Source organism: Lactuca sativa, chromosome 6, assembly GCF_002870075.4.
Source record: "Lactuca sativa cultivar Salinas chromosome 6, Lsat_Salinas_v11, whole genome shotgun sequence".
NCBI lineage: Eukaryota > Viridiplantae > Streptophyta > Magnoliopsida > Asterales > Asteraceae > Lactuca > Lactuca sativa.
In genome coordinates this window covers 177,686,872-177,752,962 of record NC_056628.2, presented here as the reverse complement: position 1 = coordinate 177,752,962, position 66,091 = coordinate 177,686,872, and the positions used below count along the sequence as shown (strand labels likewise).

Sequence of the window (66,091 nt, the reverse complement as noted above, 5' to 3'; positions counted from 1 at the left end):
TATAAGGCCACGTGGGGGAGCCCATGACATTCCTAGGTAAAGACCATGTGGGGGAGCCCATGACATGAATGTATAAGACCCTGGGGGGAGCCCATGGTATCCTTATATGTTACTATGCATGGCTTATGTGGTATATGTAGCTTTTATAGCTAACATGATATTTGTGTTGGATTTGGTGTCTAAGCCCATAACTATATATGGCATGTACTTGACCCGATAGTAGCATGGTCCTTTTGGGTTGCCTTCACTAGTGCAATTCGATAGGATGGACTTTTGAGAATAAGGTTATCGATGATTTATTAATATATTATAAGTATAATATATTAATTGAAAAAACATATTATTTAATTAGTATTGGTCAATAATTAATTTGGAATTAATTTAGTGGTCAAAAGAGATTAATTAAATATAATCGTTATGTAAATCAATCATTCTTATAGTGCGGGCCAATGATTCATTAGGGTGGGATAAATGGTTCATGGATAGTCCATGGAGCTTTAACCCATGGAGCCTAAGGAATGTGGAAGTTCATGGTGCATTAGGGTTACATGGATGAAACCCTAGAGTTTGAAACACTATATAAGAAGCCCCTTAAGCCAAAAATCGGTTAACCCTATCATACTTGTGTGTATGAGCCGATTTTTTGTGAGTAAACCTATTATCTAAAAGCCTCCTTTACACATGGTGTTTGTAACACAATAGAGGCATTACGTTTGAGGTGCTCAAGCTTCCAAGGCCAAAAACTACACAAGAGGTAAGCTATCTAACTAGTTGTTATATTCAGTTGTATGCTAGTTAAGTAGTATGCTTTGGAAATTTGAAAAATGCATGTATAATTAGAGAAAACATAGTTACAAAGAATCTAGGGTTGCATGTGCACCATAGGAGTGTTATAGTGCTTAAAACCCAACAGTGGTACCAAAGCCTAGGATCGTTTTCTATTATATTTTGATGCTCACTTGTTTTCAAAGCTGGAAAATTGATTTTTTTGCATTCTGACAGATGAACTCGTCGAGTCCATGAACAGACTCGACGAGTCCACTCATTAAACCATCACCACGGCGATTCCATATCATGCACTCGACGAGTTGGTGCCTCTATGTGCAGAACTTTGAGTTTTTAGCCAGAAATAGATACTCATTACCACAAACTGTTTTGTAGTCATAAAAATTGTATTTTCTGAATAGGTAATGATAGTCTTCATCCATTTAAAAGGCAATTGTCAAATGTTTAGATAATAAAGTGATTATTTGTAGTATTTGATATGAATTGTCTTGCTATGAGTTAGTTTAGATCAATAGGAAATTGTATGATAACTGTTATTAATCATAATTGATCTAAGAATGTTCTTGATATGAGTTTTGTAACTTGTCCTCGAGTTACATGAAAGGTCTCATTCATGAACTTTAAAACTCATAAATATTCATAAGTTATTAATATGAAAAGTCTTGAAAAGTTTCAAAACTTGCTCTCAAGTTTTGGAATTTTGTAAAGTCACAAAAATGGGACATTTAATTCCTAACCTTAGAGTTTTAAAAGTTAAAATTCAACCCTTATACTATTATAATATTTAATGTTAATACATATATATATATATATATATATATATATATATATATATATATATATATATATATATATATATATGTATGTATGTATAAGAAAAACTCAATCTTACCTTTAGTATGCCTCATTCACAAAGCTGGTCTATAAGGGGGTATAAGGTTACTGCCTATAAAATAGTAGTTTAATGGGTGTCTATTCTCACCTACCGCTTCCTTGACTGGTGGAGGGTCGTTAGCCGAACGGGTAGGATATGACATTAATCCTAGTTAAAAATATAATGAAATTATAAAGTAACTAAACTTTTATTAAATTCACAATCTTAGTTACTTTAGGAAAAATGTTAAAAAAATGTGCTAATCTATGAAATTACACTTTGCACTTAATTAAGTCATTAGTAAAGTGTGTGTGGCTAACCGTCACACTATTTTTTGGGACTAATAAGAGTGGAAAAGGGTAGATTAATGTTAATCATTGATCAATGGAGCGCTTGTGGTTAACCGGCACATTGATTAGGTGATTTGTAACATTAAGAGTACTAAGTATATTTGAATGGTTATTCACACCTAGTTTGTGATCCTCGGCATCCCAGTCACAAACTTGTAGGGAACAATCGAGATTTAAACATGCCATTGAAAGTTCAATGAATCTCAAAAGAATCTAGGAGTTTCAAATCCAATTAAACCCTAATAAGCAATTTCGTTTTTCATGGTGGAAATTGGTAAATCGTCATTTACCTACCTTCAAATATTTTACAATTTGATTACGACATCTCTCTTCGCAATTGTAGAATATTGTGTTGGGTCCTAGCCTTAATACTCCATTTTGGGTGTTATATTAAGGATTCTCATCTAATCTAAACTTTGTTCCTTTTCTTTTACAGATGTCTATCCCAAACAATGCTTCAGGCTCCAACCCTTCAGGCTCTTTCTCCTTAATGAACTTAGTAGGGAGAAGTATCTTCAATGGGTCCAATTTCAATGATTGGATCAGAAACATTTGCATGAACCTTCGCTATGAGTACAAAGAATATGTCCAAGACAAAGAGCTGAAGGAAACTGATGAACAATCTGCAATTCCCGAGCAAATTGAGGAGTACCGGGTTCATGAGAGGGACGCAACAAAGGTGTCGTTTATTATGATAGCTACCATGACTGCTGAGCTACAAAAGCCCTATGAGGACTTTTGGCCCTATGAAATGCACCAAGATTTGATGGAGAGATACCATTAAAGTGCTCGGCAGGAAAGGTATAAGATCATAGCCTCTATGAACACCACTAAAATGAAGGATGGAGAGTCAATCACGGGCCACTTGTAGAAAATGCATGGATATGTGGACCGCTTGCTAAAGTTAAATGTAAACTTTGATGAAGATTTGGTATTGATATTATTCTTCATTCCCTACCTCCTTGTTATGATCAGTTTTGTATGACTTATCAAATAAGAAAGGAGGAGGTCACTCTTAGCAAGCTCCAAGGCCTCCTTAGAACTTGTTGGAACCTTGTAACGCCCGCAAATCTGGGCTAGTCAAATTAAAGGCAATAGGGGTCGAAAATGACTTTTCGACAAAATATTATTTAGAATAAATAATCTTAGCCAAGTTGTAAAATATGTCACAAAGTTTCCGTACATATAAAGAACGCCGAAATCCGAGTTATAACGAAGAAGTTATGACCCGTCGAAGTTTCGCAACGGAACCGGCACGACACCTGGAAGCGTAAATAGTGAATTTACGATAGAGTGAGATTTAGCATTAGCGATCTAAACGAAAGTCGTAGAATATGTTAAACTAAGAACATCACTAAAAAGAACGCCCAAATCTGACGTTGGATGAAGAAGTTATGATTTTTCGAAGTTTCGGACTAGCAGTGTACAACCCGAAATTCGAATATTAGATCAAGCGGTTTTTGGCCGACACGACCTAAACGGGAATCGAAGATCTCGTTAAGAGTAGCATAACGAGAAAAAGATGGGTGAAAACGGACGTCGGATGAAGAGGTTATGAGAATTTAACGGACCAATCCTGTCCCGGCCTGTTAATAATATAAAATTTAAAATCGAGCCAAAAATAGCCGACGGAGTCTAAACGAAAGTTGTAGAGTACGTTCCCACCTTCGCGTGGATATAAAGAACGTCAAAAACAAAGCTCGTATGCGAAAGTTAAGATTTTTAGAAGTCGGGAGTGGAAATTGCGAAATTTGTGGGAGAGTGGTGACGTGGCCAAATCTCAGCCCTCGCTTGCTGATCACGGCTCGCTTCGAATGGCCGACACATGGTCCTCGCACACGCCCCGCGTCCGGAGTCAGTACGCCCCGCGTACCCTCACCTTACGTCTTCCGATGTTGCAAGCCAGTTGGTGCGAAGCTGTCACCCTTATCCGAACTTACGCCCAGCATAAGGCTTTGGTACACCCAGCGTAAGTCCGAAGTCTGGGCTATAAATAGAAGGCTGAGGCTGCCATTCTTCTTCACTCCAAAACCTCTTCTTTCTCTCACTAATTTCTCTCTCTACAACCCCAAACCCCCCTAAACCCTAGATAAACCCCTTAGCTCCCGAGGGAAGCCCCGAGGCTCCCGGAGTCCCGAGAAAAAGAGTCTTTCGGTTTCGAAACGTTGCTCCAAATAAGTTCCGGTTTTCGATAAAATTCGCTGTAAGTGTGCTACGCTTACGCAATTTTTAATATAGCTTTCAAATAATTATAGGAATGTTATTAGGTCCTTAAAATAGTTATTTGGGCTATTATTATGAGTTATATTGAGTGTTATTAACGCTTATATAATAATAATAATAATAATAGTCAGACTATTAATTTGTCGCGGTTATCGTTAGACTAAACCCTAGTGGTATTGGTAATAGGTTTTATCGAAGGAAATTGTTTTGAGAGTATCGAAGCGATGTCCGAGTGCTGAGTCACCACCTTTCAGGTGAGTGCATAGTCTCTTTCATCTTACACATAGATATGAAGTATTTTATATAAACTACGTGCTATGTGTGCATATTATCTGAATACTTGCTGTCTATGCTGGATGAACGTTTTATACATGTTTTAAATGATATAAACTGTATACGTATTTTATATATACGAATATGTTGGGTATGACATAGGTAGATGAAAGATGGGAGATATAAGATGATGAGAGTACACATTGGCAGCTATAGACTTAGTGCCTATTGGAAAAACACCGGTAGCTATGGACTTAGTACCTGTTAGACGTTGGTAGCTATGGATTTAGTACCTGTTAGGAATTGGTAGCTATGGACTTAGTACATGTTAGACGTTGGTAGCTATGGATTTAGTACCTGTTAGGAATTGGTAGCTATAGACTTAGTACCTGTTAGACGTTGGTAGCTATGGATTTAGTACCTTTTAGGAATTGGTAGCTATGGACTTAGTACCTGTTAGTTAGATGCTGGTAGCTATGGATTTAGTATCTGTTAGGAATTGGTAGCTATGGACTTAGTACCTATTAGATGAACACTGGTAGCTATGGATTTAGTACCCGATGAGTAGATTATAGCAGCTATGGAATTAGTGCTTTACGAACGAACATTGGCAGTTATGGATTTAGTGTCAGTCCTATGACCCTGGAAGGAAGGGACTTCGGAATAAACGAATGCATGATAGATGACTCTTAGGTTAAATCCTTAAGAGTAAAGAAGATAATGGGGATGGGTAATTGGGTTGATTGTTTGAGTGTTTAAACATAATAATTATATTATTGTGGGTTGAAAACCCTATGTACTCACCAGGTTTCCCAACCTGACCCACTCAGTTTATTTATATCACAGGTGTTGATATGAAGTCACATTACACTGAGAGATTTAAAGAGATGTAGATCACTAGTGTATATAAATGTAAGTTCTGTTTATGCTTATGTTTTTGTATTAACGATGACATCCCAAATGTTTTAAAATGAACAAGATACGTTTCTTCGAAAATGTTTAAATAACGTATTTATCATGTTTCTCTGGGAACAAATTCCGCAACATTTTTATGAAAAGAAGTACTCTGATTTTTATAAAGCATAAACAAAATCGGTCTTTTCTGGCCGTGAAAATTGGGGATGTCACAGTTGGTATCAGAACATTAGTTTAAGCGAACTAGGAATATGGATTTATTTCTAGACTTAAACTTAGAATGGAAAGCGATGATTGTGAGGTGTGAGCACTAGCTTATTTTAGGAATGATGCCTAAATTGCTTTTATGTGCTAAATGATTTGTTATGCTATAGTTTGATCGGATCTATGGTCTGTTGCCGACTGGATCTGGAAACCTTATGTGTTTAGGATTCTAAGCGTATGAATACGATATTAGAACTAGCATGTAAACGTTTCGGGGTGATAAGGAGATTTATACGTTTATCGTGATTAAAGCTTTCTTATCTTAAATTCTCGCTTGGTACATCAAACGTCTGCTTGGGTGTACGAAAGGTCACGATGGAGACACGTAGGGAATTAAGTAAATGGAAGAAATGAAAAGGCTTATGATAGTGAATGACACCTATCGGGAGGTATAGTAAGAGTGGTACCTTGCCTTTTGAAAGTCTTATAAGATAACAATACGTTTAGAGGAGTACGGTACGTCTGAAGTACACCTTCGATTGGCAGGCTGATGGAACGATTGGTGAAATTCTTGAAGTTGTCTCATCGTCTGGTATTTCCATCACCAATCGAGTTGAAGTAGAGTTGATGATTGAAGATTGAGCAATGAAGAAGTCCTAGTAGAGTCTAGGGAAATTGTTTACGATTATTTGGACACATTCGTATGTGTTAAATTGTTTTGTGATTTTCTTGTATGGTGACTTGGTCGACTAAGGGACAATACTTGGGACGAGTATGAGTAGGTGTGAAAGGTAGTAGATGCATATACTACCGGAAGCACAGGACTCACGCTTGGTTCAGGGAAAGTCACAAGGTTACCAAGAAGCTAGTAAATGATTTCGTTTTATTCAAGTATGTCGTTACCTTTCGGTAATGACTAAGAAGATTTTTGATATTCCGACCCTAGTGGTCATATCGAATTGAGTCCGACTACGATGAGTATGTTGCGTGGTTTAGAGAACCAAGTTCGATGTAGCGTCTGACTTAAACCAAACGATTGAAATCAAAGCGATCAATAAAAGTATTGCGCTCGTTGTTAAAGAAGTTGGTAGTGTGATTATATCACATTAGAACATGAAGGAAGGCATAATATGTTTTAAAATTTGACACTAAGAGACCTGAGTCTAAATGTGCATCACATGACGATAGGTCATAATTTGGAGTCTAACCTGAGGTAGAGAGCAGGTGCACGATCGAGTACTGCTTACAGTCAATGAGTCCAAGAGATAGACTTGAAGGAATATAGAAGTTATAATTATTACCTAGGATGAAGAGATGACGTATGGAGTCATTATATGATCCCTGTTTCGTTGATGATTCCGGGACGTAATCATCCTAAGGGGGAGATAATTGTAACGCCCGCAAATCCGGGCTAGTCAAATTAGAGGCAATAGGGGTCGAAAATGACTTTTCGACAAAAGATTATTTAGAATAAATAATCTTAACCAAGTTGTAGAATATGTCACAAGGTTTCCGTACATATAAAGAACGCCGAAATCCGAGTTATAACGAAGAAGTTATGACCCGTCGAAGTTTCGCGACGGAACCGACACGGCACCTGGAAGCGTAAATAGTGAATTTATGATAGAGTGATATTTAGCCTTAGCGATCTAAACGAAATTCGTAGAATATGTTAAACTAAGAACATCGATAAAAAGAACGCCCAAATCTGACGTCGGATGAAGAAGTTATGATTTTTCGAAGTTTCGGACTAGCAGTGTACAGCCCGAAATTCGAATATTATATCAAGCGATTTTTGGCCGACACGACCTAAATGGGAATCAAAGATCTCGTTAAGAGCAGCGTAACGAGAAAAAGATGGGCGAAAACGGACGTCGGATGAAGAAGTTATGAGAATTTAACGGACCAATCCTGTCCCGACCTGTTAATAATATAAAATTTAAAATGGAGCCAAAATTAGCCGATAGAGTCTAAACAAAAGTTGTAGAGTACATTCCCACCTTCGCGTTGATATAAAGAACGTCGAAAACAGAGGTCGTATGCAAAAGTTATGATTTTTAGAAGTCGGTAGTGGAAATTGCGAAATCTGTGGGAGAGTGGTGACGTGGCCAAATCTCAGCCCTCGCTTGCTGATCACGGCTCGCTTCGGATGGCCGACACGTGGTCCTCGCATACGCCCCGCGTCCAGAGTCAGTACGCCTCGCGTACCCTCGCCTTACCTCTTCCGATGTTGCAAGCCAGCTGGTGCGAAGCTGTCACCCTTATCCGAACTTACACCCAGCGTAAGGCTTCGGTACGCCCAGCGTAAGTCCGAAGTCTGGGCTATAAATAGAAGGCCGAGGCTGCCATTCTTCTTCACTCCAAAACCTCTTCTTTCTCTCACTAATTTCTCTCTCTACAACCCCAACCCCCCCCCCCCCCTAAACCCTAGATAAACTCCTTAGCTCCCGAGGGAAGCCCCGAGGCTCCCGGAGTCCCGAGAAAAAGAGTCTTTCGGTTTCGAAACGCTTCTCCAAATAAGTTCTGGTTTTCGATAAAATTCGCTGTAAGTGTGCTACGCTTACGCATTTTTTAATATAGCTTTCAAATAATTATAGGAATGTTATTAGGTCCTTAAAATAATTATTTGGGCTATTATTATGAGTTATATATTGAGTGTTATTAACGCTTATATAATAATAATAATAGTCAGACTATTAATTTGTCGCGGTTATCGTTAGACTAAACCCTAGTGGTATTGGTAATAGGTTTTATCGAAGGAAATTGTTTTGAGAGTATCGAAGCGCTGTCCGAGTGCTGAGTCACCACCTTTCAGGTGAGTGCATAGTCTCTTTCATCTTACACATAGATATGAAGTATTTTATATAAACTACGTGCTATGTGTGCATATTATCTGAATACTTGCTGTCTATGCTGGATGAACGTTTTATACATGTTTTAAATGATATAAACTATATACGTATTTTATATATAAGAATATGTTGGGTATGACATAGGTAGATGAAAGATGAGAGATATAAGATGATGAGAGTATGCATTGGCAGCTATAGACTTAGTGCCTATTGGACAAACACCGGTAGCTATGGACTTAGTATCTGTTAGACGTTGGTAGCTATGGATTTAGTACCTGTTAGGAATTGGTAGCTATGGACTTAGTACATGTTAGACGTTGGTAGCTATGGATTTAGTACCTGTTAGGATTGGTAGCTATGGACTTAGTACATGTTAGACGTTGGTAGCTATGGACTTAGTACCTGTTAGGAATTGGTAGCTATGGACTTAGTACCTGTTATACGTGGGTAGCTATGGATTTAGTACCTGTTAGGAATCGGTAGCTATGGACTTAGTACCTATTAGTTAGACGCTGGTAGCTATGGATTTAGTACCTGTTAGGAATTGGTAGCTATGGACTTAGTACCTATTAGATGAACACTGGTAGCTATGGATTTAGTACCCGATGAGTAGATTATAGCAGCTATGGAATTAGTGCTTTACAAACGAACATTGGCAGTTATGGATTTAGTGTCAGTCCTATGACCCTGGAAGTAAGGGACTTCGGAATAAACGAATGCATGATAGATGACTCTTAGGTTAAATCCTTAAGAGTAAAGAAGATAATGGGGATGGGTAATTGGGTTGATTGTTTGAGTGTTTAAACATAATAATTATATTATTGTGGGTTGAAAACCCTATGTACTCACCAGGTTTCCCAACCTGACCCACTCAGTTTATTTATATCACAGGTGTTGATATGAAGTCACATTACACTGAGAGATTTAAAGAGATGTAGATCACTAGTGTATATAAATGTAAGTTCTGTTTATGCTTATGTTTCTGTATTAACGATGACTTCCCAAATGTTTTAAAATGAACAAGATATGTTTCTTCGAAAATGTTTAAATAACGTATTTATCATGTTTCTCTGGGAACAAATTCCGCAACATTTTTATGAAAAGAAGTACTCTGATTTTTATAAAGCATAAACAAAATCGGTCTTTTCTAGCCGTGAAAATTGGGGATGTCACAGTTGGTATCAGAACATTAGTTTAAGCGAACTAGGAATATGGATTTATTTCTAGACTTAAACTTAGAATGGAAAGCGATGATTGTGAGGTGTGAGCACTAGCTTATTTTAGGAATGATGCCTAAATTGCTTTTATGTGCTAAATGATTTGTTATGCTATAGTTTGATCGGATCTATGGTCTGTTGCCGACTGGATCTGGAAACCTTATGTGTTTAGGATTCTAAGCGTATGAATACGATATTAGAACTAGCATGTAAACGTTTCGGGGTGATAAGGAGATTTATACGTTTATCGTGATTAAAGCTTTCTTATCTTAAATTCTCGCTTGGTACATCAAACGTCTGCTTGGGTGTACGAAAGGTCACGATGGAGACACGTAGGGAATTAAGTAAATGGAAGAAATGAAAAGGCTTATGATAGTGAATGACACCTATCGGGAGGTATAGTAAGAGTGGTACCTTGCCTTTTGAAAGTCTTATAAGATAACAATACGTTTAGAGGAGTACGGTACGTCTGAAGTACACCTTCGATTGGCAGGCTGATGGAACGATTGGTGAAATTCTTGAAGTTGTCTCATCGTCTGGTATTTCCATCACCAATCGAGTTGAAGTAGAGTTGATGATTGAAGATTGAGCAATGAAGAAGTCCTAGTAGAGTCTAGGGAAATTGTTTACGATTATTTGGACACATTCGTATGTGTTAAATTGTTTTGTGATTTTCTTGTATGGTGACTTGGTCGACTAAGGGACAATACTTGGGACGAGTATGAGTAGGTGTGAAAGGTAGTAGATGCATATACTACCGGAAGCACAGGACTCACGCTTGGTTCAGGGAAAGTCACAAGGTTACCAAGAAGCTAGTAAATGATTTCGTTTTATTCAAGTATGTCGTTACCTTTCGGTAATGACTAAGAAGATTGTTGATATTCCGACCCTAGTGGTCATATCGAATCGAGTCCGACTATGATGAGTATGTTGCGTGGTTTAGAGAACCAAGTTCGATGTAGCGTCTGACTTAAACCAAACGATTGAAATCAAAGCGATCAATAAAAGTATCGCGCTCGTTATTAAAGAAGTTGGTAGTGTGATTATATCACATTAGAACATGAAGGAAGGCATAATATGTTTTAAAATTTGACACTAAGAGACCTGAGTCTAAATGTGCATCACATGACGATAGGTCATAATTTGGAGTCTAACCTGAGGTAGAGAGCAGGTGCACGATCGAGTATTGCTTACAGTCAATGAGTCTAAGAGATAGACTTGAAGGAATATAGAAGTTATAATTATTACCTAGGATGAAGAGATGACGTATGGAGTCATTATATGATCCCTGTTTCGTTGATTATTCCGGGACGTAATCATCCTAAGGGGGAGATAATTGTAACGCCCGCAAATCCGGGCTAGTCAAATTAGAGGCAATAGGGGTCGAAAATGACTTTTCGACAAAAGATTATTTAGAATAAATAATCTTAACCAAGTTGTATAATATGTCACAAGGTTTCCGTACATATAAAGAACGCCGAAATCCGAGTTATAACGAAGAAGTTATGACCCGTCGAAGTTTCGCAACGGAACCGGCACGACACCTGGAAGCGTAAATAGTGAATTTACGATAGAGTGAGATTTAGCATTAGCGATCTAAACGAAAGTCGTAGAATATGTTAAACTAAGAACATCACTAAAAAGAACGCCCAAATCTGACGTTGGATGAAGAAGTTATGATTTTTCGAAGTTTCGGACTAGCAGTGTACAACCCGAAATTCGAATATTAGATCAAGCGGTTTTTGGCCGACACGACCTAAACGGGAATCGAAGATCTCGTTAAGAGTAGCATAACGAGAAAAAGATGGGTGAAAACGGACGTCGGATGAAGAGGTTATGAGAATTTAACGGACCAATCCTGTCCCGGCCTGTTAATAATATAAAATTTAAAATGGAGCCAAAATTAGCCGACAGAGTCTAAACAAAAGTTGTAGAGTACATTCCCACCTGCGCGTTGATATAAAGAACGTCGAAAACAGAGGTCGTATGCAAAAGTTATGATTTTTAGAAGTCGGTAGTGGAAATTGCGAAATCTGTGCGAGAGTGGTGACGTGGCCAAATCTCAGCCCTCGCTTGCTGATCACGGCTCGCTTCGGATGGCCGACACGTGGTCCTCGCATACGCCCCGCGTCCAGAGTCAGTACGCCTCGCGTACCCTCGCCTTACCTCTTCCGATGTTGCAAGCCAGCTGGTGCGAAGCTGTCACCCTTATCCGAACTTACACCCAGCGTAAGGCTTCGGTACACCCAGCGTAAGTCCGAAGTCTGGGCTATAAATAGAAGGCCGAGGCTGCCATTCTTCTTCACTCCAAAACCTCTTCTTTCTCTCACTAATTTCTCTCTCTACAACCCCAACCCCCCCCCCCCCCCTAAACCCTAGATAAACTCCTTAGCTCCCGAGGGAAGCCCCGAGGCTCCCGGAGTCCCGAAAAAAAGAGTCTTTCGGTTTCGAAACGCTGCTCCAAATAAGTTCTGGTTTTCGATAAAATTCGCTGTAAGTGTGCTACGCTTACGCATTTTTTAATATAGCTTTCAAATAATTATAGGAATGTTATTAGGTCCTTAAAATAATTATTTGGGCTATTATTATGAGTTATATTGAGTGTTATTAACGCTTATATAATAATAATAATAGTCAGACTATTAATTTGTCGCGGTTATCGTTAGACTAAACCCTAGTGGTATTGGTAATAGGTTTTATCGAAGGAAATTGTTTTGAGAGTATCGAAGCGCTGTCCGAGTGCTGAGTCACCACCTTTCAGGTGAGTGCATAGTCTCTTTCATCTTACACATAGATATGAAGTATTTTATATAAACTACGTGCTATGTGTGCATATTATCTGAATACTTGCTGTCTATGCTGGATGAACGTTTTATACATGTTTTAAATGATATAAACTATATACGTATTTTATATATACGAATATGTTGGGTATGACATAGGTAGATGAAAGATGAGAGATATAAGATGATGAGAGTATACATTGGCAGCTATAGACTTAGTGCCTATTGGACAAACACCGGTAGCTATGGACTTAGTATCTGTTAGACGTTGGTAGCTATGGATTTAGTACCTGTTAGGAATTGATAGCTATGGACTTAGTACATGTTAGACGTTGGTAGCTATGGATTTAGTACCTGTTAGGATTGGTAGCTATGGACTTAGTACATGTTAGACGTTGGTAGCTATGGACTTAGTACCTGTTAGGAATTGGTAGCTATGGACTTAGTACCTGTTATACGTGGGTAGCTATGGATTTAGTACCTGTTAGGAATCGGTAGCTATGGACTTAGTACCTATTAGTTAGAAGCTGGTAGCTATGGATTTAGTACCTGTTAGGAATTGGTAGCTATGGACTTAGTACCTATTAGATGAACACTGGTAGCTATGGATTTAGTACCCGATGAGTAGATTATAGCAGCTATGGAATTAGTGCTTTACAAACGAACATTGGCAGTTATGGATTTAGTGTCAGTCCTATGACCCTGGAAGTAAGGGACTTCGGAATAAACGAATGCATGATAGATGACTCTTAGGTTAAATCCTTAAGAGTAAAGAAGATAATGGGGATGGGTAATTGGGTTGATTGTTTGAGTGTTTAAACATAATAATTATATTATTGTGGGTTGAAAACCCTATGTACTCACCAGGTTTCCCAACCTGACCCACTCAGTTTATTTATATCACAGGTGTTGATATGAAGTCACATTACACTGAGAGATTTAAAGAGATGTAGATCACTAGTGTATATAAATGTAAGTTCTGTTTATGCTTATGTTTCTGTATTAACGATGACATCCCAAATGTTTTAAAATGAACAAGATACGTTTCTTCGAAAATGTTTAAATAACGTATTTATCATGTTTCTGTTGGATTAGTGTCTAAGTCCATAACTATTTTGGTATGTACTTGACCCGATGGTGCATGGTCCTTTTGGGTTGCCTTCACCAAAGCAACTTGATAGGATGAATTATGGAGAGAAAGGATTAATTATGATTTATTAATATATTATGAGAATAATATATTAAAGGAGAAATCATATTGTTTAATTAATATTAGTCAAGAATTAATAAGAATTAAGTTTGTGACTAAAAGAGATTAATTAAACTTAAGGGACTTGAACTGTCAATTGTATGATAGTTGAATATTGAGCTAATGGACTCCATATTAAAGGGGTGGACGAATTCTATGGGGAAACCCATTAGAAATCGTCCAAGGCCTTTAAGGAAGGAGCCCATGGGTTGCTTAGGGCTTAAGCATCCAAATTAGGGTTTCCTTGTTAGATAACCCTAATAGCCTCACTATTTAAAGAACCCTTATGCCCCATAAACGTGGCTAAGCTTTCTTCTAGGGTTTCCACACGTTTTAGGTAGCCTCCTTCTCTTCTCCTCTTCATCCTCTTGCTCTTGGTGTTTGTGAACCATTAGAGGAGTGAAATTTGTGACTCTAAGCTTTCTAAAGTTAATACAAGAAGGATTTGAGATTGTTATTGCTACATAACAATCAAGGTATGATCTAAACTCTAATTTATATCTTATATTGATTATTATATGCTAGATCTAGGGTTTATAGTCTTGGATGAATTGCATGTACAATAGAGAAACCTAGATCCAAGCATTAGGGTTTGTATGAGCACATAGGATGTTCTAATAGCTAAAACCCATCAGTTTCTCTGGGAACAAATTCCGCAACATTTTTATGAAAATAAGTACTCCGATTTTTATAAAACATAAACAAAATCGGTCTTTTCTGGCCGTGAAAATTGGGGATGTCACAAACCTGAAAGTGAACCTCTAGCAATCTCAATCCTTTTTGAAGATCCAAAGTCAGTCAAGATTCCGAAGTGATAAGTTAGTGCGGAATCAGTTGGAGTCCAGAAGTCAAGCCCAGTCCGAAGCAGATGAGTAGAAGGCATTCCAGAATGAATGTTAGGACTGGAATGTTTGTGTTTCCGAATCAGTACCTTTTTCACTGTGCATTAATTAGTTTTGTCACTTAGCATGATTAGACATTTCATAGAACTAAGTCTGTTTGTCAACTTGGACAATCAGAATGTCAAAAATATCTTCTTTATCCGGTTCTATGTATGTATCCCTGTTTGTACCTCATATCATGCTCTCCTATTTATAGGAGCTTTTAATGCAAATCTAAGTGTCAGATTGTTCAAACTTTTTCGCAATATTTCATATTCATCACCCTCTTGTTCTTTACAACATTCTCTTTGTCCTTCATTTATTAACTTTACTTTGATCTTAATTCTCATTCTTCATTTATGGCTTGAATATTTGTTGAATACATTAACTCAGACTTGACTGATCTATCCAGACTTGACTGGAACATTCATTAGTAAGCAAACATTGATCTTAAGCATTAACTCAATGTTTGAGTATTTAAACCTTGTCCCTTCAGGTCGATTTGTTCTCTCAAGTCGAAGAATGAGCGGTTACTAATAAGGTCATTTTGTAAGAACTTTTGTTTATATCACAAGAATGATTGATTTGGAGATTTTGTTTCTCATATTTTGTGTGTTTTTCATCTCATTCTTAAGGAATCTGATCACATTCTTATATTTTTTTTTTAATTTCTTATATATTTTTAACATTCTTAAAGAATCCGATCCCATTCTTGTACAATATACTTAATTTCTTTAGAATTTCATAATGTTGGGAATTTTCGTTTATATCACTAAAATTATAATTCCATTCTGCATTTTTTATATATCTCTTATATAATTTGATTACATTCTTGTAGAATATGTTTAGTTTTGTATATTTTTCTTCACATTCTTACAGAATCTGACAATGGATATAATATATATTGTTTTCAAAAAAAAATTGTTGTTCATGCAGAAACACGGAATAGAAACTAATTCTTGAATGGAACACATAACAATAGTATCCAGAATATAAACTTATTCTTGAAGAATAAATGCTACACAGAAACTCATTCTTAAAGGATAGAACACATAATTGAATCTATTATTTGAAGAACAGAATGCAGAATATCGAAAAGTTAATTTGGATTTGAAATATTCATTTTCAAAAATATAATTAGTATTGTTAAACTTTTATTTGAAATTTTCCCTGAATTTTTGGTTAGTATCCCTTGATATATGTATGTTCTTAATTTGTTATTAAATAAAATGTCCAATTTAATGATTATTCATTATTTTCATATATAAAAGAATTAATTTTTTAGAAGTAATTATCATCATGCCATTGTTCATCCTAATCATTATTTTTTTAATCTAGTGAACCAAAAATAATCACACATTCATAGAATAGTTATGATTCAAATTTGATCATATATATATATATATATATATATATATATATATATATATATATATATATATATATATATATATATATATATATATATATATATATATATATATATATATATATATATATATATATATATATATATATATATATATATATATATATATATATATATATATATATTTCAACTTCATGTTTAATTCCATTCCCTCTTCGATAATTGCTTACCAAACATCATGTAGATTGTACAATGTACATTCGGCTCTCTAAATCAACACATAACCACTAACTACTGTTGGCATCTCCAATCTTCACACAAAAAACGTTGATTCTCAGTTCAATTTTTTTTCGCAAAAGAGATAAAAAAAAATCTCTAATAATCAAATGAAATATTCCTTTTAGAAGTCTATAATTATATTAAAACATAACAATAACAATTATAATATGTAATTAATTGTACGTTAATTTTCAATGTGCTTGGTTTAAACTAAAAAAAAAAGCCGTATTCAAGAAGCTTAATACAAAAACACAATAACAAAGCCTGTGATCTTGGCAAAATGATTCAAATGAGTTTTAAAGGTCAAATTCCAAGAGTTTGGGAAAGTCAACCATTGTTGACGTGAGATTGACTCATTAGGTGTCAATTTTAAAGTCCTAGGTTGACCAAGCAAGAAGCTTTCTTGCCTCTAGGGATCCCAAATCCTCATTTTGTTTTTTTGGATCCATAAAACACTCTTAAATAACCCTTGATCAAAACTTTCGAATAACTCAACTCAATCTCTACAACAATTTTAGGATCATGAGAAAGTCAAAGGTACTCTAAACGAGTCATTTGATGTTCCTATTTGGGACTCATAAGTAACTCACAAAATGAAAAAAGAACATTGAAATATGCAAATGCAAGAGTACAATCAGCTTCTTCATGAATTCCATCAACTTATTTGATTTCAACACCCCAACAACCGATAAATACTAAAAATATTGTTTTGATGTTGGTTAAGTAGCCAGTTTTAGAGAGAAGATTGGATGTTGTGATCGGTTGAAAAAATTTGGCATGAAATGTTCGAAGATCTTTGAAAAGGATTTCCCTAGAAACATATTGTGTGTTTGAACTTGGTGTTATCCAAAAACAACTATTTGACAATTCAAAATATTTTTTTTAAAATATACCACTTCGACAATTCAAAATAGTTTTTTTTTTTAAATACACCACCGATAAAAAGATTTTAGGAAGTTAGTATGTCTTAACTTTTTGAAAACATTTATAACTATAAATATATTTGGAGCCAAAGATTAACTCTCCAAAAGAGCCCTTGTGGAGAGAAGAGAACTCCAACATATATAGCAACTTATATTACCGTGTCGCACTGATATGAGATACACTAACACTCCCCCTCAGAGTTGTAAGCTCTATGAGGATAGACAAGGAGGTGATGAGCCACAGGGGCGCGAGACGCCGGCTCTGATGCCATTTAAATATATGTGGATCCCAAGATTGTCTCTCCAAAAGAGCATTTGTGGAGAGAATGAGAACTCCAACATATATAACCACTTATATTACTGTGTCACATCGTTGTGGGATACACTAACACTCCCCTTCAGAGTTGTAAGCTCGATGAGGATAGACAGGGAGGTGATGAGCCACAGGGGTGCAGGATGCCAACTCTGATACCATGTAAATATATGTGAAGCCCAAGATTGTCTCTCTAAAATAGCCCTTGTGGAGAGAAGGGGAACTCTAACATATATAGTCACTTATATTACCGTGCCGCACCGTTGTGGGATACAGTAACAATAACTTTTTATATAAAAGGTAAAATTGCAAAAAAAAAAAAAAAAAGTCACTAAATTGATTGAAAATTTTGATTTTGACACAGTGTTTTTTTCCCTCTCAATTATGTCATTACATTTACAGTTTTGTTGCAATGTCAACCAAATGACCGGTTCTTCATATTCTCCTGGTAACTAATGTGCTCAAACTACAATAAATTCACTAAGTTTACCAATTTCGATTTCGACACCGTGTTTTTTTTCTCAATTATGTCATTATATTTACAATTTTGTTGCAATGTCAACCAATTGAGTGGTTAAATAACCTAACAACTTAACGATTGTACAACGAATAAATGAAGACCCCTACAAGGATGATCAAAACTAGAAATAGGGAAATCATAACCCTCATAAGAAGAATAGAAAAAAGATATGTAAAATTGGGTTCAATGCAAACCCTACATTTAAAACTTAATCCCGCCACATAAGATCCAACATGACTTCCACATCACAATATTATCATGTCATTTATTTAGTAACATGTTAGATCGATGATAACCGGTCAATTGGTTGACATTGCAACAAAATTGTAAATGTAATGACATTTTGGCTACGAAATTGTTTCGTATATGTTCATGTATAGCTACGAAATATCATGTTTTAGCTATGAAACTTTTTCTTAGCTATTTTAGCTTTTTCTTTTGGTGAATTAGGAAAATAGATGACTATAAGAATTACTAAAAATTAATACAACTTTCTTTTTAGTTTCCTGAATTTCTTCTACAGTGAGTTCTCATTTTCAATCCAAAAAACTCGTTAGGAACTCTCTCTCTCTCTCTCTCTCTCTCTATATATATATATATATATATATATATATATATATATATATATATATATATATATATATGTGTGTGTGTGTGTGTGTGTGTGTGTGTGTGTGTGTCTGCTCACCCTTACTAATTTGAGATTTTCTTTAGAATCTGTCGTTGGTTCAAATTTCATCATACCTTCTGGAAAGTGATTTGGATGTTTGCGGTGACCATTTTAATTTTTGAACTCCTATATCAATTAACATGCCAACTGTATGAAATATATAAGGTACAATGTTTATCCGTATTATATTAACGTTTTTCATTATGGGGCGGGGGGTTAACATAGTAGTTGAACCATCTAACCATGGCCTTCCATTGATTTTTGATGATGGGACATTCGACAAACAAATGTTATTCCTCTCCACATAACTACATAAAAAGGGCAACATTCACTAGAAATACCAATCCCAAGCACGCCTAGATTGTACTGTTGGAAGGCGTATCACATAAGGATATTGACATTACGGGGAACAAGACTATACCGATTAAAATGTAACAACACATTTTCACCATTCATTAAGATTTAATATAAACTGTTTGTTTATAAAATTCAAAGTAGAAATATATTACTTTTCTGCCAAAGTAATCTGTAACATTCCTAAAACAAAATCAAGTGTTTTTCCAACACTATAATTAATGGTTTCGCTAATAAAATGCATATATGTATTTAATTGCTATTAGGATCCCGCTAAGTGTCACGTACATCAACCCGAGGGTCTTCATTCCCAGTTTTGTTGTCCAACACTTTCACGCAACTAACAATGAGTTCATACCCCCATGCTTTTACTATTTTAACTTTTTTAGGGGGGATACAAGCTAAACACATATAGTTTTTTTTATGAACTCTATACACATAATTTTATAAGGACTAAAATTTATGCAATGGATACAACTAAAAAGGATTTCACATTTTATAAAATATTTAGACATTTTATCCCTTTTGTAACATGCTGAGCATAAGGGAAGTTTTCAACTCACACTATAATTGCATAGTTTTAAGAACAATACATGAACCGAGTATTTAATACACATGCAAAGTATAATAGGTATACTTTGTGATTGCAATACACAGTTTTATCATTTGAGAATTATACATTAACTATCATATAAACCATGACAGATATAGTTTATGGTATACATTACTACTTTTTTAATACAAGATTAACATACTAAATAATTATTTAAGTATAATTATTACTACTCTGTAAAGCATATATACGATTTCAAGTAGAGAGAACGATACTAAACAACACGTAAACTAGTTAAAACAGGATTGTGAGACACTACTTCAATTTTTACCCTTCGGGGTACTGAACTAAATCCTAACATAATATAACCAGAGTCTCCTGGAGGGAGAGCATGAGATTTGTGAATACATCTATTCGGGACTGACAATCCCACACCCGAACTGCTAGCTACAGTTAGGCAAGCATGCCTGAGGTGACAAATGCCATATATCCGACACTTGAAGAACGTCGTAAAGGTCACTAGGTCATATCAAGCATGGTTATGCAAACTCATAATAGTATAAACTAACATTTGTTTACGGAAATTCATTTCTTCAATTAGTCTTATTTTCATTAATAGAACTATCATACATTACAACTGGAGAATTCCAAGGAATTTGAATACATAGTTTTGCTTTAAGTAAAAAAACTACCATACATACTAGTGGTAGCCAGGGTTTTTCATACAGAACACTCTATACATGATTTTCATATAAAAATCATCATACAATACATCTGGTAGTAACCAAGCATAAAAACTAACATTTTTCATATACTATAACATGATACAGAAATAAACATTCATCGCTAATTCTATAATCCTTTAGTTTATACATTTGGGTTATGTATGAAAATTATCCCATAGACTATGGAATGTGTGGTTTCCGCCTCATTTCCTGCTCCTTGTTTGGTTGTGGGCTTAAGGTAGATCCACACAATCAGCTATCTGTTCGATATTGGTTTATACATAATTAGTATGAACTAAGTAGTCATATAAGGAACTGATATTATCATGCTTTCATTAAAGAAAATATTGGATTTTCTTGCAAACATACAAACATTTTCACTGGTTTATCAACATGTTTTCATTACAAAAACACTTCTTATGAACTCACCAGCTTTAACGTTGATACTCTTTTCAAAACCGCTTGTATTCTCAGGAAATCAGTAGACAGGTACTCCCGCAGACTTTTGAGAAGACGGAGCGTATAAAGTCACGTCTTTATTTTTCTGCTACTTTTGATGTATACAAATATGAATCAGACAGATGTAAATACCTTTTATATATTCAATGTAATGGTTGTGTTTAATTTGATTGTAACGACCCAATTTTCATGACCAAAAATTTTGTTTTAAAAACATTACTTTAGAAAATATTAATAACTAAAAACATTGTCTGATCAAATCATAACACAAAGTGAACCATGTCTAAAAGCCAATTCATACATTCAATCAAAATATCAGAGTACAAATCCCAGTGAAGCTCGTAAATGCGGAAACCGGAGAGTGTGTGTGTGACATGTTGCTACCGCGCCGACTCCTTTCCCCTAGCTGAGGAGGTACCTGAAACCAAAACTGAAAATTGTAAGCACAAAGCTTAGTGAGTTCCCCCATCGTACCACATACCAAATAATCTCATAACATACATATATCGTCAGGCATATCTGGGTGCCCGACCTTCCCCTTCGGCCCTCTCGACCGGACATTGCCTAGCATATCTGGGTGTTGGCCTCCCCTTCGGTCCTTTCGACCAGATACTGCCTAGCATATCTGGGTGTTGGCCTCCCCTTCGGCCCTACCGACCGGATACTGCCTAGCATATCTGGGTGTTGGCCTCCCCTTCGGTCCTACCGACCGGATACTTCGGGGACTATCTCCCCTCTACTGTCACTAGCACATAGCATCATAACATACTGGCACACAACATAACACAGGCAATACCTAGATGAATATCACAGAGACAAACATCTACGAATAACCCCTACTGGTGGGCCGGCATTGTGGCCGTAGACCCACCGCTACTGGAAGGTAACTCACCTCGAAGTAGTTGCTGATCTGATCGGGAACTGACTGCCTACTGCTGCTGCTGCTGCTCCGGAAATCCTCCGGCTGCAATTCCCACAACATACTCAATCAAACACTGCTCACTGACCTTTGGGTAAAATGACCATTTTACCCCTGACCACGCCCTAAGTCAAAGTCAGAGTCAACTTTCAGTTGACCCGACTCGCCGAGTTGGCTTTCCAACTCGCCGAGTCCCTACCCAAACGACTGCCCTGAATCCCGATCCTACCCGTCGAGTTAGGCGACGAATCGACGGGTTTACCTTCTTAACCAATATTCAAGTCCTTCATCCTACTCGCCGAGTTGTATGAACAACTCGTCGAGTTCATCTTCATCCGATGAACACTTATGCTAAGAATCGCCGAGTTGTATGAACAACTCGCCGAGTCTGTTCTTGATCTAAGGAGATTGCCTTGAACTCGCCGAGTCAGGGCATTGACTCGCCGAGTACCTCTATAGATGAGTTTAGCTTCCGACCCACTGAGTCACACCCCGTGACTCACTGCTCACTCGACACTACGAAAAGGGGACAAACTCGGAGACTCGCGAACAGACTCGCCGAGTCACATGAACGACTCGCCGAGTCATTGCCATGCACTCACTAAATACACAGATTTGCTCGATTCCAGTCCATGCCATTCACAGATCTGGACTTCTAGGACACGAATCACACGTAAAGTTTCCAACTTTACGTGTGGATATTCACCAATATGGATTTTAGGGCTCAAAATGCCTCAAAAGGGTAGATCTAGGGTGAACAAGCAACATGGGGCCATAAAGCTAACAGATCTGAGCTCCTGGAGCTCAATCTTGCCTAGATCTAAGGGCCAATCAGCCTATTACGAAGTAATTTGCACATACAAACTTGGGGTTTAGCTCAAGAATGACTTACATGAAGTAATAAGCATAGAAACAGGGGAAAAACGAATTATACCTCAAAGGAACTGCTGAAAGAGTGCAAAGATGCCTGGATTCCTTTCCTTCCTCTTGATCTACTTCCCCTTTTTCCTCAAAACCTTCAAGAACACACACAATAGCCTCAAACTCTCAAGGAACAAGCTTAGAACGAGGGTTAGGAGCTCTGGGGAGAGAATGGGGGCTGGCATGGGCGGATAAGTCCTTTAAATAGGGTGCAAACCCCTGAAACTTAGGGTTTCTTCCAACAGCTGTGACTCGCCGAGTCCAGGATATGGACTCGCCGAGTCGCCAACTTAAACGTATCCCGGGTCCCGCATCCACTCGGCGAGTCGGACCTATGACTCGCCGAGTCCAAGGCTAAAAGAAAGGAAATACTCAAATAACATTTACGTACCAGGGACCGGGTGCTACATTGATTGCTATGATACAATTGTTGTGATACTATACATGACGTCCTCCACCCACGAACGTTTCTGCCGTTTCGGTTTGGGGTGTGACATCAAGACAGTCAGATGAGCATTATTCTCCACAGTGCTGCAATGAACCATCTCAAGGATTATGTTGTTTGAATTTTGTAGATGTCACTTTGAACTGGCTCATTTGTTCGAAACTGAAAAGTTCTTGGCAAAAACTGATTACAAGCTGCCTGAAGCTGGAAATTTGGTAGAAGGGCCAATTGATGAACCTGTTTTGGGATACATCTACTTGCAAAAGAAGACAAACAAAAAGGACTTCTTCCGAGTCCTAGACAAGCATCTTGTTCCCTCAAGAGTTCTTCAAAAGTTCATCACAAATGCAGCCAAGTCAAAAGCCACAGAGCAAGTAAAGACCATGTTCATCAGTCAAATTCAGTGGTATTTGGAAGTCCGAAACTGGCTATACAGATCTCATGTGTTCATCCCAGAAGAAGCCAACTAAGCTGACCAGATTGCTAAGTTCACTTAGGGGGAGATTATTGAAACATATAAAGTGAACCTCTAGCAATCACAAGAATGAAGATCTGAAGTCAGCAATTTCCAAGATTGGTGAAGTCCGAAATAAAGATGGAGTACGAGATGAAGATCATTCGGAGATGCAGTGAAGATCCGAGATTAGTTGTCTGTTTGAACATTTAATGTTTCTTGTCTTATTAGTGATGTAACGTTTCATAGGACTTATCTTTTTGTATCTTTTAGATAATCAGTTGTTAGTGACTGATTATTAACCAGTTCTAGGAATGTTTCCAAGTCTATACGATGTACATCCTTAGTCTATTTAAGGAGTGTTTTGAATGACAAGAAAGATATGCATTGTTACTCCAATGATAGCAAAAACTATTTTTAATTCTCTTTCACTTTTCTCTCAAGTCAAGATCTTTCACAACATTCTTCTTGTTCATTAAATGTCTTTACATTGATTATACTCCTAGTTTACTTCATTTGATATTGAGTACTTTGTTGAATATTTCATTCATGTCTTGACTGGTATTACTAGACTCGACTGTCACACCCCAAAACTGGAATGGCGGAAACGTTCTGGGATGGAGGACGTCATGTACAGTATCACAACACAAAATAATAGTAAACAAGCAAACAACATCATCCATTGCATTAATAATGTATTTTAAAACAAGTGTGTTCTATATAGTTTATAAGACACCAAAATATGAATCAAAATAAAAGATGAGTCTTGAAAGTGCTCCATCTTCTCAAAAGTTGGCCTCAGTACCTGTCTACTGACGACCTGAGAATACAAGTTATATTGAAAGAGTTTATCAGCTTTCAAGCTGGTGAATTCATAAGAGTTTTAGTGTCATTTTTTGTATGAAAAATGTTTGTAAGCGTTTGAATGCATGAGTTTGTAAATGTTTGTAATAATTGTTTGTCTCTCCTAGAAAATCCTATAATTTCTACTAATAGTAGCCTTCTACCAAGGCATCAAAAGTGTTATATGTTTGTTCATTGTAAAAGTGAGTATTCCTCCCAAGTGTGACTATCATTAATAAAATATAGTTTGTACATTACTGTTTATGTGAAGATCACAAAGTAAATGTAATGGGGAAAATAATGAAGTACTGTAGTTTTATGTTATAGTGACTACTGTTGTACTAATTACCTTAAACCAATTGTTGATTAAGGTATAATGTGATATAATTGTAACCATACTTGATCGACCTAGTAAAACACGACGCTCGAAGACGTCGGGATGGTATGACATTCATCACCCGAAGACCTGCAGGTCCCACTGTAGCTAGCAGCAAGGTGTAGGACGGCCAGTCTAGTATAGATCTATACACAAATTCACGCTCTCCCTTCAAAAGACTCTAGTTACAAGACGAGCCATGACAGATATGTCATGCCCCGAAGTAGTGCCTCACATTTATGTTATAGTGTGTATGTATTGTATGTGCTAGTGTAGTGAATGTCCTTTCTGATTCTCATCATAGTATGTTCTTTTACATAGTATATAGTGTGTATGAATTGTATGTACTAGTGTATGTTCTCTCTGTACAGTGTATAGTATGTATCGACTCATGTATGAACTGACTCTTTGTATGTTTCATTGTACTGGAAATTAGTAAGTAGTATATCCCTAAACTATACCTATTATAGTTTACTAGAACTGTTGTTTGAATGACTTAGAATGCTTATACACCCTTGCTACCCAAAGGTGTTGGAACTGAAGTAAAAGCTTTATATCCATACATATATACATAATATATAACTAAGGATCAAACGACACTCGGACAAACAACAGAGTACTCTTACTCCACAACCAAACAAGGAACATGAATTAAAGCGAGTTATCAGTCCTAAGTCCTTCAGACCTTACTTATATAACTATATGTGTACTGGACATGGTTTTGACAATATATAAGTTTAAAGAATTGAAAGTAATGGTTTGGTAATTAAGAGCAAGTTTTATAATAAGTTTAACTTGTAAAAGGGTTTGATAATCATTTTGAACTAGTTTTGTTGACAAAACAATTAGAAGTATAGTAAATCCATTTGTTTGATAGTTATAAATCACAGGTGATTGATATTATAACTATAGTGATTCAACTTGTATTCCCCCCCCCCCTATAAGCATTTAAAAACATTTAAAAGGTTGATTAAGGGGTATGAACTCACCTGTAGTGAGTGATGCGACTGTAAGATCGGTTTAGGAAGTTGAGTGTAAATTGCGGACTTCAGCACAAACGAATCCTATCAACCATATAATGACATATGTATGTATACAATTAGTGTTGGTAACAACTAATTATTGAACTGGGACCACCTTAAGGACTAGTAAACACTTATATTGAAGTGTTACAACCATATATGATTGTATATAAGGGGTATATGGCTATACAAGGGAGTGTATGGTCAAAATACACCATTTGTGTGAGTGTGTGCGGCCATGGTGTGTGTGTAGCTGCACACTCCCCATGAAGTGTGTCAAAACGTATTTTAAGGCCTTAGGACTCATCTAGGAAGGTTTCTTACTTCATGCTCTATCCTTATATGAATTTCATTGCCATTTTAGGACCTAAAAAGGGTGTGTATGGTTGCACATGGTGTGTGCGGCCGTACACACCTAAAGATCATGATATTTGGTGTTTTTCATGCAAATCTTCAAGTGTTCTTGTCATATAACAAGTTATGATAAGTGTATAAACATTATATAGGCTTGAAAGGGTGATTAGGGTCCAAAACTAGTGTGTGTTCTTGACTAGAAATGGATGTTTTTAAGGATCAAAGTAAGGGGAAGGCTAGTTAAGCTCAAGTATCAACTAATCAAAGGAAGGATTACTTACTTTTATGAAGATTTGGATGGTACTTGAAAGAGACGTGTTCCAGCTTTGAATGAGTGGGAAAAGTGTTCAAAAATGACTAAGGGTAGCATTTATAGGTGGGAGTGTGTGGCTGGAATGGGTGTGCGGCCGCACACACCTGTGTGTGGCTGTACACTCAAATGTGCGGCCACACACTCCATGTGTTGGAGTGTTTGGCCCGAGTGTGCTTGATATGCATCGTGTTATCCCATTTCTAGGCTCCTATCTTAGTTGTACTAGGTTTAGAACACTCAAATAGACCTTAAACTGTGTTAAAAGATAGCAAAACGAGTCTAACTTTGATTACATTGGTATATTGTACAAGATAGAAATTTCGGGTTGTCACATCGACTGGAACCTTTAATTAAGAGCAGATATTGATCTTAAAGATTAACTCAAGGTTTGAGTTTTCAAACCCTATCCTTGCACATTGATTCTAGTACTCACAAGCAGAAAACGGGTTCTTTCATTCTCAAGTTATGAGACCTTATGTCTCACATCGTGAGCTCATTCTGAAGCTAAAATCCAAAGATTTAAGTCCTAAATCCATTGAGCCTTTCATTCTAACTTTTCAAGAAGCCAAAGGGGACTCTAAAGGTCCATAAAAATGTTACTTAGTGGACATGCATGCCTCATGCATGTCCTCCATCCATTCTATGTCAAAACGAAGAGATTAAACCAAGATCCTCATGTATGGGCCCAATAATTAACCAACTCTTAGATTTGAACAATATCATACACAATGGACCCTTAAAAAGCATAAAGCTGCCAACTTTATGTATTCCTTCCTTTCAAACTTGCTTAGACATGAAAGAAATGGGACAATAACTTAGATCTAACCACTTTAAACAATAAAATTTGAGTCTTTTCCACTTACAAAGGTCTAGAAGCAAAAGGAGATGATGATGATGATGATGATGTTTCCTTGCAAGCTCCACCAATAGAACACATTCTTCTCTTTCTTCTCTTCTTCTTCAAACCAAGAAATGCTCCAAAAGGCCAAGAATCAACCAAGGAATGAGGGTTAGGGTTCTTCTCTTCTTCTTCTGGGGTAAAAGGGTGTTGGAGGCTGGTAATGAACCCTAAAAATGACTTAGAGGGGCTTAAATACGAAGGAAACCCTAAAAGATCATGGGGTTGGGCTGCAACAGTTCTCATGTCGTGAACCCTTATTTCTCACGTCGTGAGATTGGTCCTAAACATAAGCCTCATACTTACCCTTGTCACATCGTGACCACTCAATGGTCACGTCGTGACACTCCATTTCTTCTAAAAATCGACATTTTGACTCCTTGAAACCCAAAATCAGTCCATCCTCGGAAACGGGTGTTACATAATCATCATAAACGTGTAGTAGACGTCAAGACGATTTCGGTAGATATATAGCACGCCTAAATCTGACTTCGTATGAATAAGTTATGATTGTTCAAAGTTTTGTATTCAACCCTATACGACAAAGCGTGTCATGAAAATTGAATCGAAGATAGGTTTATTATTAGCTTAAGTAATCCAAACAAAAGTCGTGGTAGTCCTAAAAGCGAGAACGTACATATAAAGAATGTTCAAATCCGACTTCGTATGAGGAAGTTACAATTTTTTGAAGTTTCGGTACAGTAGTACGCAACACAGAAATCGAAATTAAAATCGATTTATTGTTAGCCATAACAATCTAAACGAGAGTTGAAGATATCGTGAATACGAATACGTCGATATAGAGACAGTCAAGAACATAGTTCGTATGAAGGAATTATGAATTTCGCACAGTTTTTAACAACATAATCTCTATAAAAATATGAATTTAAAATAGAGTGAGAATTAGTTATTGAGGCCTTAAGGAAAGTTTTAGAGCTCATCGAGAGGATTCCATAGATATAAAGAACGTTGAAAATGAAGCTCATATGCGGAAGTTATGGTCGTTCGAAGATTTCAAGAAAAATACCTGATATGCTAATGTGGCACCACCAGGAAGCACCACGCGACATTGTCAACAGCTCCCTCCTCCGAGAAACCGAGTGACGTGACATAGTTGAGAGCGTGACACGTGACCCATCTGAGAGTCGACATATGGCAAGACGGGAGCGTTAATCGACCGAGTGACATGGACAATTAAGGTGATGACACATGGTAGTGTTTGAAAGGGGCCAACACAACACTGTCGACCATAGGCGTGGTGCGCCTAAGGCAATGTGTATGGCGCGTGCCTCTTCCATCCCTATAAATACTAGCGTTTTTCAGCTCATTTCCTCACCCATTCAATCCCAGATCCTATGGAAACCTTTCCACACCCCTATCCCCGATACTCCCTAGTTCTCGACTACTTTAGTGAGGCCTTACGACATCAGAGAGCCGGAGAAATTGAAGCTCTCGGATCGGATTTCTGCCAGCAAACTTTTCAAACTTTTTTTTCATGAAACTCTATAAGTTATGCTACACTTGTTATGCTTTAAGTGTAACTTTTTTTTTTTTAAATTCATTATCATTATTATGAACCTATAAACAAGATTTATCAGTATTAGAATACTGGTTGGTCTACTTACCTGTCTAGAATGGGCATGTTGGCTTGGTAGTTGGATTTTAGAAAATCTATATGTCGAAATGGTCCTGCCTCCCAACTTTCCTATATGACTGATTCTTATTTAATAGCCATAAAAGTATATTTGGAATTAGTGAAGAATCGAACTTCTACCAGATTGCTATAGATATTAATAAGTTATAGTATTATAGGTTAATACTTGGTAGACGTGTTACCCGTTAGTTGGATCATCCGAAGGATAACTGATAGTCGTCTGAGTAATTCTCCAGGAAAGTTTTCTCACTATATTGTATATTTCAGTATGTATCATCTGTATGTTAGGATGTAGTTGCCCTATAGTATGCAATTAGTCAATTACACTAGTTTAGTTAGTTGCATGTTATGTTGGACTATTTGTCTGCTATACATGTGTTAATATATTATGTAGGAGTTGAGGGCAGACCAACCTCGTGCTGAAGGTCAATATACTCGGGCGGACCAACTTCAAGCTGAACGCCAAGGGGCGGACCAACTTTATGTTGAAGGCCAAGGGGCAGACCAACTTTTTACTGAAGGCTATTATGTGTTTTATTGGTGGATCGACGAAAGGTTGTAAGCCATTATGTGTATGCGTTGTATATGTATTGTAGTATATGATATTTTAGGGAACACACTAAGTTTCGTACTTACCCAGTTGATTATAAATGTTTTCAGGAAGTTCTTCAGATCGTGAGAATGGCAAGGCTTGACTGTACACATGCGCATTCGCATCATGTTTTCCGCATAATGTGATTATAGTCTGATATATTTGAATAAATAAAAATGAATATTTTATGGTAAAAATAAGGATGTTACATAAAATCTCCCATGTTATGGTTGAAGGTATTATACTCACTACTCGTGCAATTAAATTAGGATTAAATTAAAATTTGGAATTCAATCCAGTTGAATCTATGAGTCTGTGTCCATTATCAATATATCACATATGATCGAACTTTATATTGTTTTTTCTTACAAAACACATACGTGATTTAAAACAATAGATGATAGCTTTTAGAAAGGTCTCTTGATTTTATTTAACACAACCTTGGAGTGAAATATTCATCGGTTTCTGTAGTTAAGCGAATCCAATTTAGTAATTATATTTATTGTTTTAGTGGACCGAGGAGCTGATACACCATGGTGAAATAGATCATATACCCAATGATAATCATTAAATTGGTTGACATTGCAACCAAATTGTAAATGTAACAATATTTTTTGAAAAGAAAAAAAAAACACGGTGTCAAATCAAAACTTTCAGTAAACTTAATATGAACAAATTGATATTGCAACAAAATTATAAATACGGAAAAAAATCAGTATCAAAATCGAAATTTTTGAAAAATTTAATGCCTTTATTGCAATTTGCCCTATAAAATAACTAACCTTATCATGTTTTTTATTCGCCTATAGCCCTCCATTTGACTCCATGGCGATGCATGGACCCTGTTTGGAAGCGAGTCTCACCCATTTATTACTAAAAAGACCTCTAAAAAATATCATATTTTTACTTTTAAAAAAAAACCCATCCATTTTTTTTTTTTTTGCAGAAAATAGCCCATATTGACAATTTTTTTATTTTTTTTGCCGAAACCCAAAAATACTCTAAAGTTTCATAGTTTTATACTTTTTTTTTTCTACATCCGCCATTGTCCGTGAGTTTTTGTAAATTTGGGTCATTTTACATATAAGGAGTTTTTGCAAAACACTCCAAAAAGTGTACAACTTATTGCGTCTTGCAACCATCTAAGTTAATCCACATTAAAAAAAAAAAAATTGTTGTCCTGCCATAAACTAATAAACAGTTTTAATAAAAAGTATTTTTCGTTTTCAAAATCAAATCCAAACACCCGAATACTAGATAAAAATTGTGACTATAGGACATTCACAACAGCTACCATCAATAATGAAATTTTATTCTGAAATGACCAACTCTCAATCGATTTGCAAAATGACCACCAATTTTGAAACGGCATATTTTCGGATTAATCACCTTAAGGTTCTCTTTTGTACTTTTTTCATTTTTTTAAAAAATTTAAATAACCAAATAGTAACAAATAATTAAAGGATCAGTTGAGACACCCAAAGATGACGTTAATTTATCTATATATGTTTTTAGAATTCACCATAACGATCTTTAAGTTCTCATACAAGTCAACACCTACTCCACAGCAAATTCCTATTCCAAAACAGGCCACCTAATTCATAAAACTTAACCATTACACTCTTCATAGTCTTCCACCTATACCCATCTCATAAAACCTTAACAAATCCTCATAACCCTAAACAAAAAACACAAAATCACACTATAAAACCCAACATCTCCATGCACAATCTTTAACACCTAACATCAACCATAAACCCTAAAAAAAACAAACCAATGGCTCGACCACTTCCTAACCATGTTCTAACCGGTGCACCACAAGTGAGCCTAGCCATTGGGTCTGTCTTCTTCTTTTGTGTATTGACCTTGTTCATGTGTGCTAGTCATTCTAAAAAATGGGTTCATCGTTTGAAAGCTTGCTACAGTTATGATTTTGAAGAACCTGTTATACAACTCAACAATGAAAGCATGAACCATGTCTTTCAAGAAGATGAAGAAGAAGAAGAAGAAGAAGAAGAAGAATCCGTTTGGCAAAAGAATATACTCATGGGCGGAAAGTGTCAACTACCAGATTTCTCAGGGGTCATAATTTACGACTCTGAAGGAAACGTCGTTCCTCCAAAACCAAGACTCCTTGCTCTTACCTGGAAATAAACAAACAATTATTAATTCAATCAAGAATCCCCTCATTTTGTATATTTTTATCTTCATGTCCTCTTAAATAGTTAGTTTACAAATGTCGTTTTGGTTGTTATCATTCTGTAATTGAATATAAAAAAAACTTATAAAAACTAAAAATATTGTAGCATACCCGTATTATTAGTGAATCGATCAACTAACTAACTAGCCCTAACTGAACCCGATGAAGAGCTTCTTCCCCTAAACCCAACAACATTCAGCTTCGACGTCGATTTCCCAACACCACCGCCTTTTTGGCTATTACTACTACTTTTTGTTTTCCCGCCAATTTTCACAATCGGTTTTTTAGGTTTTGAAAACTTTGTGGGTCCGGTAGAACCAGAGGCATGACCCATGGGTTTCTTGGATTTGGAGAAGGAGGCTACTTTAGTAGCAGAGGATTTGGGGCCTCTTTTAACAGGTGGTTTGGATTTGGAAAAGGGGGTGACTTTACTGGATGTGGGTCCCACTGAGCTTCTGAAGTTTTTGTTTGTTTTTTGATCGGAGATTTTGATTGATTTTGAGGCTTTTGATTTGTTGTGTTGTAGTTTTGGTCTGCTGCTGTTGTCTCTTCGGACGTTGTCTACAGTGAGAGATTCTAAGCTCTCGTTTTTCCTCATGGCCTCTTCCACACGATCTGCTAGAGTCATGTCCTTTTTTGTAATTAGGCTTGTCACTTTTCCTTTAAAAAAAAACGTAACATGTCATCAAAAATTACAACAAGGGCAGATAGGTAATTTACCAAGAAAAAAAAATGATGAAATTTACCTTTGGCACCCATGCGAGCGGTTCTTCCAGTCCTATGAAGGTAGTCAATCTAAAATACGAATTAAAAAAAAATTATGATGTGAATATGACAAATTTACCCCTACAGCTGAAAATACTTACAGAGTTTTTGGGGAAATCAAACATGATAACATGATCAACATCCAAATCCAAACCCCGAGCTGCTAAATCTGTACAAACGAGTGTGGGGCAATCTCCATCATTACTTTTGAACTTTTTGAGGTTTTCAACCCTGGTTCATAAGTAAATTAATTACATTCTTAGAGATGGAATTCAATGATGGAAGGGTATTTTCGACATTTCACTAAAATAATCAAATCTCACCTTTCGACAGCGGGAACCTCACCATGATAGTTAACAGTAGCGAGTTGGTTTTCACCAAGGAAATGGTCAACTGCTCGGCTTGAATTCAATGTGTTACAAAACACCATCACTCTATTTCCTTTTGCTAAACTTGGCTCAAGAACCTACATAAACATATTATTATTATTATTATTATTTCAGAAACAATTCAAATTTCCCAATAAAATTAAAAGGATACAAATTGTAGAAAAAAAAAATGTAACAACCTGTAGCAATGCTTCCAATTTATTCTCTGCACCTGAAAGCTTTATAAAATCATGTCGAGCTAAAGCAATCTTTTTATGAAGAGATGAAGTGCGAAGATGCTCGATTCCTTCAAACTCCTCATCAACTAACTTTTGTACACCCTACAAAATTCATGATATAATTTAGTAAGCTATATATGAGTGTTTTTTTTTTTTGACTTAATGCATAAAGAACAACTTAATATCACTTATTAGCATACATTTGTCATTGTTGCAGTCACCAAAATAGTTTGAAACCCTAAACCATCTGCTTTTAATGCACGGTTTTTCAATGGGCCTAGAAACTTCCGGATATCTGGACCAAAACCTCGGTCAAACATGGTGTCTGCTTCATCCAACACCTGAAAAAAATAACATATACAACATTGAAAAAAAATTTATATGTTTGCATTTAAACCATTTTTATATGCATTTGAAAAACATGGGATTCTTACCAGATATCTGATATCACCATAGACTAAGTTTCCATCTTCAATATGTTGAAGAACCCTGCCAGGTGTCCCCACCACCATGTCGATTGGTGCATTCAGTGCATCTTCTTGGGGTCTTAAACGACCACCACCACTAACCATTGTTGCCCTGAATCGAGCATGATGACTAATTGACTTTGCAACACCAAATACCTGCAACATTTAACATTCAACCTTCATCTGAGTTCAAAACAATATGAAAAACTTAATACAGATGAAATGGAGAAAGTATCATTGTTAACCTGTTCACATAACTCCCTTGTTGGACAGAGGACAATGGCACGTGGACGCCTGGGCTTCATCACCATGCCATTCAATGCCTCATCTTGTCTTAACAACTTCAGAAACGAATAAAAGAAAGAAAAGAACAAGTGTAAGTGTATAAATTTTGTATCATCGAACGTTTACTGATTCAAATTGAAGCAAAGAGATAGAATCAAAACCTGAACAAGAGGCAACAAGTAAGCAAGTGTCTTCCCTGAGCCAGTATGAGACCCTAAAACCACGCTTTTTTCATCAAGCACAGCGGGAATCCCCAAACTTTGAATCTCAGTTGGTGCTGTAATACCCATTTCCGTTAACGCAGCTAAAACCTCTTCGCTCAACCCCAATTCCGAAAACGAAGTTTCTTCTTCCTTCTTGTTCTTAAAATGCTTAGAAGATCCGTCATCGATCTCGCTCTCCTGAAAAGGTATCGATTGTGGCTTTTTGTTATTGGTTTTGTAAGTGTTACCTACTGAATCTTTGAGGTGTCTGATTCTGAGGCGTTCGAGGAGGATAGAGTGTTTGGATGATTCTAATGAAGGTTCGTCAGTGAAGGGGGTGGTGGTGGCGGCGGCGGCGGTGGTGGAGAGCCCCCTAAACCCTTGATAAACCCTACGAGGACGGTTGATTTTAGGGAAAGAGAGGATAGAGAAAGAGAGACGGGTGGTGGAGGTTGAAGATAAGGAAAGGGTTAGGATTCTTGCAGTTCCTCCCAATTTTACCATCATCTTGCCGGAATGTTTGTTGCAGAGTGGCGCTTGTATGTGTGTTGGTGATAGCATAGGAGTGGGTTTGATCTATAAACGGATAAGCAATTGAATCAGCAATCACTTTTGTGCTCAATATCAAAACTCAAAACATTGTGGGTACAAATTGGAACTTTTGGAGAAGTACAAGGGCTTCTATGAGCAAAAGAAATTATAAATTAAAAATAGGATAAATTAGATAAAAAGAGAGGCTAACGTTCACAGAAACACGAGCCAGAGAACCATGATATTAACACCGGCGCCACTTCCACCGCCGCTTTTTTCTACCACGCGCCACCGCGTACGGCAAACAACAGTATATTTTAATCGGAAAACAAATCTTCTTCTTCCACGAACAGCTGCTTCCGTGGTTGTCCGTGACGTGGATGCCTTCACGGAGTCATCTGGCTATCTATTTGAACTCAGCTCGTCGGAGGCTGAATCCTTGACGGATTACAACATCTCCAAAATCGCTTCAATTTATCGGAAAAAACCTCTGATAGTTCTCCGGAGACTTCTTCAAATCGGCAACACACTCGGCAAATGGCTCGCATTCAGATACCTTGATAGCATTTTGGAGCGTTCTGACCTGATGTTTGAGGTAGAGTGCCTTTATATTCATATAAAACTATAAACTTTACACAACTAGATAACAGAATCGATGAATTTCATCAAACATATGAGTTGTAATTCGATCAAATTTCTCAATTCCGATCTGTTTTGTTTGAATTCAGGTTAGAGCTTCGCAGTTGCGCCAAATACTGGTGAAGCTTGGACCGGTACGATTTGAATTATGCACTCAACTTCAACTTCTTTTGAAAAAACAATTTGAATAATCCATAAAGAAACATACAATTCAGATTAATGTCCTCAAACATGTAAAATAAGTATCAACTAATCTACTCTCATTCTCTTTCTCTTTCGCAAATTCTCTCTCAGGCATACATAAAAATTGCTCAGGCTATCTCATCACGACCTGTAAGTTTACTAATTTTTTTTATTTTATACCTTTTTTTTTAATCTCGAATTCATGTTTTGAGTTGTAAATTCCTTATAGGATCTAATACCACCATCATATCTCAACGAGCTTTCATTATTACAAGACCGAATTTCACCATTTTCAACTGAAGTTGCATTTAACACGATTGAAAAAGAACTTGGGTCACCACTGGATCAAATCTTCTCCGAGATCTCACCACAACCTGTGGCTGCAGCATCCCTTGGCCAGGTCATTTCTCCATTAATTCTCATAATCGCATTTGCCCTAATTTCTTTTTCTTATAATCAAATTTCAAAACCCTAAAAAAGTTCCTTGTTTTGCTCTTTTCATTCAGGTCTACCAAGCTAAACTCCGGTCAAGTGGTGAGATAGTTGCAGTCAAAGTTCAAAGGCCTGGTGTTCAAGCTGCCATTTCATTAGACATATTGATCCTACGTTATCTTGCAGGTTTGATTCGAAGAGTAGGGAAATTCAATACTGATCTTCAGGTAAGTTTTCTTTTTTCTTTTTTTCTCTTTTTGAAATTCATTTGGATTCTCACTATGATTCTTGATCCACAGGCTGTTGTTGATGAATGGGCATCAAGCCTCTTTCGGGTATAGAAACACTAAACTCCCGTATTTTGTTCTTAAAAAATAAAGTCTTTCTATATAAATTCTTAGTGCTCTAATATTGAATACAGGTAATCACATTCAATGCAGGAGATGGATTACGTTAATGAAGCAAAAAATGGAATTAAGTTCAGGTGAGAAATACTCTTTTGTTACATGTAATCCATAAAATCCACTTTTAACACTTATGATGACATCATGAAAACTAATATATTTGTATTTATTCAACCAGAGAGCTATATGGAAATCTAAAGGATGTTTTGGTTCCAGCTATGTATGTAGATAATACAACTCGTAAGGTTCTCACTATGCAATGGGTAGAGGTAATTCTTTTTTTTTTCTACATTTCATTTTATATTTTCTTTCTTTATTATATAATTATATTTATTTAATTTGAGAATGACTTATATAGGGTCAAAAGCTATCTGAAGTGAAGGATCTTTATCTAGTGGAGGTGAAGTTCTTATACGAAATTCTGTTAATTTTTATCGAACTAATTAATCATATATATCTAAATTGTAATTTATTTATTTTTTTTCTCATTGGTGTAGATAGGAGTGTATTGCTCGTTTAATCAACTTCTAGAATATGGATTCTATCATGCTGATCCACACCCTGGAAACCTACTTCGTACATATGATGGGAAACTAGCATATTTAGGTACTTCAAAATTACCTATTTACCCCCATAATTGTTTTATGTTTATATATAATATATAATAATATATGTGACTCCTTGATTTGTTGTAACTTAGATTTTGGAATGATGGGTGAATTCAAGCAAGAGCTTCGTGATGGGTTCATTCAAGCTTGCCTTCATCTAGTAAATAAGGATTATGATGCATTGGCAAAAGACTTTGTTACCCTTGGGTAATAATACTAATTATACTATCAACATTTTCTTTTTAGCATTAAATAAAGGCTAAAAAGTTTATGTATGACTATGAGTTGTATTTTGATGATTTATTTCACTTTTCAGGTTGCTTCCTGCAACTGCTGACAAGGATCAAGTCACAAAGGCTTTAACAGGTTTAGTTATTTCACCTCTCTACATAATTGTAAACGTTTAGTTAAATAAATTTTTTTTATATTTTGTGTTACTAAATTTTGTATTTTTCTGGGTAGGGGTTTTTCAGAATGCTGTTTCCAAAGGAGTCCAAAATATTAGCTTTGGGGATCTTTCAGGAAACCTTGGAACCACCATGTAAGATGAAATACATAAATCATAAATCCTTTTTTTTTTGTTAAAATAAGATTTTGAAAACATTATTCGAACAATTTCTTTGTTTTTAATGTTTTCAGGTATAAGTTCAAATTTCAGATCCCTTCATACTTTTCTCTTGTTATTAGAAGGTACACAGTATTACTCTCATCATTACACATGATGTTTTTTTTTTTTTTTTGTAATTTTCCTGAAAAGCCCTTTTGTTTAATGTGCCAGCCTGGCAGTTCTAGAAGGCATTGCAATCAACAATGACCCGAATTATAAAGTTCTTGGTGGGACCTACCCTTGGATTGCAAGAAAAGTCCTAACTGATACTTCACCACAACTTAGGTCTTCTTTACAAGCTCTTCTTTATGAGGTAAATTAAAAATATATTATTACAATTTCCATTTTCTATTGCATGTTTTTAATTTTCATTTCATTTTAATGATATTATTATTATTATTAGGAAGGGGTGTTCAGGATTGATCGTTTGGAGTCTCTTCTATCCGAAGTATAATATGCAATTTTTTGAGTTTCTCCTAATTCCTTATAAGATTAAATGCAAGAAATAGCAATTAATTTGAAAAATCTAAAATTGTAAAATATTTTCGTTTTTAGTCCCTTCGAGCTAGAACGGAGAGAGCTTTGGTCAAAGTAGAAGACAACGATTCAAATGTGGTCATCAAGCAGATATTATCATTCACATTGACTGAAAAGGTAAGGAAATTAAATATATTAATATATTATTTCCATATCTTTTTATTAAAATTTATTTGTTCAGGGTGCATTTGTGAGGGAAATACTTCTTCAAGAATTTGCTAAGGTATATATATATATACTTTTGGTTTTTTTTTTTTATAAATTAAAAAGATGAAAATTTTATAAATAACAACAGGGTTTGGATGCACTTGGGTTGGCGACTTTTGAATCTTTGACATATGCAGCAAGTGCAAATTTACCATTTGCCCCTTCCCCTCAATCTTCAATAAGTGATGAAGATATGATAAACTTGAGAAACTTGCTTCGCCTTCTTCACTTATTATCAGGATCTCAAAAGATTGAAGATGTAAGATGCTAACACCTTTTGTGTGTGTATACTGTATACACTTAACAGCAACATATTTACATTTCTTTACCATGTATTATAGGGAGTTGGCGATTTCAGTCCCTATACTAACAAAAGAGTAAAATCAGAGGAGGTGTATTTAGCCCTGAACGAGGTTGCATCTATTCAAGACATACTTCCACTGCTTAATGTAATTCCTGAGGTAAGAATGTAAAAAAGAAAACATTTGATATATTCAATTTTTTATATTTTTTTGATGAAGTTGAGTAATGTAAAAAAGAAAATATTTGACAGCTTCCTACGGACTTGCAACAACAGTTGATTCGTCTTCCATTTGATCTGGTTGGTAAGTTGGTTTCTCGTGTTGCTGCAAGGACTATACGAAGGGCATTGTTGTAATATTAATCCATTTCAAAGATTTGATATATTGTGTATATATATAATATTCTACAATACAATAAAATTCAAGTAAGGATATGATTATTATTGAGATCCTATGCTAACTCTTTTGCTATCGATTTGTAGAAAAAATTGATACCTCACCCAACATGACTCATCATTTATAGCTCATTTTCTATTTTTAACACGTTGGGTTTACGGTTGACTCAAACTCTTTTAAATATTTTTTCTCTCACATTCAGTTATATCTTCATCCTGGGGTGTTATGTTAGGAATAAAAACTTCGATAAAACACAAAAAACACTGTCTCATGACAGTTTTAAAGATGCGAAGAAAATAAAGAACAAAAGAATGTAACCGTTTATCAATTACACATACAAGAATAACACCAAACAATGGCAAATGGCAATTGTTATTCAAAATTAACAATTTATAAATATAAGTGTTATATTAAGGTTATGTTTGGCATACTACAAGTTAGTTGTTAGCTGAAAAACTAGATGATAATTGAAAAGTTGGTTGTTAAATAAAAAACTAGCTGATAGTTGAAAAGTTAGTTGATAAAAATAACATAAGGTAAAACTAGCTGAAAAATATAAAATTACATAAAAGGGTATTTAAGAAAACGTGTTTATGTTTCTATAATTAATTATTAAGTATATTTGGAAAATTTTAGTAAAGCTCCTAAAAAGCTAATCTAAATAACTTTTTAAAAAGCTAGCCTATAAACTACTTTTTGGCTTGACAAATACGACTACATAAAAAAACTCAAAAAATAAGCTAGCTGTGACGTGTCAAACATATTTTAACTCTAAAGTCTAAACTTTATATTAAAACATCATCCTGAAAAATTAAATGCCAAAAAATTTTGGTTTTTTGGTCGACTGTTTGTGGCAAATCAAGTATGTTGTAAGTCAACCGAAAAACCAAAAGTTTAAGTTGGCTTTATAGTTTCGGATATTTTGAATGCCCCTATCTCTATCAATATAAACATATGATGAGAAACGTATCAAAATTTAGATATATGATTACTCCAATTCACAACCAAAACCTACACAACTATCTATTAAAAAATTAATTTCTTTCTCTTCCACTATATAACCCAAATTTTTACACTTATATCATCCATATCAGTGCAAATTACTATCTTTCAAATGTGCCACATCATCTTTTAGAGAAAATTACACGGTTGGTCCCTATGGTTTGTTCTTACTTGCACGCTTCATCCCTGGAAAGAATTTTTAACTCGGACAATCCCTATAACTTTATTTCGTTACCCGCCTAGTCCTTTAGTTAACTTTCCGTCTTATTTGGGGTTAGGAACTACTCACGTGAGTGGCACGCTGGGGGCATTTTTGTCCTTTCAACCCTACAACGGACTTAAAACTACTTCTCCTTCCCTCTTTTCTCAATCGGTGCTTCCAGTTCTCCTCTTCTACTCCATTTCTTTTGCTCGTGAAGATTGAAGATCCACAAAATTGATTATGGTGAAATGCAAGTGTGGAGCTGTAGAGATCATACGAACTTCAGGAACAAAGAGAAATCCTGGTAGGCCTTTTTATGCATGCCCTTTACAGGTATTGATTTATCAATTTTTTTGGTAATTTCTAGGATGAACCCTAGTTTGTGCTAATCGAGGGTATTGAAAACTTCAGGGACCAAGAAGTGGATTTATTTCGTGGGTAGATGAAGAAAAGCATACGTATGAGGATGAAAGCCAAAATCTTGAGCTTGAAATCCATAATGAAGAACTTCAAATCCAAAATCGTGACCTTGAAATCCAGAATGAAGAACTTGAAATCCAAAATCGAAACCTTAAAATGTTGTTAATTGTCAGTTGGATTTTGTTTTTTGGGATAATTGTTTACAAGTTGTAGTATTAGGTATTTCAGTAATGGTTTTTGGTTGAAGATAATCTAATGAAAGGGTAATATTAGCATGTTTGTATTGCTGCATTTTAATGAAATGGTATATTTAGGTACAATTAATAGTTGCACTTTGTTGTCTTATAAAAGATTACAATGGATTATTACCATCTTGTATTGCTGGAATTGGGAGAGAAAGGGTATCTATTGGTACAATTAATAGATGCAATGCAACTGTAATCTTTTGGTATTTTTCATTTAACATATGACCAAAAACATGCCAAATGAAATGACCAAAAAAACATGCCAAATGATCCATTATATAACATTAAATGAAATGACCAAACACATGCCAAATGAAATGTCCAAAAACATGCCAAATGAAATGACCAAAAACATACCAATAATTGATCCATTAGATAACATTAAAACAAAAGCATTACATAAGAGTTTAACCAAAAACAAATGTCTAAGTACCAACTGCAATTGTTTTGGTGATACTAAACACAATACAGTTTAATCAAAATACAAACATCACATGACATAATAGTTTAACCACAACACAAACATCACATTACATAATAGCTTAACCAAAATAAGAGCATCACATGATAAAAGAGTTTACAATGGATCCTTCTCTTTTCCTTTCTTCTTCTGTTTTCCTTTCTCATTCTCTTTTCCTTTATCCTTCTCTTTTCCTTTCTCATTCTTCTTTTTTCCCTTCTTCCCAACAGTTGGTAACTGCCCTTTGCAAGTCCTGGAATTGTGTCCTTTGTTGTTACATTTGGTACATGTAACAGTTTTTTGTGCTCTAGAAACTGTATTCCCTTTAATCATATCCTCTTTTTCTGTAGCTGACTTCCTTCGTTTCTTTTTTGGTCTTCCTATTGGGACACGGTGTTTTGGAGGCAACAAAGTAGTTGGACAAGGTGACTTAATCCACATTCTTCTACCATTTATCGGATCCACTTTGAAAGAGTACATGTTCCTCCAGGTTGATAGCCAATAACATTCATGAACAAAGGTTTCTGGAATACCAATTGCACCATTATTTCTCCTCATGTCCCAGATTGCAGATACAGCATGTTTGCATGGCATTCCAGTTATTTCCCACTTCTTGCATGAACAGGTTCGTTGATTCACATTCACTACACACTGATCTTGCCAAGGTCCACTCACTTGGTACTTCCCATTTCCACAAAATGATGTTGTATACTCCTCTGCCTGATCTTTGATCTTTTGCAATAGCTTGGTAGCTGTTGGAGTCAAAGGGCCTGTTGCTTTGTCAATTTCTTTTTCAACATTCACAATCCTCTTCATGATGTACTCCCGGATGAACTCTAAGCAATTGATAATTGGTGTGTCACGTCCGTCTATTATTTTGCTATTAAAGCACTCGCATATGTTGTTTATCACAATATCAGAATGTGCTATCCCTATTAATTAATAGAATACATGTATAATTGGTTAGCAAACATTAGAGTATTGTTATGAACTCACTTAATTTAATGAGTAACCACAACAAGAACAACACAATGTAAAGAACAGAATGCAAAAGAAAATAATTCCAGGTTAACAGAAAAGATCGATATCTCAATTCCTATCCCACTACCCTCTTATACTATCAGTCAGAACAACTAAATAATATAAAATACCCATAATGCCCCTGTACCAACAAGATGCTCTTTATTTGATGATTACCCCAAACTACCCTTTCTCCAAAATAAGGTGACCAGAGTGGGTGCATAACAAGTATACAACAATAGTTATCATATATTATAATATATAACATGGTCAAACCTGTAAAATGAGAACGTGCCCAATGTTGAGGTGGTATTTGTTTAAGCCACTCATAACATTCTTGGTTTAATTTTCTAACTTCTTCCATTTCTTTTTCAAACTCTTGCACAGTATATGTTGTTGAACAATTCCAAAGCAGTTCTTTAAACTTATCCCCTCTCCAACGTGACCTCATATTTTCGTGTATGTGGCGAACACAATAACGGTGCTCTGCACAAGGAAACAAATCTGCGATGGCAGAACTTAAACCCTACAAGAAAGATACATTATGTCAATGATTTCTTTTCCTTTAGATATTAGTATTCAAAACACAAGAAAATAACCTTTTGCCTGTCTGATATAAATGTAAAATTTGAATTTGAAGCCAACCCTAGGTCATCACCCAAGTGAGTTAAAAACCATGTCCAAGAGTTCAGTGTCTCAGCTTCAACCACAGCATATGCTAAAGGATATATTCCATTATTCCCATCTAAAGCCTGTGCAATACAATCCAATAAATAAAAGTAAAAAATAAATCAAAATACATGGTTCAACCACAACATAAGAGAAAATGTACCACAACAGATAAAATTTGACCATGGAAAGGTCCTTTCATGAAAGCCCCGTCTACCCCAAGAAAATCCCTCTTCCCTGCTGCAAATCCTTGCTTCAAAGCACCAAGGCACACGTACACGCGTCTGAAGGTTCTTGTCTCAACATCAGGATTTGGTTCACTTTCGACATCAAGCTTGATAGTGGTGTCTGGGTTTTGAGTCTGCACTTCTAACAAATAATCTTGTAAGATCTTGTACTGAGTGGCATAATCACCCCTGATAATTTTTAAGGCTGCTTCTCTTGCCCCAAAGGCTTTCATCTTAGAAATATCTACTTTGTAGATACGTTAAAGTTGTTCCCTTAAAGCCTTGACTGGAATTTTTGGGTTTGCTTCCACCAGTTGTAGAATTTGCTTTGAAAGAAACTTGTAATCACAAGCCCTAACCTTTCTTGTTTGAAGACATTTATGTTCACTAACATATGTTTTAACTGTCCAATCCTTGTCACGTTTCCACTTACTGGCTAAAAGAACCCAAGGACACTTACGTTCTTCATTGACTACTTCTTGACCGGTCCCACCAACTAGGCTTGTTATGGTTCCCCTGCATACAACCCTTACTCTGTTTTTATCATTCTTCTCAAAATCCAACTCCCTTCTTGTATCTATTGCATGTTGGTTAACCATATCTTTAAACTCCTTTGACGAATTAAATTTCTGATATAAATAGAAAGGCTCACTGACTTGAGCATTTTCGTTCTCATGCGCCCTTCTAATAGCTTTAATCTTTTTGTTTCTTTCTCCTTCGATCCCATCATCCGATGAAGAGTCGGACAAGAAAAGTTCCATATCTATAACTTCAAGGTCTGCTTCATTCCCATCTTCTGTAACTACATGATTCTTTCTTTTAGAAGCACCTCCAATCCACTAAACATCTGGGTCAACATTCAAGTGGAATTCTCTCATGTCAACTTCAACATCATCAATGATATTGTCTTCGTCCAGAAGAAAGTCACCATCTTGACTCTCACTATCATCACCACTGTTGATCTCATCACCACTGCTATTATCATCACTACTATGTTCAATTTCAGTTTCCATGATGTTTGCATTATCACTTACCATGTCCACCTTGTCAATTGAAGGCTCATTTCTAGTAGGTGAAACAGGAGGGTTGTTTCTATTAGGCTCAAATGTCAACACATCATTAGGCTCAACTTGTGTATCATGCCATTCCAAAAACAATCTTTTTGGGGTACAATCAATCTCAACTATACGTACCTTAGATGGGTTTGGTGACATCGAGTATGTGTGTAATTTCGTTTGCCCGTGCTCTGTATACACCTCTATTAGCTTATGCTGGCCAACATATTTTGCTAAATGCCTTACATCATCATCTGAAGCTAAAGCAAACAAGCCAAAATCCAAATCGCATAGTGGCCTTCGAAAATGATAGTACATCTCCACATGTAGATTTTCATCGATATACCCAAGTTTCACCATCATGTCATCAATATCGTGAACACAGAAAGTCTCGATGTCTATTAAGTCAACGTAATGTCTCTTTCCGTTTACATACTTCCTTCTAGGAAAATCAGTAAACTTTCCACCATGGTTTAATAGCATGCAAAACATGGTCGGATGATCACCTATTAAGGAAATGCCCCAAAAATTTTGATTAACATTTGATTAGGGTTGTAGGATTTCACGAAGCAAATGCAAATAAAAACGAGATTAGGGACTAGGCGGACTTACCATATTGAAGACGAACTTCTGCTTCACTGATCATCCGTCCTCGTGTTTCACTTAAATTCCAAACCGGCATTGTTGATTATTTGGAAAAGCATACAAAGTTTTAGCTAGCGACTAGGGTTTTCGTTTGAGAGAAGAAAGGGAATTCGTCTGACAAGTGTGTGTTTGTGTGTGTTTTCGTTTGACGATGATCGGAATCGTAAAACCATCCGTCTGTATTCTAAATAGCGCTAATATATTGTAGGGCTGAAAGGACAAAAATGCCCCCAACATGCCACTCACGTGAGTAGTTCCTAACCCCAAATAAGACGGAAAGTTAACTAAAGGACTAGGCGGGTAACGAAATAAAGTTATAGGGATTGTCCGAGTTAAAAATTCTTTCCAGGGACGAAGCGTGCAAGTAAGAGCAAACCATAGGGACCAACCGTGTAATTTTCTCCATCTTTTATAAGTACCACTTTATTAATTTATAACTTCAAAATATATTATAATTATTATATATTATATATGCATGTGTGTGGTATAGCATAATACACTTAAAACTGGACATCATAATTCATAAAGTAAAGAATTGTCTCACTTATTTATTGTTGCAAGGCTTTCGGCACTTGCAATAACTTAATCAACATGACTTTCAAAGACTGTCCAAGAATGCACTTCAAAGTAATTGAAAGCACCCCATGTGGGTGCTCTTATTAACAACCCTACTCAAACAGTTTTTTATTAAATAAATATATTTTAAGATTATTTTTTATTCTACTAATATTTATTAGAAAATTAAAAATAATTTATTTAGTTCGAAATAAATAAATTATTTATTTTAAATATAAAACTAAATAAAAATATTTTACTTTCATAATACTTTTTATCCAAAAAAATCTAAAGAAAGTGATATATGTATGACAGTGTCGTAAGTAAATTGTTCCCGGTTGTTAAATCATTTGATAACCAGAGTTATTCTTTGAAAAATGATTACTATGAGTCAGACTCAATAAAATTTGATCAATCTTTTTTTATATCGTTAAGGTGGAGAACTGAACCAAGAATTCTCTTTTTTCATCATCAATCGAATCGTTGTTTGCAACCTAGGATTCTATTTATCATCAATCTAGTCCCCGTTCACGTTTTTTCTTTTAACTAGTGCGTTGTTCAATTAAACCAGTCGATTGTTGTAATTGATTTTTTTTTTTTGTTTTTTTGTGACTGACTATCCAAAATATCACCGATGGGAGTAGTCTAAGTAATACATACAAGAAATTTTTGAATTTTGTTGAAGCGTTATAGAAAGAGTTTTTAAGATTAACCGTACACCAACCCTACTTATTAGATCCAAATATCTCAACGAAAACATTTATATAATCTTCTTTTGTTTCATTTCTTTTAACCGGATTCAAGATTAAATATCTACTATTTAAGCTTTCATGTTTTAGATTTCAGTTATTGAAATAACTAATAGTGTATATACTTATTTTATTTTATAGAACTTGTTTTCGGAAGTAAAATTTTGTGTGTGTGTGTTTTAAGTTTATAATTAAATAAAAACTTTTGTTATCTTTTTTGTTATAAGTAAAAGCTCATTAAATGTTGCTATTAACAGTATATTTCATAAAATAGAATCCGACTTGGAAAAATTTTTACATACAATGTGTCATATATCAGTCATATTCTTTTGAGATGTTTTTTTTTTTTTTTTTTTTTTTTTTTTTTTTTTTTTTTTTTTTTTTGTAAGTATAAGATACACCACTTTTAAATGATAATATTTTTTAGAACATCTTCGATTTTATTAAGCTAGAAGGAGCTAGGCAGAACAAACAAATTACATGAAAGAAATACCATGTTTTGCAACCAACATACACACTTAATGTTGCAGCCTTGATATTTCTATTGTTAATCTAGAAGTACGATTGGGCAAATTTTATCAATAAAACTTTCTTTTTACAATGATTCATGCCAAACAACAAGAAATCCCTAAACAACCTAACATACCACCATGTGGTGTAAAAAACTACTTCGAGATGTTTCTTGTGTGCCTTCTATAATCTCAAAAAAACCAACATAACAAATCATCATAAAAAAACTAATAACAAACAATATTACAACCTAACAGATATCATGATTTAAAATAATTAACTCCAAGACTTTTAGATTTGCAACATTATAAAGAAGTCATCAAGTAGGCAAACTATTATATGATGTTGATTAGATATCTCATCAGCAAAACCTCATTCGTACAATTGTGTTCTTGTTTTCCATTAAATGTCGTAATCTCGAGACCTGCAACGATATTTACCCACATATATCAAAATGAAATATCACATATTTGAATTTTAATTAGTAACAATAACTAGTAGATTGACTTTTCTAACATTGTATCCATCGTACACAAATGGTTTATTACACTTGATAAAAAGTATAAGAAACACTAAACTCTGGCTAAGTGTAAAGTTTTATATAATTTTCTAATGTCTTATTACAATGAAAACTAGGGATCAGCATTTGGACCTTTAGATCGGATCGGATCGAACCTGGACCTGGTAAGTCTCAACAGATCTCATCCAAGGCCTACCAATTTCTACAAAACCGGTATGATCCGGTCCAAACGCTCACCCCTAATGAAAATTAGCTATAATTACAACAAACAAACCAACTAAAATACTTATCTATTTAAATTTTACGCATTTCAATAAATAAAGAGAATAACCAACAAAATTATCTATGCTAAAACATTTATTCTCTTAGATGTTATAATTATCCACGATATAAAAAACTAGTATATATATATATATATATATATATATATATATATATATATATATATATATATATATATATATATATATATATATATATATATATATATATATATATATATATATATATATATATATATATATATATATATATGAATGATAAAGAATAAATAATATAATAAATGTTAATAAGCTTCAAGATGCCATAAATTGGTAGCCAAATATGTATTTTCTTTTTGGTCTAAATGTATAAAATAGTAGCTTAAGTTAAGTTCCGATCGTACTTTAATCTAGAAGAAGACATGATTTTTGTTAAATGCTATTTTTTATTACAATGCTTTAGACATCTAGTTGTAATGTAATATGACAATTATAATGCAACCAATAATTCTCAATTAGCGAGATCTATATATTTTGTTACAATGTTTTAACATACATCGCAATTACATTTAACATCTCTTTCAGCTCAGCACTTTACCAACAAATTACACCGTATGTTGTACTTGTAGGTCCAAGATACCAGGTCATTCCCAACAAAGACACAATCCCCCAAGGTGGATCGATGGGTGGACAGGCGGCCCCCAATCATCGTCTTAGTATGTTATGAGACTCGAATAGAGAGATACATGAAGTTAAAGGTCATGGTCTATAATACCACAAATATATTTGCGAATGTGTTTGAGGACATTCATCAACGTTAAGACAAATTTGTTGGACAACAAAGGAGATGTCAGGGTCGGTGAATGTGAGATACCGAATTGCACCGACCATACTACGATAAAGAGAGGGGAAAGAGATTAGGAGACTATCCCCAATTCAAATCTAGATTATAAAGTTCATCTATTTCCATTTAGGGTCGATGGGCTTTGTCGTGGGATCATGGAATCTTGATAGGTGTCATCAATGTGATCAATAAAATCAAAACCTATGCAATATGTAGATAAAAGTTCTCTACACGCATCATAGTTTAGTGAATCAAGGTACAAGAGAAGAGGGATGTAAGATTTGATTTTCATGACCCCAAAGGATTTGTTGGGTTGTTAAGGATGTTGTTCCGCCATAGAAATCATGAACAAAAGGATCAGAGAGACAAGGATCAGTTGAGAATTCAATGACAAAGGAGAAGAATTAGAAAGACTCAATCAAGATAGAAAGATAGGCTATTTAGAAAGAGAGAGGGAGAGACACAATTTTGCATAAATGCCATGTTGAATGGTATATTCATTTATTCAAAACATACAATGTACACGAACTACATACAACCTACAACAATTTCATGGGCCTAGGTACGGGTTAAGTTATCAACAAGCTAATGGGGGTAAAGCACATACAAACATAGCTAATATACATACATGTTAATATGTTAGTATTTATGCACATTGACTTAGCCCACAACCTTATTGTATATATTTTTCATATAAGCACTATCTTTTGAATAAATAAGGAATATACCATATAACATAAATTAACCCAAATCATTTAACCCTTTAGTTTCTCATAAAATTTTAATCTTGCAATTGCATCCTAAAGGCATTTGTATAAACTTATATGTCTCAACCATTTACCCATGGGCCAAAAATCAATAAATAAACTTAAACAATAACAATACTCAAATCTCATAATAACATAATGTAAAATGGTTTTAAAAAGAAATCTAGGGTACCCCGATTTCAGGGTTATGGGGAGAAGACTCGTTTTTGACAATGATGCTAAGCAACCTCTTTCAGGTCCCATGATTTGAACTTGGTTCAATGGGTCAATAAGCCCACATCTTCCACAAGCCTTTTACTAAGTGAGCCATGATTAGATGTTTTATATACAAAATCAAAGCATGACATACAAAAATGACATTTATTTGCAAATTAGACCCACATGATTACACCCTCGTAGCATACCGTGTTAACTAAAACACCGAACAAACCGGTGCACGTTAGCAAACAACACCGCATGGACCGGTGCACGTTAGCAAACAGCTAACATCGCCATTTTTACCAACAAGCAAGCTACCCATAATCACTATTAATTACCATATACACCTACCCAATAACTCCATAGATGACCCTACAAACACCCATAATATAGCAAACAATACTCCAAGAACAGAGAAAAATACAATACCCCTACCCCTACTACTCGGTTTCTCTAACCTTTTCAACCCCGACCCATTGGCGGCAGAAGCGGCGGCAGCTGCTAAATTTACGTTTCTACCCCTGCTAAAGCTAGACATTCTTTCAAATGCCTTGTTTACAAGAGCACTCCCTTCTGAAGCAGAAGCTGGAGTTGTTGGTATTGAATCCACAAACGACCATAAAGCTGTTGAGAACCATGAACCCGTTCCATTGCCATTATCCACATCATTTTCAGGACATTGATTTGTGTAAAATTCAGGATTTTCTTCCATTAATACACCTAGAAAAATCACGCGAAAAAATAAAAAAAAAAAACTTCTGTAATCAGCTAACGATTACATGTATATATTATATGTATAATATGCCGGAAGAGAAGCTCTTAAAAAGCTTGGTCTTGAACTCCCCGAGCAAAGCTCAGAGTGCTCATGCCATTGCCATCTGGTCATGAGCTCTTAAAATGTTAGCATATCATCCATAAATGCAACAAGGGTAAAATGGTCATTTACTCATACTTAAAACATTCATTCAATCTAAAATAAAAACAGAAACAGTCTCGCTTACTCTATGGGAGTTGTTTTCTATGGACTTGATGCGAAAAAGAATTACTTAGAAGATAAAAGTGTGGGAAAAGATCTTTTCCCATTAAAGTTCCAACTTTTTTACAAAATTTTAATTGGAATAAAAATAAAAAAGGGCATCAGTACCTGATGATGGATAAGAAATAGCTTGTTGAGTTGTTTGAGTAGTAGTAGTAGTTGTGATGCTGCTATCTCCATGATTGTTGTAATCCCATAAATCACAACTTATTTGAAATTCATCATTACCATGACTCAAAACTTCACTCCCAAGACCCGAGTTTTCAGGCCCATATTCCACAAACCTAGTGATCGAATCATGGTAGAGATCGAATTCCGCCAAAGACCCGAACTCCGGAATGGAATCGGCAATTCCGGGCTGAGGACCAACCAAATCATCCAACTCAAGAAAATCTTTCAAATCGCCACAACTTTCCATGAAACAATTCCCAGTCTCTTTTACTTCCGGGACTTGAGGAGGAATCTCGGGTTCATCAATAATCTTGTTCAAAAACTCAACAATATCATTTGTAAACACATTCTCCTCTTCTTCTTCTCCAACAACTTTCACATCATCCACTGCAATCGGAATTGGAATCAGATTCCGTTTCTGTACCAAAAAAGCATCAAGATCCACACAATCTTCATCATCACTCCATTCCTCCTCAACAAACGGAGCCCCGTATTGCTCCCCGTTTTTGGGACCGGGCCCACTTTTTTTAAAGATTTTGTAAAGGACATAGTGTTCTTGGGTAAACGGGCATCTTTTGAGCTCCTCTTCATCCATGGTGTATTCATGCATGACCCAATCGGTTCGTCTGCCCGAAGGTGCCCGACCTTGGTAATAAACAAGGGTTTTCTTGATTCCAACTGGAAATGATTTCCTTTTGATGATTCTGTCTTTTCCTGTTGCTTTCCAATAACCATTCATTGTTGCTCGGCTTGATCTTCCACCATTTGGATACTTTCTATCTCGTGGGCTGAAAAAGAACCATTGTCGATCACCTGATTTTAGTTTGGATTGACCTGAATTTGAGAAGAGATTAGTTAGTATCAATTGTTGAAAGATTTAAAGATTTAAAGATTCTTTCACATGATCACTTTCAAAACAACAATACAACCAAACATTCCTCTAATCAAACAATAGCATACAACAAAAGAATCAAAATCCAACAAGATTGTACATGACAAGATCAAGATAGGTAATAAACAATCATGTAAGTAATTCAAGTAACAAGATCCAAATAACCAGACTATACAGAATCAACCCCATGATCATCACATAATCGAAGCACTTGAAAAAGTGATAAACCTAATGATTCAACAATCAAAGGAAATCAAAATAAACAAACCCTAACGACGAAATAATCACAGAATCAAAACACTTCATGAAATAAGATCATATACTTAATATTCAACAAAAAAACGAAACCCATATCAGTAAACAAATCCAAATACAGTTAATGACAGTAAAATATAGTAAAATTAAGCGAAGGAATGTATACATACCAGGTAACTCTTCTGGGTCCCACTTGTAGACATCAACTTCGCCGATGATGTCGAGCTTGAGCGATCGACCACAGATCTTCCTCTTCAGGTAATAAAGAACCAATTCTTCATCAGTCGGATGAAATCTGAAACCAGGTGGAAAGCACTTTCCGGCAGAGGGCGCCGACTTTGACTTTGAAACCGTCACTGCTTCAATCAAGTCAGAACCCATCAAATTGGGGCAGAGAACAGCTGTTTTTCGATCGATTGAAGGTGTGTTGGTGATTGATGGAATCTGGGTTAGGATTAATTGAAGTGGGTTTTGATCGGAGAGTGTTCTTGAGAGATTTAAGAGAGGCGTGTAGGAGAAGATTTGTGACCCCAAAGGGGATGACTTTGGGGGTTTTCTCTTGGGTCCAAGCGTTTACTGGTCTTTATTTGGTGAGTGAGCAAAAAAGGAAATATCCTGGAAACTCGCTTAAGTTTGGTTAAATTCATTTAGACTACCTAAAGTATAATGAATGACACATTGACCCTCCAACTCTTTGATTCAAGGGTGTTTGGGAAATCTTATCTAACTCAATAATAAATTTTTGACAAAAGCTTTTATCAATTATATGATGAATAAAAATAAATTAAAAAGTATCTTGATTAGCTTTTGTGTGTGTGTGTAAAATGAGTAAATTACCAAACATGTGGATGGTTTGTGAGTATTATTATTTTGAAAAATAACTTTTTGATGGTAGTATAAAACAATTTTTACTAGTGTTTATTAGTTTTTCAAATATATTTTTTTAGAGATGTTGACTTTAAAAAAAATCTATTAACACAATAACATTTTTCGAACTCTATCTCACGGAGGCAGTTATAATATATTAAAGTGACATTTATTGGTTTAAATTAAATTTTATTGATGAAAGGATCGAACTCGATAATTAGTCAGAAAAAAAAAAGTTTAAACCATTTCTTAAATCATTGTATACATATATTTAAGTGTTTACACTTTACAATATATCTTTCACATATTTGTATATTTGTATGGCTTCTTTGCATAATGCATATCATACAGAAATTCAGTTGTTCTTATATTCAAATATGTTGTACCCACGTGTTGGGTCGATGTATCCAACTGGTATATTGCAAAGTTTACGGGTGTTTGACCTTATATTTATTTATTTATCATATTTATTGAGGGATAACTTTGAATAATCTACAAGGTTTTATTGGATGAATTTAATCATTTTCGAAACATCCTAGAACTTGTTTTCAATCATTGTGCTTCTAATTCCGTTCACATTACCGGACCTTTGATTAAATGACATATTCACTCCTTAAGATTTAACGTTTGTTAGTCAAAGGACGTTATTAACATTCTAACAGGATAGTACTTGCTTGGGCTTTAAAATTTTTGTTTATTTCTTTTGTCCTTCTTCTTTCATTTTTCCATTTTCTCTTTCTTAAAAGAATTCTTGGTTTACGATATCGTGGAAGAAGACTAACAAAATGAATATATTCAGCCTTTAATCTTTAACATACATGTAGTATATTTTTGAAAGATATCGTGTAAGAAGACTAATAAAATGAATATATTCAGCCTTTAATCTTTAACATACATGTAGTACATTTTTTGAAAGGACATACTTGACATTTTACTAGGACAATGATATGTAATAATTAGTCTTATACCCGTCTGGTGGACGGTGGACCGATGTAATAAAAAAAATATTGATTCTATTTTCTTTTATATCATCATTCTAAAATTTGTTCCCATATAATAAAAGTTATTTTTCAATAACTATTAACCGTAAAATATAGAATTTGGCTAGCTATCTATGTGTTTCTATTAATGATGGAAAATACCTCTATGCTAGCTATCAATGTGTTTCTACTAATGGTGGCAAGTACCTCTATGGAATAAGTAATACTTTTTTTTAGATAACCAAATTCAATCCAATATAATATTAAATGTGAAACAACCTTAAGATGAATTCATACAAAAAAAAATATACAAGGTCCAATAAAATGTCTTAAAACATGTGTAGTATAGCATCCAAAATAATGATTCTATTTATGTTTAAAAAGATAAGTACAATGTTGTTATTTGTTTATGAAAAAAGTACGCTGCCACTATTGGCTATAAAAATATAAGTAATCTTTTGTACATGGAACAATTATGTATCTTTTTTCTACACATAGACCAATTATGTAATTTTTTTTTTTTTTTTTTTTTTTTTTGCATAGAAACGGATTAAGTAAACAATATAAGTACAATGTTATTACATGTAAAAAAAGTAGCTTCTTGTTATACTTTGCAAATTTCTAAGTATGTTCATTTTCTGAATAAAAACAAACATATAGTAATATTATTATTTTTTTCTTTTTTTAAACTGCCATCTATGATTCCTTTCCTATATAAAAAATCAACAAATCCTATCTACTACAAATTTCCACTTGTATTCACTTCTAAATATAACAATAGTAGTGATCATCAAAAGAAAGCGCCAGAAAATGAAAGGATAAACACGGGTAAAACAATAATAAACTCTTACCTAATAAAAGTAAAGCATGGCACCCTCTAGAAATCTATTGAGCCTATTGATAAGCTTATAAGCGTCTTGTTTCCATTTTGTGTACTCGCCTAAACATTATACTTTATGCTCTTATGAACATCCCATCTTCACAATAAGATTTGATAATATAAAATGTAGCCTTTCTAGACGTGTTAAGAAAATCTGCATGTTTTGTCGTGCTCTTTATCTTGAGTGAAAATCACTTGTTTACTCTCATCCTTCTCTTGGGGCAAACCCTTTTTGGTTCTTGATATTCCGAGCTCTTGGTCCCATATTACCTATATAACTTGCTTGGATACATTATGTTCATGTATACATTTGTTGTATTCATGGAAGACATTGTTTTTAGACTCTGAAAACACCAAAACAAAAATCAAAATTAAGCATTAAACAAAAATACACACAAAGCTAAGAGACTTAAAATAAAATTTATACCATGATATGAGAAGTAGGACAAACATTTTGCTGATTTCATGATGCAACTGGAGCATTGTTGGCATTTTTTGTTTGAGGATTAGAATATATTGACCTATCTAACCATCGCATTGGAGAGTGAAGCCTATCAAAACTGTATGTTGAGTCTTGATAGTTATTATGTGCACCTTTTCCATATGATGCATTTGGATTGAAAATCTCTTATACACAAAGGGTAAACAATCGATTACAGATGCTTAACTATTTGTATATAATACCAATGGACAAACTTCATATTGGAAAGTTGTATCCAAAACTACTGTTGTCACAAACCCTATTGAGTTATCCTTTCCAAGGCTTCTTATACTGAAATAACATATATTTTATATTAAAAAGATTATGTGGAAAAATTAATTAATAACTTTTTATGTAAAAAACACCCAATTCCATAGCCTACCTACAATAGATCGACTTGATTTTCATATTAGAGGAACCACTCACAATTGAGAAGCAATCATCACCTAACTACCATTTTTTTATGAGAACATACACAAAGATTTACACCAATTTAAATGCAAAAGGAGAAAAGAATCAAGAACATGTTCCAATTTTATAGCTTTGTAGAGATATATTTTTTGATGAAGTAATATGGATTCCATTAGCATTTGGAAAAATACAACATTAAAGATGCAAACAGATTCACATCTACAAATAACAAAATGTATTTGTCGATTATCTTGAACAGTAATGCCCTTCACCTCTATCATTGTCACAGTCAACACACAAAGGGAAATATAAAGCAAGAAATAAGGACATTTCTAATAAAACTTAAGAAATTGTAAACCAAAGTGATGCTTACAGTGGTTTGAGAACGAAGTCTGCTCCTCAGCATGTGGTAAATTCCCATACTACCAGCAACTAAACCAATTTCCTGTGTATAATAATTCAATGTTAACTAAAAAGATTAACAATATTCACCACTACAGATACATGCACTCTTTAAGAACCAATTAGATCAAACATTTTAGAAGAAATTTTCCAAGTACAAATTGGAAACAAAATAGAAAAAGTACTCATGTATTACCCCTCTCATTTAAGCTCTTTAATCTTCCCCTTTACTCTTTCTAAAGGTAGGGGAGGAAAATTTCTAAATTATCAATGTTTTATCAGAAAAGAATGTCAAATTAATCACTAAACACATTGAATTCATGATACATAGAGTTCTCAATGCAACTCCATATAAGCTTAAACTTGTAGTTGATACTAGATCGAAAAAAAATATATAACTGTAAAAACCAAATTAGATTCCAAACACATCTCCATTTCATCCTAAAACGTAATGCTACATGTACATTATATTAAACAACATCAATATCCAAAGACAACTTTTCTTAAACCAGGAAGAATCAAACAAAAAAGCATACATGGCATTTTACCTTAGCTAGATAAATGAACATCCAAATCTGCCAGTGAAGTACCATATCAGCTATCAATTGTTCTTTATCGCATCCGTACTCCATACAAGTAATGTGTAACATCCCGATTCTCGAGAATGAGATTTTAGGTATTTCATGCAATTAAGGAAGTCTACTCGGTGATTTGGAGGACCCAACTCATCGTGTAGAGTTTTAGTCAGCCCGCGTGATTTAAGAGGTCTACTCGACGAGTCGGAGGACCCCAACTTGACGAGTAGGATCTGTAAGATGAAACACTAATTTCCATGTTTTTACACCCTATTTAAAGGGTCATAAGCCTCCCTCAGCCTCCCTTACTGTCCCTCTTGAGCTCAGAAAACCCTAATCTCGCCTACTCTCTATTTTCGTGTGTAAAGAAGCTTGGAAGGTGGATTTTGTGAAGAAGGCTTGAAGTCTAAGGATCTTGGAGCAAAGAGAATCTTGTGGACCTGAATCTATTTCATCTTGACATCATTTTGAAGGTGTTAGAGTTGGAGATGTATTTGGAGAAGTTTGACATTACCATCTCGAGCTACATGTGAGGTGAGTTGTCCTCACTATACTAAAAGGGTTGAAGGCACCAATGCCGATCCTTTTCAGATTTGTATCCAGTTTATTGCATGATATGCTTATTGATTTACATCCTGGTAGTTAGGATGAAGATATGCTTAGTGACATGGTTAGGTTGGTATCCTGGTATATAGGATAATACTATGTTAGTGATCGGTTGGGGTCGGTATCTTGGTTATAGGATGTTTGCTATGATTAGTGATTTATTAGATCGGTTTGAATGTTATATACATGCTAACATATGATATTTATGTGCACATGATTATTTGATTGGGGTTGGGTTGAGGCGGACATGCGTTGTGCTGAAGGCCAACATACCATGGGCAGACCGGATAGATTGCACACCCGGGAGGGAATATTAGTCAAGACGAAGTCCCGACGAGCGGTCCGGATAGGCTGAAGGCCCTGAGAGGCGGTCCAGACGTGTCGAAGGCTCGAAGAGCAATCCAGATAAACTAATAGCCTGCAAGGCGGTCCAGTCAGGCTGATGGCTTATTATGCATGTTGTTTGTTTATATGATACGATTATGATTGTATAGTGTTGGTATTTTAGGAAAACTCACTAAGCTTCAGGCTTACAATTGTTTATTTTGTTTCAGGTACTTCTTATGATCATGGGAAGGTGAAGGCATGATCGTGCACCTCCTTATGTTTTTATGATTGATTCTGGGATACTCTGACATTAAACCATTTTGAAAACATATTTGTAATAATTATCGGTTTTTGAATGATTTAAAAAGTTTTAAATTGGCTTGATTTTTATGGATGTTACAAGTTGGTACTAGATCCTTGGTTTGAGTGAACTGGAGGAAACACTCGCGTCTCTCCAGTCTCAAACTAAGGACAAGAATTTAAAATGATTTTTCAAATGGTTTTCAGAATACTAAAGGAGGATGCAAGTGTACGATCAGTGGGAGCCAGTAAGTAGACCCCAAAATAGCTTACGAATTATTTGATATGTTAGAACTGTTGGATTAGGTGTCTAAGCCCATAACTATTATTGGTTTGTATTCGACCCGGGAGTAGCATGGTCCATTTGGGTTGCATATCATTAGGACAATTTGTTAGGATAGACTTTTGAGAGAAGGTTATTTATGGTTTATTAATATATTATAAGTAATAATATATTAATATGAAATCATATGTTTTAATTAGTATTGATCAAGAATTAATTTGGAATTAATTTAGTGGTCGAAAGAGACTAATTAAATCTATGGGGACTAATTCTGATAATTAGTTATATTTATATGTGTTGGGCTTAGGATCCATGTTGGACCAAGTTTATGTATGGATACATAAAGAGTTGGGCCACATGAACCATAGATCATAAAACCCATGGGTATGGATTTGGGTTATATCCATGACCCTAGAAATCCCACATATAAATAGATACTTCATTGCCCAAAATCGCCACTTGTATCTTTTTAGAGTTCATGGTGTCTTTTGTGTGCATGGAATTCTCTCTTAAGTTCATCCTTTATCCATGGTGTGTTGTGATTCCATTTGAGGCTTCCACACTATTGGGGCTAAGCTATTTAAGGCCAAATACACCAAGAATTCAAGCTCCATCAAAAGGTATGTCATGCTAACTAGTATATTATATTTTTATGTTAAATGCATGCTAGTTGTAAGATTAATACCTTGGAAACCATTTGCATGTATAATTAGTGAAAACATAGATCCAAGGTATTTAGGGTTGTATGTGCACCATATGATGTTGTAGTATACCAAAACCCAACAGTGGTATCAGAGCCATGGGTTGTTTTCAATTATACTTGATGCAAGTTGCTGGAAAAAACTAAAAAAAATCGAATTTTTTGCTGTCGGGACAGCAGACTCGACGAGTCCAGTGATGGACTCGACGAGTCCATGAACAAATTCATCCAACTCGTCGAGTTGGTTCATGCACTCGACGAGTTGGACCCCCTGACAGCTTATCTTCGAGTTTTTTTTGGCCTGTTTTGGATTAGAATCATTACCGCAAAGTGTTTTTGTTCATAAAATTTGTCTTTGATACTATGGTAATGTTTATTCTCATCCAAATAAAGGATAATAATCAAAATTTCAAGTTTTATACATGTTCATATGATACTGGAAAAATGTTGATTATGAATGTTCATGTTTATGAGTTTGTTTAGATTAATAGGAAAAATTATGAGATAGTTGTTTTCAATCCAAATTAATCTAGAAGTTGTTCATAATATGTGTTTTTGTAACTTGTCCTCAAGTTACATGAAAAGTCACATTTATGAATTTTAAAACTCATAAAATTTCCATAAGTTATTAAAAAATGAAGAGTCACATTTTTTAATGCTTTTAAAGTCTTCCATAACTTGTCTACAAGTTATGGAACTTGAAGGATTTTTTTCCCATTAAACCACTTTAAAATTCATAAGTTATGGAAACCATAAGTTTTTGAATTGTTCCTCAAGTTTTGGAATTTGTAAAGTCAAACCCCATATACACTTTAATTCCAAACTCAAGAATTTTACAAGTTAAAGTTCAAACTTTTATGGACTTCATTAAATTAATTAAAGTGTCTAATTAAAAGAGTTAATAATTCCATAAAGACATGGTTTAAGTTTAATTAAATTAAGAGTATAGTTTAATTAATAGATTAAACCACCAAGTATTTTAAATGTTTAAAATACACTCTTATACTATTATAATATTAATAGTTAATACCTATATATATATATATATATATATATATATATATATATATATATATATATATATATATATATATATATATATATATATATATAAGAACAAAGTCAGGCTTACCGTTAGTAGGCCTCATTCACGAAGCCGGTCTATAAGGGGGGGTATAAGGCTACTGCCTATAAAATGGCAGTTTAATGGGTGTCAACTCTCACCCACCGCTTCCTTGACTGGTGGAGGGTCGTTAGCCGAACGGGTTTGACATGACTATAATTCTCTCTTCATTAAAAGTATTAATGATAAATACTAAGTAACTAAACCTTTTATAAATACCCAATCTTAGTTACTTAGGAAAATGTGAATTTGGTGCTAGCCCATGAAACTCACACTTTGTACCTTACCAAGTCGTTGGTGGAGCGTGTGTGGGTAACCGACACACTAACTTGGACTAGTAAGGATAACAAAGGGTGACTTAATGTTTATCATAGATCGGTGGAGCGTGTGTGGGTAACCGACACATCGATTAGGTGATAATATTAAGGGTACCAAGTGAATTTGCATGGTTATTCACACCTTGTTTTGTGATCCTCGGCATCCCAGTCACAAAATTTGAGAGGGCACAATCGAGATTGAAACATGCCATTAAAAAGCTCAATGAATCTCAAAAGATCTAGGAGTTTCAAATCCAATTAAAACCTAATAAATTATTTTGTTTTTCATGGTGGAAATTGGTGAATCGTCATTCACCTACCTTCAAATATCTTATAACTTGGATTACGACATCCCTCTTCCAAGTTATAAAATATTGTGTTGGGTCCTAGCCGAAATATTTCATATTGGGTATTATATTAAGGACTTAAAAATCAACTAACTTGAATATCTCCCATTTTAGATGTCTAGTTTAGACATATATGATCTATCCAAATCTCTTGAAATTTCACTTCCTCCACCCCCTCCAATTATTCTCCCTAACCCACAAGTTCAAGGTCACTCAAGCCTTATTGGCAAGCAAGATGTGTGATCACATCTTGGAGATGAAGTCACATATTGACAAGCCGGGAGAGTTGGGTGTTAAAGTCTTGAGAAATTTGGATGTTCAATCACTTTCTAAGTCATATAGTGAGTTCTTTTGGGACTACTATGTGATAGACCATGACTTGACCCTTAATGATCTTACCTATTTGCTTGGTGCTGCTGAATCTGAAATGATTTGAGGACTAGTAAAGCGAATTTGATTAGAAGATCAACTTCCCAAACCTTCTATTTCCAAAGGATAGGGCATTGGTTGCAAAGCTGCCTAATTTACCTGAACAATCATAAGGTTGGTAAAGTCAAAGAGTCTGACTCTACTTCGGGTAAAGTGCACTATCTAACTCTATTAAGTTCCTATTTGAGATTCTTATACATGGTGTGACCATATCACATTTTGATGTTTTGTAGAATCGAAGAGAGGAAGCTTAAAGGAAGTATATGTTGATTCTGAACGTGAAGATGGATTTCGATCGCATGGTTCGGTGATCAGAATTGTGAGTTGTTGCTTAAGAGTTATGATATATTGCTTAGGAATAGATAACAACAAATTTTTCATATGCATTTGCATTGTAAGGATAAGTTTTTCCGCAAGTTTTAAATAAAAGATAAGGTTTTATTTTATTTATTTTAAATACCCTTACAGTGGCATTTGTGAAAAATGGTTGTTTATATGATTCCATTGATAGCAATATTGGAAAATGGATTTGATTCTTTCGGATGTGGTAGTGTCATAATTTACCAAATAAGAAAAGATTCTCATCACCCAAGTTTCAATTGGATCGAAACTTGGAATCATACAAGTTGTATGATGAATGAGAATTTTCATCATTAGAAAATTAAGTCAAGTGAAAGGACTAAGGGATTGAGTACACATTCGTGTGCACTGGTCAAGTCCACCACAAAGATCGATAAGACTATTCGTCATGATTTACTAAAGTTTAGTAAATATGGTTATACTTACAAGTTTAAGTATAATTCTGAAACATTGGAAAATATTCGATGTATGGCAAAACGAATGAGAAGAATCAAATTAGGAAGAAAGATAAAAGTTTCTCAAATCTGAAAAGATGGGAGAGTACTTTAGTATCATGTTTTATGATCATCTTAATGATTACCATATCACAAATGATCCTCTAAGGACATCTTAGTGCTTTCTTATGGCTAAGAAGAGGAGTCATGAATTGTTGGAATGGTTAAATCAAGAAGATGAGTCATACTTCGTTCCAAAAGCAAAGTCTTAGAATCATACTCCAAGATTGTAACTTGAGTGATACATCTTAAAAAAGGTTTATTAACACTAGTCAAATGTAAGAGTAAAATGTTTTCTACTCTTGTACATTTGAAATTGGTAAGTTGTGATGTTTTGAATAAAACAGAGACCAACTTAGGCCAATTGCGTGAAGTGTTAGTCTTGATAAGAATCCGGACTATCCCTTGAATATTTGTTTTGTCAAGGAATGGTTCTTGACAAGATAGTCTTATATGTCAAGAGGAAAGTGGGAGTCTTAAAGGTCTTGAAACTTTCAAGAACTAATCAAGGATAAAACCTATAGTTCTTCACTAGAACACGACTTGAGGTTTATAACCTATCATGTTGAAATTTCTATGCCCATAACTACTTGGAAGCAATGGAAGGCCCTTGGGCTGCCAGGTGGCAAGAAGTTAAGACCGCACAAGTTCAATCCATATGAATTTGGATGTGTCACTAACCTTGTCTTGTGATTATGGTTTTGACAAAATTCATATGGATAGGAACTCATACACCATAAAATCTAAGTGTCATAAGGTTTCTCTTCGATTCATGAAAATGATGGTGAGGAAACGCTTTCACTAAGTAGATTTTTAGTAGATAGCAATTGTGACATTTGCATTCTCAAAGTCGTTAGTGGAGCGTGTGTGGATAACCGGCACACTAACATAGACTTGTGAGAAATGGAAAAGGTCTATACAATTGAGACTATGATTACAGTATCCCTTTTCATAGTTCTATAAAATTGTTTAGACATACATGTGAGCTATCTAAGGAAATGTGTATGATTTTGATAAAGTTTTATCGAAGCATCTTGTATCAGAAATCTGAACTTTGGTAAGAAAGTCAATAAAGTATTGATTTCTAGAAGTCCAACTGTTTTTTGAGTACATGTCAAAGCTAGTGGGAGCATAAGTGTTATGCTAATAATCATCATGTTAGTGGGAGCATGATTATTATGTTAAGTGTTAATTATAGAAAACAAAAGGGTTTCAATTGGGAAAAGTTGTTTTTCTATAATTAAGGGAGAGGAAATTATACTTCATTTCAATTCTAAAAGCTTAGATTGAGATTTTGATCATCTTTAGTCGGGGATATATATATGAATTTTGTGTTGGAATGGTTCAACATAAGGAAATTCTATATATATTGCGTTTTCAAAATTCGATTATGGTTACGGCATCCCTCTTCATAGTCAAATTTTGAGAACATGGCAAATAAAAAATATTGTAGCAAAATATTGGTCTAGTATCATGTCTTTATGTGAGACATCATGAATCGTGTCCCATAAGCTTCGGATATAGGATCGATTGCATGTGCTATAATATTTATCCTTTCTAAATTTTCTGAATGCCTAAGGCATTAAGATCTAGAATTGGATATGACTAAAATGATTAAACAATTGTCGAGGACAATCTAAGGTTTACCAAAGATTGGTTGCTCAAGGATAGTTGGAAGTATAGTGTTAATTTTTGGAAAGGACCATAATTGACATATTCTGAAAAGAGGCAACTCTTGTTCAGAAGTGACAGTCAAAATGAGAATATGGAAATTTTCCCAAAGGTAGAAGTTGTTCATTCAATCTGTGTAAGATTAGGAAACTTAATGCTAGAAGGTCGTTCAAAGCAATGTACTTTGAATTTGAGACTTTGGTTCCATGGAATGCTCTCCATTGGGATACTATGTAATGATTGTTGACAAGTCTTTGTGACTTTGTGCATAGTCATTACGAGAGGATTAATGCATATAAGTTTAGAATCTAACAGATTTCGTTAAATGGTAGGGATTTGGAAATCTTACATTTACGATAAAGATTTGGGATTGTGAAATGAGCATCATTGGAATCATGTTCAATTGATCTATTTCACAAAGTAAAGATCATAGATAAACATAGTGTGCATACTTGATGTATGGCATGACTAGTGTTTATAAAACATAGTTTACATGCTTGGAGCATGGGACAACTATTGTTTTAATTCAAGTATAAAGTTGATTATTTGAAACATTATACAATGAATAATGAGTAATCAATATGGTGTTTAAATAAAAGGTGTTTTATTTACTCTCAAAGGTGCTTGCGACCATAGAGGATTAGTATTATTCTTGTGTTTCACTTTGCATGTTTTGACTTCCAGAATAACTAGGTTATTCTTTCCGAATGACTAAGTTATTCAAACCATCCACAGTCGATAATACGTTGGAAGTAGGTATTAAGGCAAGACTGTCATGAATCGGGTTTGTAAATGTCCAAGGTAGTGGACATAGTAAGAGCTACTACAACATTCATGAGTACTCCTAGAATAGGGACTCGAGTATTGGATTCAACCCACGCTCATTTGAATCACTTCATGGATTTTATCACGAGTGATCATGAGACGATAATATCTTATATTCTTCAAACCTAGAGATATGAGTTGTTACTATGAGTTGGTTGTACATTGATTGCACAAAAACGCATTCGGTAACTCGATGTTATAAAACGTGCCTTTGTGTATGATTGAACAAGTAGTAGAACAAGCCATATGAGTCGAAGTTTATCCATTCCTTTAAACTTCAGGATAAAAGCGATATTTGTGGGCCCCTCGATGATTTGGTGATGATAAACGTAAGTGCTCGGCCGGGCCTGGACTGATTTGATTTGTTCAATTAGCCAGTCGTCATAAATCGAAAATCGGGAAACAACAAATGGACAAAGAGAATGATTATAATCCATGTCTCAGTCCATATGATATCTAGAATGGAGGAATATATGATCCCTTATCTAATGGACATGTCATTTGATTTGTTCAGAGTTTGACAGCGGCTTTAAGAGCTACGATTGCTAGTCGGGATCTTGGAGTCATACTTGAATAATAGTTTTAGACTTATCCAAGTGGGAGACTGTTGGATTAGGTGTCTAAGCCCATAACGATTATTGGTATGTATTAGTAGCATGGTCCATTTGGGTTGCATATCATCAGGACAATTTGTTAGGATGGACTTTTGAGAGAAGGTTATTTAGGGTTTATTAATATATTATAAGTAATAATATATTAATATGAAATCGTATGTTTTAATTAGTATTAATCAAGAATTAATTCGGAATTAATTTAGTGGTCGAAAGAGACTAATTAAATCTATGGGACTAATTCTGATAATTAGTTATATTTATATGTGTTGGGCTTAGGATCCATGTTAGACCAAGTTTATGTATGGATACATAAAGAGTTGGGCCACATGAACCATGGATCATAAAACCCATGGGTATGGATTTGGGTTATATCCATGACCCTAGAAATCCCACATATAAATAGATACTTCATTGCCCAAAATCGCCACTTGTATCTTTTTAGAGTTCATGGTGTCTTTTGTGTGCATGGAATTCTCTCTCAAGTTCATCCTTTGTCCATGGTGTGTTGTGATTCCATTTGAGGCTTCCACACTATTGGGGCTAAGCTCTTTAAGGCCAAATACACCAAGAATTCAAGCTCCATCAAAAGGTATGTCATGTTAACTAGTATATTATATTTTTATGTTAAATGCATGCTAGTTGTAAGATTAATACCTTGGAAACCAATTGCATGTATAATTAGTGAAAACATAGATCCAAGGCATTTAGGGTTGTATGTGCACCATAGGATGTTGTAGCATACCAAAACCCAACAAGAACAACATGCTAGTGCTAGGCTAAGGATCTTCAGGAATTCCATGATAGAATTGCTTGATTATCTGATGCCTAATAGCCTAGGGTTTTCCTTATATGAAATTGACATCATTACTGTAGTTACTTAGTGTATGCATCGTGACCGTACATAATTAAGATCGTATAGCCTGAGAATGTTTGGTTTGGCCTTATTTCCTGTTCTTGTTTGATGAAGGGCTTAGGGTCGGATCAGGCATTCGAAAGTCTATAGGATCCAACGTTATGTATGGTTAGAATACACGAGTATTGTAGGGTTGGTGGAAGTTTCATGGGTGGGTCGTGCGAGACCGGTAGGCCAGTTATGAGATATTTAGCATTCCTCTAGGAGTGAGGATTGAGCGCTCGCCGTGTTTATGTATACTGTTAGGGCGTTGTGATGATACTTGAGACAAATATGGGTAGGTGTGGAAGGTAGTATGGGCCAGTACTACTGAAAGCACAGGGCCCATACGTGTAGTAAGGAAGTCACAACCCTTATGGTTTAGTTGGGAGTTGTTTCCCTATTATCTATGTGGATTATCTGATATCTTCCTGGTGTATTTTCAATATGTTGGTTTACGAGATGCTTTGTGACTGGATCCGGATAAGGACCAGGAGATGGTGGGCAAGAGGGATAGGTAGTGCCCGAGGTCATTGGTCCGATGAGGTCGAATGAGCAGGACGCCAGGA

At 35.1% G+C, this 66,091-nt stretch overlaps 5 protein-coding genes across 5 annotated transcripts; 2 read left to right on the top strand and 3 right to left on the bottom strand.

The window, feature by feature from the left end:
- Positions 1 to 31,048: 31,048 nt before the first annotated feature.
- On the bottom strand, positions 31,049 to 34,673 carry LOC111920904 (DEAD-box ATP-dependent RNA helicase 39). Its single transcript, XM_023916471.3, has 10 exons — positions 34,049 to 34,673; positions 33,848 to 33,943; positions 33,570 to 33,758; positions 33,336 to 33,476; positions 33,097 to 33,237; positions 32,852 to 32,994; positions 32,630 to 32,759; positions 32,510 to 32,558; positions 31,875 to 32,423; positions 31,049 to 31,707 (listed from the first exon to the last, which is right to left on the bottom strand). The coding sequence occupies exons 1-9, from the start codon at positions 34,649 to 34,651 to the stop codon at positions 31,903 to 31,905; spliced, it is 2,013 nt and encodes a 670-aa protein (XP_023772239.2). The 5' UTR covers positions 34,652 to 34,673; the 3' UTR covers positions 31,049 to 31,707; positions 31,875 to 31,902.
- On the top strand, positions 31,340 to 31,717 carry LOC122194873 (uncharacterized). Its single transcript, XM_042896169.1, has one exon. It carries the CDS (start codon positions 31,340 to 31,342, stop codon positions 31,715 to 31,717), a length of 378 nt encoding a protein of 125 aa, XP_042752103.1.
- A 150-nt stretch (positions 34,674 to 34,823) lies between the features above and the next one.
- Positions 34,824 to 38,992, top strand: LOC111920902 (uncharacterized aarF domain-containing protein kinase At1g71810, chloroplastic). The gene is made up of 21 exons (XM_023916470.3): positions 34,824 to 35,216; positions 35,350 to 35,394; positions 35,555 to 35,593; positions 35,673 to 35,843; positions 35,950 to 36,102; positions 36,175 to 36,210; positions 36,316 to 36,359; positions 36,458 to 36,548; positions 36,638 to 36,679; positions 36,777 to 36,885; positions 36,980 to 37,094; positions 37,204 to 37,253; positions 37,350 to 37,428; positions 37,527 to 37,577; positions 37,666 to 37,807; positions 37,898 to 37,942; positions 38,050 to 38,148; positions 38,213 to 38,254; positions 38,327 to 38,497; positions 38,580 to 38,699; positions 38,792 to 38,992. Exons 1-21 carry the CDS (start codon positions 34,860 to 34,862, stop codon positions 38,894 to 38,896), a joined length of 2,106 nt encoding a protein of 701 aa, XP_023772238.1. The 5' UTR covers positions 34,824 to 34,859; the 3' UTR covers positions 38,897 to 38,992.
- Positions 38,993 to 41,382: 2,390 nt separating this feature from the next.
- LOC111920907 (uncharacterized) lies at positions 41,383 to 43,446 on the bottom strand. Its single transcript, XM_052765117.1, has 4 exons — positions 43,118 to 43,446; positions 42,885 to 43,037; positions 42,463 to 42,811; positions 41,383 to 42,197 (listed from the first exon to the last, which is right to left on the bottom strand). The coding sequence occupies exons 1-4, from the start codon at positions 43,412 to 43,414 to the stop codon at positions 41,383 to 41,385; spliced, it is 1,614 nt and encodes a 537-aa protein (XP_052621077.1). The 5' UTR covers positions 43,415 to 43,446.
- A 5,932-nt stretch (positions 43,447 to 49,378) lies between these two features.
- LOC111920905 (NAC domain-containing protein 17) lies at positions 49,379 to 52,213 on the bottom strand. Its single transcript, XM_023916473.3, has 3 exons — positions 51,809 to 52,213; positions 50,429 to 51,325; positions 49,379 to 50,004 (listed from the first exon to the last, which is right to left on the bottom strand). The coding sequence occupies exons 1-3, from the start codon at positions 52,017 to 52,019 to the stop codon at positions 49,619 to 49,621; spliced, it is 1,494 nt and encodes a 497-aa protein (XP_023772241.1). The 5' UTR covers positions 52,020 to 52,213; the 3' UTR covers positions 49,379 to 49,618.
- Positions 52,214 to 66,091: the final 13,878 nt, after the last annotated feature.

Coding starts and splice junctions, on each gene's coding strand:
- LOC122194873 (XM_042896169.1), top strand. CDS start 31,340: ATGGCTCGACCACTTCCTAACCATGTTCTAACCGGTGCACCACAAGTG.
- LOC111920904 (XM_023916471.3), bottom strand. CDS start 34,651: ATGCTATCACCAACACACATACAAGCGCCACTCTGCAACAAACATTCC. Junction 33,944..34,048: donor ACTTGTTGCCTCTTGTTCAG/GTTTTGATTCTA, acceptor TCGTTTCTGAAG/TTGTTAAGACAAGATGAGGC. Junction 32,760..32,851: donor GAGGTTCCCGCTGTCGAAAG/GTGAGATTTGAT, acceptor CTTATGAACCAG/GGTTGAAAACCTCAAAAAGT.
- LOC111920902 (XM_023916470.3), top strand. CDS start 34,860: ATGATATTAACACCGGCGCCACTTCCACCGCCGCTTTTTTCTACCACG. Junction 36,211..36,315: donor GGGCATCAAGCCTCTTTCGG/GTATAGAAACAC, acceptor CATTCAATGCAG/GAGATGGATTACGTTAATGA. Junction 37,808..37,897: donor TACAAGCTCTTCTTTATGAG/GTAAATTAAAAA, acceptor TATTATTATTAG/GAAGGGGTGTTCAGGATTGA.
- LOC111920907 (XM_052765117.1), bottom strand. CDS start 43,414: ATGAAAGCCTTTGGGGCAAGAGAAGCAGCCTTAAAAATTATCAGGGGT. Junction 43,038..43,117: donor GTCAAATTTTATCTGTTGTG/GTACATTTTCTC, acceptor TGTATTGCACAG/GCTTTAGATGGGAATAATGG. Junction 42,198..42,462: donor TGGAGAAAGGGTAGTTTGGG/GTAATCATCAAA, acceptor ATTAATTAATAG/GGATAGCACATTCTGATATT.
- LOC111920905 (XM_023916473.3), bottom strand. CDS start 52,019: ATGGGTTCTGACTTGATTGAAGCAGTGACGGTTTCAAAGTCAAAGTCG. Junction 51,326..51,808: donor GGACCCAGAAGAGTTACCTG/GTATGTATACAT, acceptor TCTCAAATTCAG/GTCAATCCAAACTAAAATCA. Junction 50,005..50,428: donor TATTTCTTATCCATCATCAG/GTACTGATGCCC, acceptor TGATTTTTCTAG/GTGTATTAATGGAAGAAAAT.